The sequence below is a fragment of the Mustelus asterias genome, chromosome 24 (assembly GCF_964213995.1).
Source record: "Mustelus asterias chromosome 24, sMusAst1.hap1.1, whole genome shotgun sequence".
Lineage (NCBI taxonomy): Eukaryota > Metazoa > Chordata > Chondrichthyes > Carcharhiniformes > Triakidae > Mustelus > Mustelus asterias.
In genome coordinates, this window is record NC_135824.1 from 56,895,749 (window position 1) to 56,967,837 (window position 72,089).

Below are 72,089 nucleotides of genomic sequence, written 5' to 3' on the forward strand. Positions count from 1 at the left end.
GAAGAGTGTGGGTATATTATATTGTGGAGCAGAGTGTGGGTATATTATATTGTACAGCAGAGTGTGGGTATATTATATTGTGGAGCAGAGTGTGGGTACATTATATTGTGGAGAAGAGTGTGGGTATATTATATTGTGGAGCAGAGTGTGGGTATATTATATTGTACAGCAGAGTGTGGGTATATTATATTGTGGAGAAGAGTGTGGGTATATTATATTGTGGAGAAGAGTGTGGGTATATTATATTGTGGAGCAGAGTGTGGGTATATTATATTGTACAGCAGAGTGTGGGTATATTATATTGTGGAGAAGAGTGTGGGTATATTATATTGTACAGCAGAGTGTGGGTATATTATATTGTGGAGAAGAGTGTGGGTATATTATATTGTGGAGAAGAGTGTGGGTATATTATATTGTGGAGCAGAGTGTGGGTATATTATATTGTACAGCAGAGTGTGGGTATATTATATTGTGGAGAAGAGTGTGGGTATATTATATTGTACAGCAGAGTGTGGGTATATTATATTGTGGAGCAGAGTGTGGGTATATTATATTGTGGAGCAGAGTTTGGGTATATTATATTGTACAGCAGAGTGTGGGTATATTATATTGTGGAGCAGAGTGTGGGTATATTATATTGTGGAGTACAGTGTGGGTATATTATATTGTACAGCAGAGTGTGGGTATATTATATTGTGGAGTAGAGTGTGGGTATATTATATTGTACAGCAGAGTGTGGGTATATTATATTGTACAGCAGAGTGTGGGTATATTATATTGTGGAGCAGAGTGTGGGTATATTATATTGTACAGCAGTGTGGGTATATTATGTTGTGGAGCAGAGTGTGGGTATATTATATTGTACAGCAGTGTGGGTATATTATATTGTGGTGCAGAGTGTGGGTATATTATATTGTGGAGCAGAGTGTGGGTATATTATATTGTGGAGCAGAGTGTGGGTATATTATATTGTGGAGCAGAGTGTGGGTATATTATATTGTACAGCAGAGTGTGGGTATATTATATTGTGGTGCAGAGTGTGGGTATATTATATTGTACAGCAGAGTGTGGGTATATTATATTGTGGTGCAGAGTGTGGGTATATTATATTGTACAGCAGAGTGTGGGTATATTATATTGTGGAGCAGAGTGTGGGTATATTATATTGTGGAGCAGAGTGTGGGTATATTATATTGTACAGCAGAGTGTGGGTATATTATATTGTACAGCAGAGTGTGGGTATATTATATTGTGGAGCAGAGTGCGGGTATATTATATTGTGGAGCAGAGTGTGGGTTTATTATATTGTACAGCAGAGTGTGGGTATATTATATTGTACAGCAGAGTGTGGGTATATTATATTGTACAGCAGAGTGTGGGTATATTATATTGTGGAGCAGAGTGTGGGTATATTATATTGTACAGCAGAGTGTGGGTATATTATATTGTACAGCAGAGTGTGGGTATATTATATTGTGGAGCAGAGTGCGGGTATATTATATTGTGGAGCAGAGTGTGGGTATATTATATTGTACAGCAGAGTGTGGGTATATTATATTGTGGAGCAGAGTGTGGGTATATTATATTGTACAGCAGAGTGTGGGTATATTATATTGTACAGCAGAGTGTGGGTATATTATATTGTACAGCAGAGTGTGGGTATATTATATTGTGGAGCAGAGTGCGGCTATATTATATTGTGGAGCAGAGTGTGGGTATATTATATTATGGAGCAGAGTGCGGCTATATTATATTGTACAGCAGAGTGTGGGTATATTATATTGTGGAGCAGAGTGTGGGTATATTCTGTTGTGGAGCAGAGTGTGGGTATATTATATTGTACAGCAGAGTGTGGGTATATTATATTGTACAGCAGAGTGTGGGTATATTATATTGTACAGCAGAGTGTGGGTATATTATATTGTGGAGCAGAGTGTGGGTATATTATATTGTGGAGCAGAGTGTGGGTATATTATATTATGGAGCAGAGTGCGGCTATATTATATTGTACAGCAGAGTGTGGGTATATTATATTGTGGAGCAGAGTGTGGGTATATTCTGTTGTGGAGCAGAGTGTGGGTATATTATATTGTACAGCAGAGTGTGGGTATATTATATTATGGAGCAGAGTGTGGGTATATTATATTATGGAGCAGAGTGTGGGTATATTATATTGTACAGCAGTGTGGTTATATTATGTTGTGGAGCAGAGTGTGGGTATATTATATTGTACAGCAGTGTGGGTATATTATATTGTGGTGCAGAGTGTGGGTATATTATATTGTGGAGCAGAGTGTGGGTATATTATATTGTGGTGCAGAGTGTGGGTATATTATATTGTGGAGCAGAGTGTGGGTATATTATATTGTACAGCAGTGTGGGTATATTATGTTGTGGAGCAGAGTGTGGGTATATTATATTGTGGAGCAGAGTGTGGGTATATTATATTGTACAGCAGTGTGGGTATATTATGTTGTGGAGCAGAGTGTGGGTATATTATATTGTACAGCAGTGTGGGTATATTATATTGTGGTGCAGAGTGTGGGTATATTATATTGTGGAGCAGAGTGTGGGTATATTATATTGTGGTGCAGAGTGTGGGTATATTATATTGTGGAGCAGAGTGTGGGTATATTATATTGTGGAGCAGAGTGTGGGTATATTATATTGTGGTGCAGAGTGTGGGTATATTATATTGTGGAGCAGAGTGTGGGTATATTATATTGTGGAGCAGAGTGTGGGTATATTATATTGTGGAGCAGAGTGTGGGTATATTATATTGTGGAGCAGAGTGTGGGTATATTATATTGTGGTGCAGAGTGTGGGTATATTATATTGTGGAGCAGAGTGTGGGTATATTATATTGTGGAGCAGAGTGTGGGTATATTATATTGTGGAGCAGAGTGTGGGTATATTATATTGTACAGCAGAGTGTGGGTATATTATATTGTGGAGCAGAGTGTGGGTATATTATATTGTGGTGCAGAGTGTGGGTATATTATATTGTGGAGCAGAGTGTGGGTATATTATATTGTGGAGCAGAGTGTGGGTATATTATATTGTGGTGCAGAGTGTGGGTATATTATATTGTGGAGCAGAGTGTGGGTATATTATATTGTGGAGCAGAGTGTGGGTATATTATATTGTACAGCAGTGTGGGTATATTATATTGTGGAGCAGAGTGTGGGTATATTATATTGTACAGCAGTGTGGGTATATTATATTGTACAGCAGTGTGGGTATATTATATTGTGGAGCAGAGTGTGGGTATATTATATTGTGGTGCAGAGTGTGGGTATATTATATTGTGGAGCAGAGTGTGGGTATATTATATTGTGGTGCAGAGTGTGGGTATATTATATTGTGGAGCAGAGTGTGGGTATATTATATTGTGGAGCAGAGTGTGGGTATATTATATTGTGGAGCAGAGTGTGGGTATATTATATTGTGGTGCAGAGTGTGGGTATATTATATTGTGGAGCAGAGTGTGGGTATATTATATTGTGGAGCAGAGTGTGGGTATATTATATTGTACAGCAGAGTGTGGGTATATTATATTGTGGTGCAGAGTGTGGGTATATTATATTGTACAGCAGAGTGTGGGTATATTATATTGTGGAGCAGAGTGTGGGTATATTATATTGTACAGCAGAGTGTGGGTATATTATATTGTACAGCAGAGTGTGGGTATATTATATTGTGGAGCAGAGTGCGGCTATATTATATTGTGGAGCAGAGTGTGGGTATATTATATTGTGGAGCAGAGTGCGGCTATATTATATTGTACAGCAGAGTGTGGGTATATTATATTGTGGAGCAGAGTGCGGCTATATTATATTGTACAGCAGAGTGTGGGTATATTATATTGTACAGCAGAGTGTGGGTATATTATATTGTGGAGCAGAGTGTGGGTATATTCTGTTGTGGAGCAGAGTGTGGGTATATTCTGTTGTGGAGCAGAGTGTGGGTATATTATATTGTGGAGCAGAGTGTGGGTATATTATATTGTACAGCAGAGTGTGGGTATATTATATTATGGAGCAGAGTGTGGGTATATTATATTATGGAGCAGAGTGTGGGTATATTATATTGTGGAGCAGAGTGTGGGTATATTCTGTTGTGGAGCAGAGTGTGGGTATATTATATTGTGGAGCAGAGTGTGGGTATATTATATTGTGGTGCAGAGTGTGGGTATATTATATTGTGGTGCAGAGTGTGGGTATATTATATTGTGGAGCAGAGTGTGGGTATATTATATTGTGGTGCAGAGTGTGGGTATATTATATTGTGGTGCAGAGTGTGGGTATATTATATTGTACAGCAGAGTGTGGGTATATTATATTGTGGAGCAGAGTGTGGGTATATTATATTGTGGAGTAGAGTGTGGGTATATTATATTGTACAGCAGAGTGTGGGTATATTATATTGTACAGCAGAGTGTGGGTATATTATATTGTGGAGCAGAGTGTGGGTATATTCTGTTGTGGAGCAGAGTGTGGGTATATTCTGTTGTGGAGCAGAGTGTGGGTATATTATATTGTGGAGCAGAGTGCGGCTATATTATATTGTACAGCAGAGTGTGGGTATATTATATTGTGGAGCAGAGTGTGGGTATATTCTGTTGTGGAGCAGAGTGTGGGTATATTATATTGTACAGCAGAGTGTGGGTATATTATATTATGGAGCAGAGTGTGGGTATATTATATTATGGAGCAGAGTGTGGGTATATTATATTGTGGAGCAGAGTGTGGGTATATTCTGTTGTGGAGCAGAGTGTGGGTATATTATATTGTGGAGCAGAGTGTGGGTATATTCTGTTGTGGAGCAGAGTGTGGGTATATTATATTGTACAGCAGAGTGTGGGTATATTATATTATGGAGCAGAGTGTGGGTATATTATATTATGGAGCAGAGTGTGGGTATATTATATTGTGGAGCAGAGTGTGGGTATATTCTGTTGTGGAGCAGAGTGTGGGTATATTCTGTTGTGGAGCAGAGTGTGGGTATATTATATTATGGAGCAGAGTGTGGGTATATTATATTGTGGAGCAGAGTGTGGGTATATTCTGTTGTGGAGCAGAGTGTGGGTATATTATATTGTGGAGCAGAGTGTGGGTATATTATATTGTGGAGCAGAGTGTGGGTATATTATATTGTGGTGCAGAGTGTGGGTATATTATATTGTACAGCAGAGTGTGGGTATATTATATTGTGGAGCAGAGTGTGGGTATATTATATTGTGGAGTAGAGTGTGGGTATATTATATTGTACAGCAGAGTGTGGGTATATTATATTTTGGAGCAGAGTGTGGGTACATTATATTGTACAGCAGTGTGGGTATATTATATTGTGGAGCAGAGTGTGGGTACATTATATTGTACAGCAGCGTGGGTATATTACATTGTACAGCAGTGTGGGTATATTATATTGTGGAGCAGAGTGTGGGTATATTATATTGTACAGCAGAGTGTGGGTATATTATATTGTGGAGCAGAGTGTGGGTCTATTATATTGTGGAGCAGAGTGTGGGTATATTCTGTTGTGGAGCAGAGTGTGGGTATATTATATTGTGGAGCAGAGTGTGGGTATATTATATTGTGGAGCAGAGTGTGGGTATATTCTGCTGTGGAGCAGAGTGTGGGTATATTATATTGTGGAGCAGAGTGTGGGTATATTATATTGTGGTGCAGAGTGTGGGTATATTATATTGTACAGCAGAGTGTGGGTATATTATATTGTGGAGCAGAGTGTGGGTATATTATATTGTGGAGCAGAGTGTGGGTATATTATATTGTGGAGCAGAGTGTGGGTATATTCTGTTGTGGAGCAGAGTGTGGGTATATAATATTGTGGAGCAGAGTGTGGGTATATTATATTGTGGTGCAGAGTGTGGGTATATTATGTTGTACAGCAGAGTGTGGGTATATTATATTGTGGAGCAGAGTGTGGGTATATTATATTGTGGAGCAGAGTGTGGGTCTATTATATTGTACAGCAGAGTGTGGGTATATTATATTGTACAGCAGAGTGTGGGTATATTATATTTTGGAGCAGAGTGTGGGTACATTATATTGTACAGCAGTGTGGGTATATTATATTGTGGAGCAGAGTGTGGGTACATTATATTGTACAGCAGCGTGGGTATATTACATTGTACAGCAGTGTGGGTATATTATATTGTGGAGCAGAGTGTGGGTATATTATATTGTACAGCAGAGTGTGGGTATATTATATTGTGGAGCAGAGTGCGGCTATATTATATTGTGGAGCAGAGTGTGGGTATATTATATTGTGGAGCAGAGTGTGGGTATATTCTGTTGTGGAGCAGAGTGTGGGTATATTATATTATGGAGCAGAGTGTGGGTATATTATATTGTGGAGCAGAGTGTGGGTATATTATATTGTACAGCAGAGTGTGGGTATATTATATTGTGGAGCAGAGTGTGGGTATATTATATTGTGGAGCAGAGTGTTGGTATATTATATTGTGGAGCAGAGTGTGGGTATATTATATTGTGGAGCAGAGTGTGGGTATATTATATTGTGGAGCAGAGTGTGGGTATATTATATTGTGGAGTAGAGTGTGGGTATATTATATTGTACAGCAGTGTGGGTATATTATATTGTGGAGCAGAGTGTGGGTACATTATATTGTACAGCAGCGTGGGTATATTATATTGTGGAGCAGAGTGTGGGTATATTATATTGTACAGCAGCGTGGGTATATTATATTGTACAGCAGTGTGGGTATATTATATTGTACAGCAGAGTGTGGGTATATTATATTTTGGAGCAGAGTGTGGGTACATTATATTGTACAGCAGTGTAAGTATATTATATTGTGGAGCAGAGTGTGGGTACATTATATTGTACAGCAGTGTGGGTATATTATATTGTGGAGCAGAGTGTGGGTACATTATATTGTACAGCAGCGTGGGTATATTACATTGTACAGCAGTGTGGGTATATTATATTGTGGAGCAGAGTGTGGGATTCCTCTCCCGATAGGGGGAATCCCCTCTGTTTGCCGCGTGATGACGTCACTGCGCTGGGGTTTACGTGTCTGTCTGTTGACGTCACTCCTCAGGCGCGCCTGACTCGTGTTGACGTCACTGCGTGTCTTCGTGTTGACGTCACTGTTCTGGTGTAGACTGCGTGTCTGCGTGATGGCGTCACCGCCGTCCCTGCTTGACGGTAGTATTTCACGACAGTTGCCGTCACCGGCCCCCCCTCCTCTCCTCGGCGCTGTTTGTTTTGCGACCGGTTGCTAAGTGCTGGGGTGAGGGAGAGCGGCTTCGATTTACGGCCGAGCCGGCGGTGGGAAGATGGCGGAGGGCGCGGAGGCGGCGGCGAGCGGCGAGAATCAGGACCAGGCCCAGGGCATGAAGGCCAAAGCCAACCAGTATTTCAAAGGTGAGGAAGGTGCCCCATCCTCCCGGGTCCTGGTCCCCCCCCCCCCCGGGGAGGAGAGGGAATCGGTACCAGCATCCCGGGTCAGGTCCAGGCCCCTCGTGTGAGTGGGAGAGGGGAGGGCCTCAAATCCAGCCTGCCAAATAGTGAGCTATTGGTTACTATGAGGGAGATTTGGCTGCTAAATAGTGAGCTATTGGTTACTATGAGGGAGATTTGGCTGCTAAATAGTGAGCTACAAGTTACAATAAGGGAGGGTTGTCTGCCAAATAGTGAGCTATTGGTTATAATGAGGGAGATTCGAGTTTGTCTTCCAAATAGTGAGCTGTTAGTTGCAATGAGGGAGATTTGGCTGCTAAATAGTGAGCTATTATTCGCATTGCAAGTGGTTCATCTGCCAAATGGCTGTTATTGACAGAGAGGCAGGTTTGGTTGCCAAATAGTGGACTTTATTATGGCTGGCGGATGCTGTGCCAATAGAAGGTACGAGAGAGACTGGCACACTCTGGGTGGGGAGGCACTGCGATGCTGGCACTGGGTTTAATTCGGTGAGATTCACACACACGCACGCACTAACCTCCAATCTGCTGTTTATATAAAAACACGGTACTTGGAAAGTGGGACATTATTTCAATTTAAGTTTCGTTAAAGTTTTATTTTTGTTACAATGCCCCTTCAACGGGATTTGATCATGATTTGCTTCACAAGAAAGAGTAGAAGCAGCGACTGACGGCCTGGAGGGTAACATACCTGCCTCGGAGCCAGGAACTCCAGGTTCGAGTCCCACTCCAGGACTTGAGCATCAAGAAGGTGCGTTCATAACACGGCCAAACAGGCTGATTATCAAATACAGGACATAGAATCCCTACAGTGCAGAAGGAGGCCGTTCGGCCCGTCAAGTCTGTACTGACCACAACCCCACCCAGGCCCTATCCCCGCAATCCCATTGGCGTCCGGTTTCCAACTTCAACTGGCTTCAGAATGAAGTAACAGGCTCGAGGGACTCCTACTCCTGTGTTCCTACCACATGCTGAATTCCAGGAGACAGGCTTGCATCCCCAACCTGAGTACCAGGCACGGGTACTGCCATTGAACTTGTCAGTGGCACTGTCCCCCATTAGAACAGGCAGGTTCTGAAGAGACATGGCACGTTTTGATGAATAAAATCATTTAATTTCCCCTGGGCGTGCGTGCTCCACGGACAGTCTGTGCTGCAGTTAATGTGGAAGTAAGAATGGAAAGTGACGGGTCCCCTGCTCCTGTGGTGGGGTAATTCCACTCCTGTCTGCTCGCGTAGTAATGGGTATTTTATTCCTAATTAGTTGCCAGTATATCCGAGCTGGACGGAGCACAGGATGTGAGGGCAGGGTTTGAGTTGGGTGCTGACGCTGTCCAACGGTCACAGAGGCAGCCATGGAGGGTGTTCTTGGTGCCAAGTCTGCCCCTTCAGAAAGGGGTGGTTGCAACATAGGCTTAGGTTCCTCATCCCGTCCTCTGTCTTGTACTTTGTACACAATCTGTAACGACTGCTGACGTGGAGATTAAGTTAATTGAGTCCTAATACAGTTACTGTGCATTATGGCAGATGCCAGTTGTGTATAACTCCTGGCTAACAGTGCAGACTCTAGTTAGCTGCACTGTCAGTAGTCAGTTTCTAATGCCGGCCTGTTGTTCTTGCAGATAAGGATTACGATAATGCCATTAAGTATTATACACTGGCCATTGAGCTGAATTCGGAGAATGCAATTTATTACGGGAACCGTAGCTTGGCATACTTACGGACTGAATGTTATGGCTACGCCTTGTCGGACGCCACCAAGGCAGTGGAACTGGATAAGAAATACATTAAAGGATATTACAGAAGAGCCACGGCCAATATGGCACTGGGCAAGTTTAAGGCAGCGCTGAAAGACTACGATACGGTGAGTGGAAATCTACAGGTTGTTTTTCCTGATAAAGGATACGGAAGGAGGCCATTCAGCCCCTCGGGCGTGTCTCGCCACTCTGTAAAATTATCACTCGCCTGTGCCCTCCTGTCTCACACACACCCACCTTTGCCCCAGATCCCTTAATACCTGTTGGAACTGAGGCAGCGTTAACTGCAATTTTATGCGTATGTTTGTGTGATGGCCTTCACTCCAACTGTGTTAGTAACAAGAACCACGCAGACTCGAAGCGTTAACTCTGTTTCTCTCTCCACAGACGCTGCCTGACCTGCTGAGTTTTTCCAGAATTTTCTGTGTTCTTTACCAGTTGTCCAGCATCCGCAGTTTTTTTGCTTTTAGTTTAGTAACAATCAGGCTCCCCTAGCCTTGTGAGTTGGACACAGAACCGTAGAAATCAGGAACATTAGAAGTGATTCATTTTGTTAGGAAAAACTTGGATAAACAATACAACATAAGGCGTGCAACTCTAACAGGGGCGCAGGAACTGGGGGACCTGGGTGCATGTGTGTATATGTTGTTGAGGGAGTGCTGAATAAAGTATACAGTAAACTAGGCTTTATCAATAAGGGCATAGAGACAAGAGCAAGGAGATAATGTTGAACTTGTGTAAGACGCGAGTTTAACTTCAGCTGCGGTATTGTGTCCAGTTCTGGGTCCGCACTTTAGGGAAGATGTTAGTGCTTTGGAGAAAGTACTGAAGAGATACATGAGATTGCTTCCAGGCATAAGATGTGCAGCTTAGGTGCATTGGACATGCTAAATTGCCCCTAAGTGTTCCGGGCTGCATAGGTTAGAGGGATTAGTGGGGTAAATATGTGGGACTACAGGGATAGGGCCTGGGTGGGATTGTGGACGGTGCAGATTCGATGGGCCAAATGGCCTCCTTCTGCACTGCAGGATTCTATGATTCTGTGCTAAGGATCACGGAAAATGTGTATTTTTTTAAGTCACTTTTGCAACGAGACAGCAGTTTGTGCACAGTAAGCTCTAACAAAAGCAGTGTGATCATGATCAGATAATTGTCTTTTTGTGATGGTGATTGAGAGGTAAATATTGGCCAGTTAACCAGGTGGAATCCCCCCCCCCCCCAACTTCGGAATAGCACCGGGAGATCTTTTCCATCTGCACGAAAGGACAGATAAAGCCTCGGTTTAATCTCTTCCGCCAGCACTCCGCTGCACTCCGAGTGTCAGCGTGTGTTATTATGCTTGAGCCCTTTCAGTGGGTCTTGAACCTGGAACTTTGTGGCTCAGAGAACAACCAACAGAGTCGCATCCGACGTGGGGTGGAGTCAGGAAAACAGGAAACATCCAGCAGGTCGGACAGAATGGGCCTCGATTTGTCGTCATAGAATCCTTACAGTGCAGAAGGAGGCCATTTGGCCCATCGAGTCTGCACCGACTCCCCGACAGAGGCCCATCCCTGTAACCCCAAACGTTTACCAAGGTTAATCCCCCTAGCCTAAACATCTTTGAACACTAAGGGGCAATTTATCATGGCCAATCCACCTAACCCGCACATGCGTTCGATAAGGTCCCCCATGCAAGGCTTCTCGAAAAAGTGAGCGGGTATGGGATCCAAGGGGCTGCTGCCCTGTGGATCCAGAACTGGCTTGCCCAAAGGAAGTCATGATGTGGAGATGGCGGCGTTGGACTGGGGTAAGCACAGTAAGAAGTCTCACAACACCAGGTTAAAGTCCGACAGGTTTATTTGGTAGCAAATACCATAAGCTTTCGGAGCACTGCTCCTTCGTCAGATGGAGTGGATATCTCTAGTGGAGTCAGATATCCACTCCATCTGACGAAGGAGCAGTGCTCCAAAAGCTTATGGTATTTGCTACCAAATAAACCTGTTGGACTTTAACCTGGTGTTGTGAGACTTCTTACTGTGCTTGCCCAAAGGAGGCAGAGAGTGTGTATAGATGGGTCTTTTTCTAAATGGAGGTTGGTCACCAGTGGTCTGCCCCAGGGATCCGTTCTGGGACCCTTGCTGTTTGTCATTTTCATAAATGACCTGGATGAGGAAGTGGAGGGATGGGTTGGTAAGTTTGTCGACGACACGAAGGTTGGTGGGGTTGTGGATAGTCTGGAGGGATGTCAGAAGTTACAGAGGGACATAGATAGGATGCAAGACTGGGCGGAGAAGTGGCAGATGGACTTCAACCCAGATAAATGCGTAGTGGTCCATTTTGGCAGGTCAAATGGGATGAACATAAATAAGAAATAGGAGCAGGAGTAGGCCATCTAGCCCCTCGAGCCTGCCCCGCCATTCAATAAGATCATGGCTGATCTGAAGTGAATCAGTTCCACTTACCCGCCTGGTCCCCAAAACCCTTAATTCCCTTACCGATCAGGAATCCATCTATCCGTGACTTAAACATATTCAACGAGGTAGCCTCCACCACTTTAGTGGGCAGAGAATTCCAGAGATTCACCACCCTCTGAGAGAAGAAGTTCCTCCTCAACTCTGTCCTAAACTGACCCCCCTTTATTTTGAGGCTGTGCCCTCTAGTTCTGGTTTCCTTTCTAAGTGGAAAGAATCTCTCCACTTCTACCCTATCCAGCCCCTTCATCATCTTATATGCCTCTATAAGATCACTCCTCAGCCTTCTAAACTCCAACGAGTACAAACATAATCTGCTCAATCTCTCCTCATAATCTACACCCCTCATCTCCGGTATCAACCTGGTGAACCTTCTCTGCACTCCCTCCAAGGCCAATACATCCTTTCGCAAGTAAGGGGACCAAAACTGCACACTGTATTCCAGCTGTGGCCTCACCAGTGCCTTGTACAGATGCAGCAAGACTTCTCTGCTTTTATATTCTATCCCCCTCGCGATAAATGCCAACATCCCATTTGCCTTCTTGATCACCTGTTGTACTTGCAGACTGGGTTTTTGCATCTCATGCACAAGGACCCCCAGGTCCCTCTGCACAGCAGCATGTTGTAATTTTTTTCCATTTAAATAATAATCCAATTTGCTATTATTTCTTCCAAAGTGAATAACCTTGCATTTGTCAACGTTATACTCCATCTGCCAGATCCTCGCCCACTCAGTCTATTCAAATCTCTCTGCAGACCTTCCGCTTCCTCCACGCAATTCACTTTCCCACTTATCTTCGTGTCATCAGCAAAGTTTGTTACCCTACACTCAGTCCCCTCCTCCAGATCATCTATGTAAATAGTAAACAGTTGAGGCCCCAGTACCGATCCCTGCGGCACGCCACTAGTCACCATCTGCCAACCAGAAAAGCACCCATTTATTCCAACTCTCTGCTTCCTGTTAGATAGCCAATCCCCAATCCACGCTAACACCCTACCCACAACTCCGTGTGCCCCAATCTTCTGCAGCAACCTTTTGTGAGGCACCTTATCAAACGCCTTTTGGAAATCCAAAAACACCACATCCACCGGTTCCCCTCCGTCAACCGCACTGGTCACATCTTCATTAAAAATCCAGTAAGTTCGTCAAACGCGACTTTCCTCTCATGAATCCATGCTGCGTCTGCTTAATCGAACCGTTCTTATCCAGGTGGCCCGCTATTTCTTCTTTAATGATGGATTCCAGCATTTTCCCAACGACAGACGTTAAGCTAACCGGCCCGTAGTTACCCACCTTTTGGTCTACTTCCTTTTTTAAACAGCAGCGTAACAGTAGCCGTTTTCCAATCAGCTGGCACTACCCCAGAGTCCAGTGAATTTTGATAAATAACCACTAACACATCCGCTATTACGTCTGACATTTCTTTCAGTACCCTGGGATGCATTCCATCCGGGCCCGGGGACTTGTCCACCTTCAGTCCCATTAGTCTACCAAGCACTGCCTCTCTAGTAACAATAATTATATTGAGTACCTCTCCTCCTACCAACACTCGATCGTTAATATTCGGTAAACTATTTGTGTCTTCCACTATGAAGACCGACACAAAGAACTTATTTAAAGTCTCAGCCATTTCCTCGTTTTCCACTATTAAATCCCCCCTCTCATCCTCCAAAGATCCAACATTCACTCGAGCCACTCTATTCCTTTTTATATATTTGTAAAAACTTTTACTATTATTTTTTATGTTTAGAGCTAGTTTAGTTTCATAATCTATCTTTCCTTTCTGAATCGCTTTCGTCGTCATTCTTTGTTGTTTTTTTAAAGCTTTCCCAATCTTCTAAGTCTCCACTATTTTTGGCCACTCTGTACGCATCGGTTTTTAATTTAATACTCTCCTTTATTTCCTTCATTATCCACGGCTGGCTATCCCTTTTCTTACAGTCCTCCTTTATCACCGAAATATATTTTTGCTGAGTACTGAAAAAGATCTCCTTAAAAATCCTCCGTTGTTCCTCAGCTGTCCTACCTACCAGTCTGCTCTCCCAGTCCACCTTAGCCAATTCAGCCCTCATGAAGGAGTACAATATAAAGGGAAAGACTCTTAGTACGGTAGAGGATCAGAAGGACCTTGGGGTCCGGGTCCATGGGACTCTAAAATCGGCCTCGCAGGTGGAGGAGGTGGTTAAGAAGGCGTATGGTGTGCTGGTCTTTATCAATCGAGGGATTGAGTTTAGGAGTCCGGGGATAATGATGCAGCTATATAAGACCCTCGTCAGACCCCACTTGGAGTACTGTGCTCAGTTCTGGTCACCTCATTACAGGAAGGATGTGGAAAAGATTGAAAGAGTGCAGAGGAGATTTACAAGGATGTTGGCATGGACGAGTTGGGCCGAAGGGCCTGTTTCTGTGCTGTATGACTCCAGCCATGACTCCGACTTCGAGTCATCTCTGTGACTCTTGAGTGTCTTACAAGATGACTGGAAAAGCACGGAAACAGGCCCTTCGGCCCAACTCGTCCATGCCAACCATCCTAACTGAACTAGCCCTATTTGCCTGTGTTTGGCCCACATCTCTTAAGGCAGCACAGTGGTGCAGTGGTTACCACAGCTGTCTCAGTGCCAGGGACCCAGGTTCGATTCCCGGCTTGGGTCACTATCTGTGGGGAGTTTGCACATTCTCCCCATGTCTGCGTGGGTTTCCTCCCACGCTGGAGAGGAAATTCCCGAACTTAGGAGCCAGGCGGCTGGAGGCATGGCCTCCAGTGTTGAGCGATTGAAGTTAGGACCCAGAATTGGAAGAGTGTGGCAATCTCAGCAGGCTAGACAAGGTCACAGGAATGGGATTGGGGCGAAGGCTTTGAAAGCAAGGGTGGGAATTGAAAAGTTGAGGTGTGGCCGGACCGGCAGCTGGTCAGAAAACTCACTGGCCCACCTCAAATTGCTCTCGTAGCTATCACCAAGCCAAGAAGCATCAGTACTTCACACCACTCAAAAATACTGGGATTCAACCCTTGAAAACTCTGCATTCTGATGTCTGTAACGAGAAGGAAATGCTTCAGTGCACTCCTGCACGGAGTCATAGAATCCCTACAGTGCAGAAGGAGGCCATTCAGCCCCTCAAGTCTGTACTGACAACAATACCACCCAGGCCCTATCCCCGTAATCACTCGTATTATTTACCCTGCTAATCCCCCTAACCTACATATCTTGGGACACTAAGGGGCCATTTAGCATGGCCAATCCACCTAACCTACTCATTTTGGGATACTAAGGGGCAATTTAGCATGGCCAATCCACCTAACCTGCACATCTTTGGAGTGTGGGAGGAAACCGGAGCACCCGGAGGAAACCCACGCAGACACGGGGGAGAACGTGCAAACTCCACACAGACAGTGACCAAGGCCAGAATCGAGCCCGGGTCCCTGGTGCTGTGAGGCAGCAGTGCGAACCACTGTGCCGCTGGTCATGTCCACCTTTGATCCTTCGAGCCAACAGTTTTATCTTTCAGTGTCACCAATGCGAATGAATTGGTTGTTTATCTTGTTGCTGTTTGTGGGATCTTGCTGTGCGCATTGCATGTTCCTGTGAGTGACTGCACTTCATTGACTGCGAGGCTTTGGCCCACCCTCGGGGATGTGATAAGTGATACGAGCATCCAAATTCGGAACAGGAGTCGGCCATTCCGCACCTCGAGCCTGCCCCATCGTGAGAATCATGCAGAGCAGAAGTGGCCCTTCGGCCCATCAAGCCTGCACTCCACATGTAAAATACCTGAACTCCCACCTTTTTTCTTATTCATTTATGGAATGTGGTCGTCGCTGGCTGGGCCAGCATTTATTGCCCATCCCTACCTGCCCTCCAGAGGGCAGTTGAGTGTCAACCACATTGCTGTGGCTCTGGAGTCACATGTAGGCCAGACCGGGTAAGGACGGCAGATTTCCTTCCCTAAAGGGACATTAGTGACCCAGATGGGTTTCTACAGCAATCGACAATGGTTTCACGGTCATCAGTAGTATTTCCAGATTTTTTAATTGAATTTGAATATCACCATCTGCCGTGGTGGGATTAGACCCCCGGGTCCCCAGATCTCACTTGGGATCTCTGGATTACTAATCCAGTGACAATATCGCTGCCTCCCATGCAAAGAATCACAGAGTCATACAATGTGGAAGAGGTCCTTTGGCCCATCGAGTTCTGCACCGCCACGCAAGACACATCTAAACTCCCACCTAATCCCATCTACCAGCACTTGGCCCACAGCCCTGAATGTTACGGCGTGCCAAGTGCTCATCCAGATACTTTTTAAAGGATGTGAGGCAACCCGCCTCCACCACTCTCCCAGGCAGCGCATTCCAGACCCTCACCACCCTCTGGGTAAAAAAAGCTTTTCCTCAAATCCCCTCTAAACCTCCTGCCCCTCGCCTTGAATCTGTGTCCCGTCGTGACAGACCCTTCAACTAAGGGGAACAGCTGCTCCTTATCCACTCTGTCCATGCCCCTCATAATCTTGTACACCTCGAGCAGGTCGCCCCTCAGTCTTCTCTGCTCCAACAAAAACAACCCAAGCCTACCCAACCTCCCTTCATAATATTCTCTGCACCCCCTCCAGTGCAATCACATGCTTCCCTTGACTAAGATCGTGGCTACTCTGATTGAAGCTTCAACTGTACTTTTCCCATCTGCCTCTATAACCCTTTGACTCCCTTGTCAATCAAGAATCTACCCAACTCTTAAAAGTATTCAATGATCCAGCCTCGACTGCTCTCTGGGCAAGAGAGTTTCACAGACCATTGACCCTCTGATAGAGACAAAGTTCTCCTCGTCTCCCATTAATATATTCCCTCGTTCTAGTCTCTCCCATAAGGGGACGTATCCTCTCAGCATCCATCCTGTCAAGCCCAATGTCCGCTCAGGATGTTATACACTTAGATCACTTCTCATTCTTCTAGTCTCCGGTGGATACAGACCCAAAGCTGTCCATCTAATTTCTGCACAAGATAACCCCTACATCCCTTCACATGTGAACGCACATTTCTTCCTCCTCGTTATATTTCCATGTTAATCCACATCGTTCTTGGTTCAGTCGTCACTTTCTCTTTTCTGAAATGTGCTAACATGTTCGGGTTCAGTTCCACAGAACCAGATCTGTTGCTCATTGGTGGCCTGGTGCAATTGTTTGACTGCGGGGAACATAGAAAGCATGTTGTATTCTGTCTGTATGCACCGCACACCACACGTGTACACCCCCCACACACACACATCATGCACGCAAATACCGCACACATCACACCACAGACATGCATGCACGCCACACACACACACTGCGCACAAGCGTGCGCACACACACCGCGCACAAGCGTGCACACACCGCGCACAAGCGTGCACACACACACCGCGCACAAGCGTGCGCACACACACCGCGCACAAGCGTGCGCACACACACCGCGCACAAGCATGCGCACACACCGCACACAAGTGTGCGCGCACACACCGCGCACAAGCGTGCGCACACACACCGCGCACAAGCATGCGCACACACACCGCACACAAGCATGCGCACACACACCGCGCACAAACGTGCACACACACATCGCACACAAGCATGCGCGCACACCGCGCACAAGCGTGCACACACACACCGCGCACAAGCGTGCACCCGCGCACAAGCATGCGCGCACACACCGCGCACAAGCGTGCACACACCGCGCACAAGCGTGCACACACACACCGCGCACAAGCGTGCACACACACCGCGCACAAGCGTGCGCACACACACCGCGCACAAGCATGCGCACACACACCGCGCACAAGCGTGCGCACACACCGCGCACAAGCGTGCGCACACGCCGCGCACAAGCGTGCGCACACGCCGCGCACAAGCGTGCGCACACGCCGCGCACAAGCGTGCGCACACGCCGCGTGCACGCACACGCCGCGCACACGCGTGCACGCACACGCCGCACACACGCGTGCACGCGCACGCCGCACACAAGCGTGCACGCACACCGCGCACAAGCGTGCACGCAACACACACAAACGTGCACACACGCATGCACCCCTGCAGATTCGAACATATTTTTGGGGGACCCTGGCTGATAATTCCCTGGCCAGTCACCTGCCTCCATGTAAACAACTGAACCTTCACTGCGGCCTGACCAGTTAAAGAGGAGAGAAAAATGTGTGGAACTTGGAGCCCTGAACACAAACAGAGCAGGAAGCGAGCTGTAGGATGGGCTGCAGTTAGTACTTGGAAGCGCCCGTGACTTCAGTGTCCACACAAGATGTCCACCCGCTCGCCCACGCGAGCCTCTCTGCTCCGAAGTGAGGGGAGCTCCGGGGTCAGGCAGTCCTGTTATCGCACTGTGAGTTTATTAAAAAGAAAAGGGATATGTAAGTCCAGACTTTTCCAGTTTTGACCGGCTCCCAACCCTTGTCTCCTGTGCCGATTTGTTTGACATATTCAGTGTGTCGCTGCCCAGCAAATTCTAGAAATGCTGGCAGAGCTTTTAACAGTTGCTGGTGCGAGCGAGCAGTCAGGTGGGTTCACAGAGCTGTCAGGGTATTTATAGTGGAGCGATGGGAGTGATGAATCCTCAGTAAAAGCTTAGTTAGGAAATCATTCCACATACAGTCAGTTGTTATAAATACAAGCTGCGTGTATTTGTGACTTATTTTAGCAGCAGGGTCGTCGCTCCCATTCTAGCCCACAACATTGCCACTAACTCACATCCACCCTTGACACCTTTAGTTTGAAGATGAGTTCTGGATATATCTCGGCTTTCATGTACATGTTTGCATTCTTATTTACCTGTATTAGCTCCGCAGTTCACTGACATTTGAGATTTTTTTTTAAATGGTGGTGGTTACTGGGCATTTACACTGGAAAGCTGGTTCTAGAATGTCTATGGAGCATAATGATCAATGTATTTAAGTATATATCAGGCAGAATGAACACTCGATGCCATTTTCTCACCATGTCAATTCGAACCATGGGAATGTCCCAACAATCCAATTGTGGATCATGTCCTTCCTAACAGAATTTGAGTCGAGAACAATCTGGGCTGTGACAGGAATAGTTGTCTGCTCTGGAACAGTCTGGGCTGTGTGGCTGGGGTGGTGTCTGCTCTGGAACTGTCTGGGCTGTGTGACTGGAGTGGTGTCTGCTCTAGAATAGTCTGGGCTGTGTGGTTGGACTGGTGTTTGCTTTAGAACAGTCTGGGCTGTGTGACAGGAGACGTTGTCTGCTCCGGTACAGTCTGGGCTGTGTGACAGGAGTAGTGTCTGCTCCGGTACAGTCTGGGCTGTGTGACAGGAGTAGTGTCTGCTCCAGAGCAGTCCGGGCTATGTGACTGGAAGATTGCCTGCTCTAGAACAGTCCGGCTATGTGACTAGAAGTTTGTCTGCTCTAGAACAGTCTGGGCTGTGTGACTGGAAGTCTGTTTGCTCTGGAACAGTCTGGGCTGTGTGACTGGTGTGGTGTCTGCTCTGGAACATTCTAGACTCTGAAAGGAGTGGTTGTGTGTTGTTTATCATTCTAGAATCTATAGAATCCCTACAGCGCAGAAGGAAACCATTCGGCCCATCGCGTCTGCACCTACTTTCTGAAAGAGCATCTTACTCGGGGGCCCTCCCCTCCACTTACCCCTGTAACCCTGCACGCTTAGCACGGCCAATCCACCTAACCTGCACATCTTTGGACTGTGGGAGGAAACCGGAGTACCCGGAGGAAACCCGCGCAGACACAGAGAGAACGTGCAAACTCTGCACAGACAGTGACCCAAGCCGGGAATCGAACCCGAGTCCCTGGCGCTGTGAGGCAGCGGCGCTAACCACTGTGCTAAGGTGAGGGGGAACCGATCAGATGGTTTAAGAGCCATGCACAGAGTGGATCACGCACTGGGTTAAGCACAATCTCTCGGAAGTATATCAGCACCGGTGCCTGAAGTAAGCCCATTGGCAATGTTCGGGTCGGACAGGCATGTAGGATTTGAGTCTGGGTGTACGACATTGAGCCACTGTTCACACAGTTGGGCCCACGTCACCTCTCCACTGCAAAGTCAGCTTCCTAATCCCTGATTTCACTCCCGCTGACAGCAGTTAAGGAATGAGAGCGGGATCAACGGGAGGGGCACAGCGGCGCAGAGGAACGTGGCTTTGGAAGGCGTGGGCTTGGTGGGTAAAGTCTCACTCCAGACTCTGTTCCGGGTGGCTTGGGCTAACTTGTCTTTTTGGGGAAAGGTCAGAGCTGCGTAAGGGAACCTGGATTCTGCCGGACATAACCTTTGTCCCTCTCTGTCCCATCGCAGGTGGTCAGGGTGAAGCCAAATGACAAAGATGCAAAAATGAAATACCAAGAATGTAACAAAATTGTCAAACAGAAAGCCTTTGAGCGTGCAATAGCAAATGATGAGCTGAAGCGATCAGTGGTGGATTCTTTAGACATAGAGAGCATGAGTAAGTATTTAAAAACGAGACTTCACATTTCGCTGGCGCAAGCTCGCACTGTTTTCTCCACAGCACTTAGAATCATGCAGCAGACGGAGGCCCTTCAGCCCATCAGTCCAATGCCAGCCCTTTGAAAGAGCTATTCAATTCATCTCACTCACCCTGTTCTTTTCCCCCCAAAGCTCTGCCAATTTTTATTCCCGGCTATTCATTCTTTTTTAAATTCATTCGTGGGACATGGGCGTCGCTGGCTGGCCAGCATTTATTGCCCATCCCTAGTTGCCCCGAGAAGGTGCCGCCTTGGATCGCTGCAGTCCACGTGCTGTGGGTTAGTACAAAGAAAATTACAGTGCAGGAACAGGCCCTTCGACCCTCCAAGCCTGCACCGACCATGCTGCCCCGACCGAACTAAAAAAACCCCTACCCTTCCCATATTTCTCTATTCCCATCCAATTCATGTATTTGTCAAGATGTCCTACTGATGACACAGAGTGAATCATGCACTGGGAAGGGAATTCCAGGGTTTTGACCCAGCGACTGTGAAGCAATGGCCAATATATTTCCAGTTCAACTTTGATACAAAAGTCTGAGGTCACGGACCAACCGACTCGAGAACAGCTTCTTCCCTTGCTGCCGTCAGACCTCTGAATGGATCCACCACATATTAAGCTGATTTTTCTCTACACCCCAGCTATAACTATAACACTATATTCTGTACCCTCTATACTCTTAGAGTATAAGAGAACTCTATACTCTTTATAGAGTTCAAGCATACTCTATGAACGGTATGCTTTGTCTGCATAGCGCACAAGAGGCAATACTTTTCACTGTATCGCAATACATGTGACAAATCGAATCAAGAAAGTTCCTCTTAAATCTGCTTCCATAGCCCTTTCAGGCAGCGCCTTCCAGATCACAACTCGCTGCATTTTTTAAAAAAAAGTTTCCTCCTCTCACCTCCTGTTTTTTTTTCTGGAAGTGTAGAGTGTTGCTGGGGTGCAAGCACTGGGAACACTCGAGTAACACACCCGAGTTGCTTTTGGGCATTTACAGGACAAAATGCTGCTCCGCTTTTTGCCCCCGGAAAGTATCAGCATGTGCATTTTTGGCTAATTTTCTTGTCCCCTACTCCACCCCACCCCTCCCCAATCCTGAGGCTTGTTTAAGTAAAGTTTATTTATTAGTGTCACAAGTAGACTTACATTAACATTGCAATGAAGTTACTGTGAAAATCCCCTAGTCGCCACACTCCGGCGCCTGTTCGGGTAACACTGAGGGAGAATTTAGCACAGCCAATGCATCGTAACCAGCATGTCTTTGGAGTGTGGGAGGAAACCCACGCAGACACGGGGAGAACATGCAGACTCCGCACAGACTCCCGCCAAGCCGGGAATTGAACCCGGGTCCCTGGCACTGTGAGGCAGCAGTGCTAACCACTCTGCCGCCGTGTTTACCCTGCTCCTCCCAAACCTCGGCTCAGTTATCTTGTTTCAAGCCGAGCGCTGCACCTGGGATCTTTCCAGTCCGATTGTCTCGGGGGGGGGAACATCAGATGGCACCACATTCGCCAGCTTTGTTTCCCAGACTGGAGCGCACGGAGACCTTCCGGGGACCCGTGATACAAACAAGGAGCAGGAGGAGGCCATTCAGCCCCTCGAGCCTACCCCGTCATTCAGCGGGATCATGGCTAATCTAATCGTCACCTCAAATCTATATCCTGCCGACTCCACGAAAGCCTATCAACCCACCCCCCACCCCTCCTCGTTTACCAAGAATCTATCTACCTCTGCCTTAAAAGTATTCAGACTCCCAGGAGGAGAGTTCCAAAGACACACAACTCTGAGTGAAAACATTTTGCTTCATCACCATTTTAATTGAATGACCCCTTATTCTTAAATAGTGACCCTCCCCCCTCCACTGCCGGTTCTAGATTCTCCTACAAGGGGAAGCATCCTCTTCACGTCCACCCTGTCAATACCCCTCACAATCTCATATGTCTCAATCAAGCTGCCTTTTACTCTTCTAAACTCCAGCGGACACAAGCCCAGCCTGTCCAACCTTTCCTCATAAGACAACCCATCCGTTCCTGGTATTAGTCTGTTAAACGTTTAAGTCATATGTTTATTTACTAGTATCACAAGTAGGCTTACATTAATATTGTAATGAAGTCACAGTGAAAATCGCCTAGTCGCCACACTCCGGCGCCTGTTCGGGTACACTGAGGGAGAATTTAGCACGGCCAATGCACGTAACCAGCACGTCTTTCAGACTGTGGGAAGAAACCGGAGCACCCGGAGGAAACCCACGCAGACACAGGGAGAACGTGCAAACTCCACACAGACAGTGACCCAAGCCGGGAATCGAACCCAGGTCCCTGGCGCTGTGAGGCAGCAGTGCTAACCACTGTGCTACCGTGCCGCCCCTTCTCTGAACTGCTTCCATTTACATTCTTCCTTCAATAAGGAGACTGGTACTGTACCCAATACTCTAGATGTGGTCTCACTCGTGATTGAGTGGCGGGTTTGGCGCGAACCAACTGCAGCCGCCACATTTGCAGCGACGGGTAGGCTGGCCGCCTCGCCTTGGAAGCGACCCCATCTGGAGAGTTCCTTTGAGCAGCAGGAAAGTCACCGTCTAGACCTGCTGGTAGCTAGTCTTGTGCTGGGCGCCAGGGAGTGCAGATATCTCCAATGCGCCAGCACTAAAACATAAAGAAAGGACGGCAGAATGCAAAGTCAGGAAATGGCCAGGCACTCCGTCCCCCACATGTTCCTGACCCACTGCCCCTCCAACCAACTAATTTACTGAATGCCAGAGAAAAGAGACACATTTAGACCTGTGAAGGGAGAGTCCTTTCCAATCCGGGTCGGGTCACTCATATCAAAGGTCCTGACCACCTCTTGCCTATCTTCAGTAACTTGAGGTGACTTCCAGGACCTAATCAGTGACTCGAGAAAGTCTGCACTCGATTCATATTGACCATTCTACTGAAAGTTTGGTACCTCTGTGCCGCCAGAGCTAATTCTCTGCTTTTATATTTTATACTCATGCCCTCTCATTGAACCATGGAATCCCTACAGTGCCGAAGAGTCTGCACCGACTCTCTGACAGAGCATCTTACCCAGGCCCTCTCCCCCACCCTATCCTGTAGCCCCACACATTTACCATGACTAATCCCCTTAACCTCCACATCTTGGAACCCTAAGGGACAATTTAGCATGGCTAATCCACCTAACCTGTACATCTTTGGACGCTAAGGGGCAATTTAGCATGGCTAATCCACCTAACCTGCACATCTTTGGACGCTAAGGGGCAATTTAGCATGGCCAATCCACCTAACCTGCACATCTTTGGACGCTAAGGGGCAATTTAGCATGGCCAATCCACCTAACCTGCACATCTTTGGACATTAATGGGCAACTTAGCATGGCCAATGCACCTAACCTGCACAGTGTTAGACACTAAGGGGCAATTTAGCATGGCCAATCCACCTAACCTGCACATCTTTAGACTGTGGGAGGAAACCGGAGGAAACCCACGTAAACACGGAGAGAACGTGCAAACTCCACACTGACAGTTGCCTAAATCCAGAATTGAGCCCAGGTCTCTGGAGCTGTGAGGCAGTGGTGCTAACCACTGTGCCACCGTGCCTCCTGTTCTCCAATTCTTTGCAAATAACAAGGGAATCAAACCACCTCCTCTTGACGTTCAACAGCAAACAACCATCGCTGAATCCTGCACCATCAACATCCTGGGGATCACATTTGACCTTAATCTGGATCTGAAAAGTGTGGCTACAAGAGCAGATCAGAGTTGGAATTGCACAGAGTGTGTTTCACCCCAAAGTCTTTCCACCATCGATGAGGCACAGGTCAGGGGTATGATGGAATACTCTCCACTTGCCTTGATGAGTGCATCTCTGAGGGTACTCGAGAATCTCAACACCATCCCAGGCCCCGTCCATCACTTTAAATATTCACCCGCCACCATTGATACACAGTGGCAGCAGTGCGTACCATCTACAAGGTGCACTGCAGTAACTCACCAAGGCTCTTTCAATGGCACCTTCCAAACCCCTGACATCCAGAAGAACTAGAACAACAGGGAACACCACCACCAGCAGACACCTTCCCTGTCTGGAGGTGTGGTGGAGGCAGGTTAAGTGGAGGCGTTCAAGAGGGCGTTAGATGATTTATTTGAATAGAAACAATGTACAGGGGTATGGGGAAAAGGCAGGGGAATGGCACTAAGTCACGATGCTCGTTTGGAGACCGGGTACAGACACGATGGGCCAAATGGCCTCTTTCTGTGCCGTAACAATTCTGTGAAGTTCCCTTCCAAGAACTCACCATCCTGACTTGGAACTACGTGGGGTGGCACAGTGGTTAGCACTGCTACCTCACAGCGCCAAGAACCCGGGTTCAATTCCAGCCTCGAGTGACTGTCTGTGTGGAGTTTGCACATTCTCCCTGTGTCGGCGTGGGTTTCCTCCAGGTGCTCCGGTTTCCTCCAAAGATGTGCAGGTTAGATTGATTGGCCGTGCTAAGTTGATCCTGGTGTCCGGGGATCAGCGGGGCAAATGTGCGGTTATGGGGATAGGGCCTGGGTGGGATTGTGGTCGGGGCAGACTCGATGGGCCGAATTGGCCTCCTTCTGCACTGTAAGGATTCTTCTGTGATTCTCTATCGGCCGTTCCTTCACAGCCGCTGGATCAAAATCCCGGACCTCCCTCCCCTAACAGCACTGTGGCCGTACCTACACCACACGGACTGCAGCGGTTCAAGAAGGCAGCTCCCCCACTGCCTTCTCAAGGGGCAATTAGGGATGGGCAATGAATTGTGGGCCCAGCCAGCGCGTCTCTCGTGCCATGCAAACCACCACCCACCCGTACAAAATCTTAGTTCCTTCAAAAAGTTCAGACCATATTTTAGAAATCATAGAAATCCTACAGTACAGAAAGAGGCCATTCGGCCCATCGAGTCTGCACCGACCACAATCCCACCCAGGCCCTACCCTCATATCCCTACATATTTACCCACTAATCCCTCTAACCTACGCATCTCAGGACACTAAGGACAATTTTTAGCATGGCCAATCAACCTAACTTGCACATCTTTGGACTGTGGGAGGAAACCGGAGCACCCGAAGGAAACCCACGCAGGCACGAGGCGAATGTGCAAACTCCACACAGACAGCGACCCAAGCTGGGAATCGAACCCAGGTCCCTGGAGCTGTGAAGCAGCAGTGCTAACCACTGTGCTACCGTGCCGCCCTATTCTCAGCATGCGTTTCCCATATGAAAGAAGATTCCTTCCCTTGAGCCTGTCCCGATGGCCCATAATAAGTTACGAAGGCATTATCGCAGCTAAGCGTTCAGCAGTCTTGTCCCTCGCACTCCGCCCCACCCACACTTGCACCTTGTACGTGTTCCAGTCTCTCAGTGTCCCGGCTTTTGTTTTGTACCCAGCAATTGAAGACGATTATACCGGTCCCAAACTGGAAGATGGGAAAGTCACTTTACAGTTCGTGAAAGACCTGATGCAGTGGTTTAAGGATCAGAAGAAATTGCACAGGAAGTGTGCCTATCAGGTAAGGAGCTTTTGCTCTGTGCACCAACAGCATAACCTGGGCACGCAGTGGAAGCCTGATCATGGGTTTTGACGGGGTTTGCCTTTGGGTAAGATGCTCCGACTCGTTTTAGCCTCATTCTCATCCATCCCTCGTGATTGCCTCTCGGCTGCTTGCGACCACTCCCAATATTACACTTTGTGCTCGATTGTCCTCATTGTCAAGCCACCACCTCTTGTCCCACGCCACCCTTCCTCACCTGGGCGTCACGCCCTCTCTGGCAGAGCAACATGCAATACCTCTTGTCCAAATCCCCATTCCTCCGGTGATCATCACCGAGCTTTGTGTTGCTTGGTTTTGCTGTCTCTGCCGGCTTTCCACGTTAGCAGAGGGGACCTCAGTCCTCAAGAAAAAGGAACAGGAGTAGGCCATTCGACCCCTCAAGCCTGCTCCGCAATTCTATAAGATCATGGCTGATCCAAATTTCCTGCCCTTTCCCTGAAACCTTTGATTTGATTTGATTTATTATTGTCACATGTATTAGTATACAGTGTAAAGTATTGTTTCTTGCACGCTATACAAACAAAGCATACCGTTCATAGAGAAGGAAACAAAAGAGTGCAAAATGTAGTGTTACAGTCATAGCTAGCTAGGGTGTAGAGAAAGATCAACTTAATGCAAGGTAAGTCCTTGATTCCCTTACTGATCAAAAATCTATCTATCTATCTCAGCCTTATGTATACACAAGGACTCTGCCCCACACCTCCCTGTGGCAAGGAGTTCCAAAGACACTCAGCCCTCTGAGGGAGGGTCGGCACGGTGACACAGTGGGTTAGCACTGCTGCCTCACAGCGCCAGGGACCTGGGTTCGATTCCTGACTTGGGTCACTGTCTGTGCGGAGTCTGCACATTCTCCCCGTGTCTGCGTGGGTTTCTCCCACACTTGGAAAGACGCGCTGGTTAGGGTGCATTGGCCATGTTAAATTCTCCTTCAGTGTACCGAACAGGCGCCGGAGTGTGACGACATGGGGATTTTCACAGTAACTTCATTGCAGTGTTAATGCAAGCCTTACTTGTGACACCAATAAATAAACTTTACTTTAGAACAAATTCCTCCCCATCGCAGACATAAATTGACGCCTCTTTATTCTGAGACTCTGCCCTCTGGTCCAAGAATCTCCCATGAGGGGAAACATCCTCTCAGCATTTACCCTGTCAAGCCCCTTAATCCGATATGTTTCAATGAGATCACCTCTCATTCTTCTAAACTCCAATGAGTGGAGTCCCAACCTGTTTACTCTTTCCCTGGTATGACAATCCCTCCACACCGGGGATCATCCTCGTGAACCTTCTCTGAACTGCCTCCAATGCAATCATATCTTTCCTCAAATAAGGAGACCAAAACTGCTCACAGTATCGCACGACGTTAGGACGGCACGGTGGTACAATGGTTAGCACGGCTGCCTCACAGCGCTAGGGTCCCAGGTTTGATTCCGGCATTTGGTCACTATCTGTGTGGAGTTTGCACATTCTCCTCGTGTCCGCGTGGGTTTCCTCTGGGTGCTCCGGTTTCCTCCCACACTCCAAAGATGTGCGTGTCAAGTGGATTGGCCATGCGAAACTGACCCTAGTGTCAGGGTGATTAGCAGGGTAAATGTGTGGGGTTCTGGGAATAGGACTTGGGTGGGATTATGTTCGGAACAGACATGATGAGCGGAATGGCCTCCTTCTGTACTGTTAGGGATTCTATGGAACATTCTTAGAATAGAATCCCTTCAGTGCAGGAGGGCTTTTGGTCCATCAAGTCTGCACCCACACCCTATCTCTAGACTCTGGCTCCAAAGCTCTCCGTGGCAAGGAGTTCCAAAGACACTCAACTCTCTGAGAGCAGAAATTCCTCTTCCTCTCAGTCCAAAACTGGCGCCGCTTTATTCTCAGACTCTGCCCTCTGGTCCTAGACTCTCCCATGAGGAGGAACATCCTCTCAACATCTACCCTGTCGAGCCCCTTGAGAATCCCGTATGGTTCAATGAGATAATCCTTTTCATAAGGATGAACTGAGACACTCTATCTGTTTGGAACGACTAAACGGGCGGGACAGCCCTACTTTAGAAGAATGAAGACTGAGGGGTGAATGGTTTTAAAATTATGAAGGGTTTACCACTCGGCGCCAAGACCAGAACTAGGGGGCAATAAATATCCGATAGCCAGTAATAAATCCAGTGGGGGATTCAGGAGACACCGTTTTTCCCAGCAAGTGGGGAGAATGCCACAGGGAGCGGCTGAGGTGATTGGCATTGCTGTACTGAAGGAGAATATAGGTTAACACAAGAGAAGGATAAAGCGATTGCGTTGGACAAAGAGGGGAGGGGGAAAGAGGCTCGTGTGGAACATTAACACCAGTACAGACAAGTTGGATTCAAGACAAGTGGCAGAAGGTACAGAGGGGACATGAGGAAAAACCTTTACGCAGAGGGTGGTGGGTGTCCGGAATTCGCTGCCTGAGTTGGTGGTGGAGGCAGAGACCCTAAACTCCTTGAAAAAGGACCTGGATCTGCACCTTAAGTGCTGTAAGCTACAGGGCTATGGGCCGGGTACAGGAATGTTGGATTACAAAGGATACTCGGGTGTCCTTGGGCTGGCATGGACAGGATGGGCTGAATGGCCTCCTTCTGTGATGTAACTTTTCTATGGTTCTTTGGATTAGAGTCATAGAGGTTTACAGCATGGAAACAGGCCCTTCAGCCCAACTTGTCCATGCCGCCCTTATTTTTTTTAAAACCCCGAAGCTAATCCCAATTGCCCGCATTTGGCCCATATCCCTCGATACCCATCGTACCCATGTAACTGTCTAAATGCTTTTTAAAAGATAAAATTGTACCCGCCTCAACTACTGCCTCTGGCAGCTTGTTCCAGGCACTCACCACCCTCTGTGTGAAAAAATTGCCCCTCTGGACCTTCTTGTATCTCTCCCCTCTCACCTTAAACCTATGCCCTCTAGTTTTAGACTCCCCTACCTTTGGGAAAAGATATTGACTATCTGTGGCTGGTCTGTGCCCCTCATTATTTTATAGACCTCTATAAGGTCACCCCTCAGCCTCCTACGCTCCAGAGAAAAAAGTCCCAGTCTATCCAGCCTCTCCTTATAACTCAATCCATCAGGTCCCGGTAGCATCCTAGTAAATCTCTTCTGCACTCTTCCTAGTTTAATAATATCCTTTCTATAATAGGGTGACCAGAATTGCACACAGTACTGAGGGATCTGTTTTTGCGCTAAACTCTATTTAAATTTTACTTATTAGACTCAAGGCTTATACTAACACTGCAATGAAGCCACTGTGAAAATCCCCTAGTTGCCACACTCTGGCGACTCTGAGAGGGAATTTAGCATGGCCAATCCCCCTAACCAGTACGTCTTTTGCACTGTGGGAGGAAACCGGAGCACCCGGAGGAAACCCACACAGACACGGGGAGAATGTGCAGACTCCACACAGACAGTGACCCGAGCCGGGAATCGAACCCGGGTCCCTGGCGCTGTGAAGCAGCAGTGCTAACCCACTGTGCCACCGTGCTGCCCTCAAGTTCCACCTTGTAGCCGAGGGCCAACATCTGGCAGCCCAGATGTTTCGAGCACTTCCCCTGAGGGGCAGTTCTCCTGTATTGTCCTTTTCAAAGACTGCTGTAGCACATTGTGATGTGACCAGGAGATGTCAGGCGTGGCAATGGTACAAGATTACAAATCCTGAACAGCGTGTCTGAGGCAGGATCATAGAAACAGCGTCTTTTGTCTGATTGCATTTTAGCAAAGCTCCTGGTGCCCTTTAACATACTGAAGAAACTACAGCAAATATAAGTTGCCACAGTCACGCCTGTTATATCAGCTTATTTTGCAGCTAACACATTGTAACTTTGGTTACAATGTGGGCGGCACAGTAGCGCGGTGGTTAGCACTGCTGCTTCACAGCTCCAGGGACCTGGGTTCGATTCCTGGCTTGGGTCACTGTCTGTGTGAAGTTTGCACATTCTCCTCGTGTCTGCGTGTGTTTCCTCCGGGTGCTCCGGTTTCCTCCCACAGTCCAAAGACGTGCGGGTTAGGTTGATTGGCCGTGCTAAAATTGCCCCTTAGTGTCCTGAGATGCGTAGGTTAGAGGGATTAGTGGGTAAATATGTAGGGATGTGGGGGTAGGGCCAGGGTGGGATTGTGGTCGGTGCAGACTCAATGGGCCAAATGGCCTCTTTCTGTGCTGTAGGGATTCTAAGATTTCTAAGATTTGAATCAATCACTAATTTTACAGCAATAAAGCTGTAAGAAATGTGCTTATTAACATCATAACCCAGTGCTTAATTTTCTGCCCCACTTCCATTTTATTTCCCCTTCTTCCCTACATGATTTCAAAGTGTTGAACCGTTCTGCTGCTCCCACCTACCTTTCAGCGATGGCACTGCTGCCTCAAAGGGCCAGGGACCCGGTTCAATTCAGACCTTAGGTCACTGACTGTGTGGAGTTTGTACGTTCTCCCCGTGTCTGCGTGGGTTTCCTCCGGGTGCTCCGGTTTCCTCCCACACTCCAAAGATGTGCAGGTTAGGTAGATTGGCCATGCTAAATTGCCCCTTAGTGTCCAAAGATGTGCAGGCTAGGTGGATTAGCCATGCTAAATTGCCCCTTAGTGTCGGGGGGGGGAGGATGTTAGCCATGGTAAATGTGTGGGGTTATGGGGATAGGACCTGGGTAAACAACACCAGGTTAAAGTCCAACAGGTTTATTTGGTAGCAAATACCATTAGCTTTCGGAGCGCTGCTCCTTCGTCAGATGGAGTGGAATCTGACGAAGGAGCAGCGCTCCGAAAGCTAATGGTATTTGCTACCAAATAAACCTGTTGGACTTTAACCTGGTGTTGTTAAAACTCGTACTGTGTTCACCCCAGTCCAACCCCGGCATCTCCACATCATAAAATACTCTTGTCAGAGAGTGTGTGCCGGCTCGATGACCCGAATGGCCTCTTCTGCACTGTAGGGATTCTGTGATGAATACTTGTTTTTTTGATGGGAGGCTTTTGCTATCATCAAACCTTCAACAGTACATTTTGGAGCTCTATATTTAGAAGGTGAACATCATTGCATCATGTCCCTGGGAAAGTTGCACAGCTCTAAACCTGTCAGGAATGTCAGCAGTCTGACGGGTCCAACTCGTCTGTGTTGTTCAGGAGAAGAGCTGTTTTCTGTGTGCGGCTTAAACACAGCGGTGGAACACATACCTCCAACTTTCCCTGTGCTCTGAGTCAGTGTGAGAACATGCACCAACCCGAGCCACCTTAACACCAGCAATTCATCCCTCCACCCACTGCCTCCACTATCGAGAGGCCAAATTCTGATATACAAACGTACGAATTAGGAGCAGGAGTCGGCCACTCGGCCATTACAGCTTCGCTCTACCATTCAATAAGATCATGGCTGATCTGATTGTAACCTCCTGCCATCTCCCCCCACCCTCTTGTTTATCAAGGAGTGACACTGTGGTTAGCCCTGCTGCCTCACAGCGCCAGGGACCCGGGTTCGATTCCCCATCTCACTGTCTGCAGAGTCTGTACATTCTTCCCCCATATCTGTGCGGGTTTCCTCCGGGTGCTCCGGTTTCTTCCCACATCGGAAAGACGTGCTGGTTAGGGTGCATTGGCCGTGCTAAATTCTCCCTCAGTGTTACCCGAACAGGAGTGTGGCAACTAGGGGATTTTCACAGTAACTTCATTGCAGTGTTAATGAAAGCCTATTTGTGACACTAATAAATAAAGTTTTTAAAAAATAATCTATCGACTCTGCCTTGAAAACTTTCAAGGATTTCGCTTCCACTGTCTTTTGAGGGAGGAAGTTCCAAAGTCTCACTATCTCTGAGAGAAAAAAATCTTCAGTTCTCTGTTTTAAATGGGCAACCCCTTATTTTTAAACAGTGACCTCCCCGCTAGTCTGGGTTCTCCCACAAGAGGAAGCATCCTCTCCGCATCCACCCCATCAATACCCCTCAGGATCTTACATGTTTTCGTCAAGTTGCCTCCAGTGAATGCAAGCCTAGCCTGTCCAACCCTTCATAGAATCCCTACAGTGCAGAAGAGGCCATTTGGCCCATCGAGTCTGTGCCGACTCTCCGACAGAATATCTTACCTCAGCCCTCTGCCCCACCCTGACCCCATAACCCCACGCAGTTCCCATGGCCAATGGGACACTAAGGGGCAGATTAGCACGGCCAATCCATCTAACCTGTACTTCTTGGGACACTAAGGGACAATTTGGCACAGCCAATCTGCATATCTTTGGACTTCTGGGAGGAAACCGGAGCACGGGGAGAACATACGGACTCCGCACAGACAGTGACCCGAGGCGGGGAATCGAACCCGGGTCCCTGGCTCTGTGAGGCAGCAGTGCTACCCACAATGCCACCGTGCTGCCCTGATATGACATATGACAACCTGTCCATTCCTGGTATTGGTCTAGTAAACCTCCTCTGAGCCGATCCTAACACATTTGCGTGTTTCCGTAAGTAAGGAGACCAATATGGTACACAATACTCCAGACGTCTCTGTCAGAGAGTCGGCACAGACTCAATGGGCCAAATGGCCTCTTCTGTACTCTAGGGATTCTATGTAGTCTCGCCAATGCCCTGTACAGCTGAAGCATAACCTCCCTACTTTTAGAATCCATTCCCCTCGACAACATTCTATTAGCTTTCCTATGCTGTACCTGCATATTAGCCTTTTGTAATTAGTATGCTAGGACATCAAGGTCCCCCTATTTCAGAGTTCTGCAATCTCTCTCCATATGCAGAATGTACCTTTTTGTTCTTCCTGCTAAAATTGACGGTCACATTATATTCAATTTGCCATTAATTTAGTGTTTGTTACCTTTAACCATGTATTGGGCGGCACGGTAGCACAGTGGTTAGCACTGCTGCTTCACAGCTCCAGGGACCCGGGTTCGATTCCCGGCCTCGGGTCACTGTCTGTGCGGAGTTTGCACATTCTCCTCGTGTCTGCGTGGGTTTCCTCCGGGTGCTCCGGTTTCCTCCCACAGTCCAAAAGATGTGCGGGTTAGGTTGATTGGCCATGCTTAAAAAAAAAAATTGCCCCTTAGTGGCCTGAGATGCATAGGTCAGAGGGATTAGTGGGTAAATATGTAGGGATAAGGGGGTAGGGCCTGGGTGGGATTGGAGTTTAATCCGGATAAATGCGAAGTGATGCATTTTGGAAGAAATAATGTAGGGAGGAGTTATACAATAAATGGCAGAGTCATCAGAGTATAGAAACACAGAGGGACCTAGGTGTGCAAGTCCACAAATCCTTGAAGGTGGCAACACAGGTGGAGAAGGTGGTGAAGAAGGCATATGGTATGCTTGCCTTTATAGGACGGGGTATAGAGTATAAAAGCTGGAGTCTGATGATGCAGCTGTATAGAATGCTGGTTAGGCCACATTTGGAGTACTGCGTCCGGTTCTGGTCGCCGCACTACCAGAAGGACGTGGAGGCGTTAGAGAGAGTGCAGAGAAGGTTTACCAGGATGTTGCCTGGTATGGAGGGTCTTAGCTATGAGGAGAGATTGGGTAAACTGGGGTTGTTCTCCCTGGAAAGACGGAGAATGAGGGGAGATCTAATAGAGGTGTACAAGATTATGAAGGGGATAGATAGGGTGAACAGTGGGAAGCTTTTTCCCAGGTCGGAGGTGACGATCACGAGGGGTCACGGGCTCAAGGTGAGAGGGGCGAAGTATAACTCAGATATCAGAGGGACGTTTTTTACACAGAGGGTGGTGGGGGCCTGGAATGCGCTGCCAAGTAGGGTGGTGGAGGCAGGCACGCTGACATCGTTTAAGACTTACCTGGATAGTCACATGAGCAGCCTGGGAATGGAGGGATACAAACGATTGGTCTAGTTGGACCAAGGAGCGGCACAGGCTTGGAGGGCCGAAGGGCCTGTTTCCTGTGCTGTACTGTTCTTTGTTCTTTGTGGTCGGTGCAGACTCGATGGGCCGAATGGCCTCTTTCTGCACTGTAGGGTTTTTATGATTTCTATGGTATTGTGTCTTGTGGATTCTGGGTTAAGGCTCCTATTTAACATTAGTGCCTCCCAATCTTCCTGTAAAAATGCAATTTGTTAAGTGTGACCCAGTTTTCTTTTTATTTCTCTCTGTGCGCATCCCCTTTGCGTGCTTGTGTCCGCATGCACTACTTATCACAGAGCGTGGCCCGTGTGGGATCTGTCAGCTGGAAACACAGGCCCCCCTCCGCCCATTTCCCACGTGTCTTATCTCGCTTTCTCTTACAGATTCTGGTCCAGGTGAAAGAAGTACTGTCGAAACTACCCAGCTTAGTCGAGATCACACTGGGCGAGGTAAGGGCTGTAACAGTCCCTCCGTGCGGTACAAATGCTTTGAGGGCTCGCAATGCTTCTGGTACTGTAATACAGGACAAGAGATTAATTGGACAGTTCTTTCAAAGCAAGGGCTGGATGTGCCCGTCTTGTGTTCCGAATGATTCTATAGACAATAGAACCTTCACTAGACAGGGAATAACGGGAGCTCAGGATGCTCCTGTACCTCTGGGTCAGCGTCTCGGTATTGAAAGCTGCTCTTGTGCAGGGCGAGGGTGGGTATCTCGACAAGTAATCTCCCGATTTTCCCGTGCAAATGGTTAAATTGCACCAAGGCTGGCCTGACAACTCGGAGCTTAGCCCTGCCGCCTCTCAGCGCCAGGAGACCCGGGTTCGATTCCAGCTCTGGGTCACTGTCTAGTGTGGAGTTTGCACGGTCTCCCCGTGTCTGCGTGGGTTTCCTCCCACACTCCAAAGGTGCGTGGGTTAGGTGGACTGGCCACGCTAAATTGTCTTAAGTGTCACGGGGATTAGCAGGGTGAAGACTTGGGGATGGCGCCTGGGTGGGATTGTAGGCTCGATGGGCCGAATGGCCTCCTCCCTGCACTGTAGGGTTTCTATGATTTGAGGAAAGGAGGGATTTGCGGATGGGGTTAAGTGAAGTAGGGTGGCGGAGACCCTTATGGAGCCAAAAACCAAGGCCCGTTTCCATGCTGCACACTTTATTCACTTCCCCTTCTTCCCAGGAATCAGTCCTGGGCAGTGGCAGCGCTCTTTGTGCCTCGCCCTCATTCTGCTGAGGTTGATGGGAGGGGTCTAAGTTACAGCTAAAGCCAATGCATTTCAGTAGCGAGGGGAGGTGGGGGGTCACCGTGATTGATTCAGTCCAGGAAAACACAAGTCAGTTAGGGCCACCTCCCCTCCAAAAAACCCCCGCCAGCCACCATGTTCGGCAGAGTGGACAACTGATATCATTCTGGTCTTTAACAGCGAAAGTGCTGGAAATACTCAGTGAGCAAGGCGGTATCTCTGGAGAGAGAGAGAGACACAGTTAATTCACGTTTCTGGCCAATGAGCTTTCCGTCGGACATTGCTGCTCTGAGATAATTCGCTGTCTGAACTGCTCGAGGTCTCCGAGGCTCCTGTGTTACTTATTTTGTTGATGTGGAGATGTCAGGGTCGGACTGGGGTGGGCTCAGTGAGAAGTCTCACAACACCAGGTTAAAGTCCAACAGGTTTATTTGGAATCACGAGCTTTCGGAGCGCTGCTCCTTCTTCAGGTGAGTAGAGAGGTAGGTTCACATACACGGCATATATAGGCAAAGACACAATTGCAAGATAATTATGGATTCTTCACATTTCAATCTGTCATTATCTTGTGTCTGTGTCTATATACGCCGTGTTTGTGAACCTACCTCTCCACTCACCTGATGAAGGAGCAGCGCTCCGAAAGCTCGTGATTCCAAATAAACCCGTTGGACTCTAACCTGGTGTTGTGAGACTTCTTATTTTGTTGCAATGTTTTGTCTGCTGGCTGTATCTGTGCGTCTGTTACTGGTCTCTGCTCATCTGACTGCTGTTCTCTTTCAGAAAGAGTCTATTACCATTTGCGGTGACATTCACGGGCAGTACTATGACCTGTTGAATATATTTGACCTCAACGGACTACCTTCAGAATCTAATCCTTATGTATCCTTTTCACCTTGGGGGGGGGGGGGGGGGGGGGGGGGGAATCCCTGGTAAAGCGAGCGAGATACAAGTGGCCGCAATGCCATTCAAGGGATAAGAAGTAAATGAGTTGCATTTACTGAGAGCCTTTCAAATCCTCTCTGTCCTGAAGCCAGTGAGGTACCGTGACTAGTGTGATGTGGGCAACACGGCGGCCATTTTGCAAAGTTCCACAAACAGCAACAGGAATGGCTGACCTATTCATCTGTAGCGGGGTGGTGTTGCTTCAGAGGTAAATGCAGCCCCACACGTTGGGAGAACCCGGGTCCCTGGCGCTGTGAAGCAGCAGCGCCTGCTACTGTGCCGCCTAAACTAGAACCGTGTGCACTTCCGCATCCTTCCATTCCCAGCCTATTTGTCCAGACGACCCTTAAACGCCACTGTTGTACCTGCTCCCACTACCTCACCAGGCAGCGCATTCCAGACATTCACTGCCCTCTGGCAGGGTTCAGGGATTTAAAGAGCAAATTTAGCAGCCTTGCTGAGCTATATCGATGCAGACTGGAGATAGACGCTGGCCGCTTCCTCATAGGTACAACTCTGTTACCCACTGTGAACCTTACTGAAGCATTTGTGTCGGAGAATGGATTTCAGTCGCACTGGTCGCAGGATACAGTCCCAACCCGCCCACGAGCAGAAGATGGCAACAGAGGCTGGGTTTTTGCAGTGAGTAACTCGCCTCCAAAGCCTGTCCACCATCGACAGGCCGCGAGTCAGGAGTGTGATGGAATGCTGTCCCTTTGCCTGGATCAGTGCAGCTCCAGCAACACTCAAGAAGCTAGACTTCATCCAGGATAAAGCAGCCCCGCTTGATTGGCAGCCCATCCACAAGCATTCACTCCCTCCACCGACGCACAGTGGCAGCAGTGTGTACCATTTGCAAAATGCACTGCAGCAACTCACCAAGCCTCCTTCAACAGCACCTTCCAAACCCACAATTTCTGCCACCACCTAGAAGTCATGATGTGGAGATGCCGGCGTTGGACTAGGGTAAACACAGTAAGAAGTTTAACAACACCAGGTTAAAGTCCAACAGGTTTATTTGGTAGCAAAAGCCACACAAGCTTTGGGAGCCTTAAGCTCCTTCTTCACTCACCTGAAGAAGGGGCTTGGGGCTCCGAAAACTTGCGTGGCTTTGGCTACCAAATAAACCTGTTGGACTTATAACCTGGTGTTGTTAAACTTCTTACCACCTAGAAGGACAAGGGCAGCAGATACATGGGAACACCACCCCCTGCAAGTTCCCTTCCGAGCCACTCACCATCCTGACTTGGAAATATATTGGCCGTTCCTTCGCTGTCGCTGGATCAAAATCCTGGAACTCCCTCCCTCCCTCACAGCGTGTCCACGTGGGTTAACTCCGGGTGCTCCGGTTTGCTCCCATAGTCCAAAGATGTGCGGGTTATGTGGTTTGGCCCTCCCTCACAGCACTGGGTGTGCCTACACCACAGGGACTGCAGCGGTCCAAGATGGCGGCTCACCCACCACCTTCTCCAGGGACAACTAGGGATGGGCAATAAATGTTGGTCCAGCCAGTGACGCCCACATCCCATGAATGAATATAACTTTTAAAAAGTCAAATAACAATTACTGTTTGGGCTTTGGACCTCTGCGACAGTACAAGAATACTTGGTGATGTGCAAATTTGCAGTAATAATACTCGCATTCCCCAGTGGATTTTGCCTTCGATATCAATGGGGCCGCACAGTGGTTAGCACTGTTGCCTCACAGCGCCAGGGACCCGGGTTCAATTCCCGGCCTTGGGTCACTGTGTGTAGTTTGCACGTTCTCCCCGTGTCTGCCTGGGTTTCCTCCGGGTGCTCCCGTTTCCCCCCACAGTCCAAAGATGTGCGGGTTAGGTGAATTGGTCATGCTCAATTGCCCCTTAGTGTCCTGGGATGTGTGGGTTAGAGGGATTAGAAGTGTAAATACGGGGATAGGGCCTGGGAGGGATTGTTGTCGTGCAGACCTGATGGGCCGAATGGCCTCCACTATAGGGTTTCTATAATTCTATGAATCTGTCAGAAAGATGTTCCACTAGAAGTCGGACTGGCACATCAATTAGTTTGGGAGCTGAGGGTGCTTGTGTGTGTCCATCAAAACCAGCGAGGTGTTTCATTACTGCCCACATCTTTGTATAATGGAGGAACCAAAGCCTGGTTAATATCGTCCTCCGCTGCTCATCCAGTACTCCTCCTTAACCCACGTGTTACTCAGTTATTTAATGGCGATTTTGTAGACCGAGGGTCATTCTCCGTGGAGGTTATATTAGTCCTGTTCGGGTTCAAGCTGCTTTTGCCAAACCACTTCCATGTTCTCCGAGGTAAGGTGCATTTTCCCTCTTGTCCTGCTGTAAGACCTTCTGTTGCTTCTTTCACGGGATGTGGGCGTCGGTAGTGAGGCCATCGTTTATCACCCACCGCAAAGGGCCACTTCAGACGGGGCAGTTAAAAATCAAACACGTTGCCTTGGGTCTGGAGTCACGTGTAGGTCAGACCGGATAAGGCTGGCAGATTTCCTTCCTGAAAGGGCCATTGATAAACCACATAGTGACCATGACAATCACCAAGACTATCACTGGACTGTCTTTCTATTCTTATTTATTTTCATTGAATTTAAATTCCACCAGCTGCCCTGGTGGGATTTGAACCCGTGTCTCCCAGAGTATTAGCCTCGGGCCTCTATGTTACCACCCCAATGACAATGCCACTAACTGCTCTCAACGTACATTCCCGTACAGCTTTTGACCAGGACGTCCCCTATGCCTTTTGCAGCCAATGTAGTACTTTTCGATGTGTGATCTCTGATGGAATGTAAGGAACAGGGCAGCCAAAATGTGCACAGCAAGATCCCACAAAACAGCAATCAATGACCAGGTTCATCTTTATTTTTAAGGTGTAACTTAAGGGCGACACGGTGGCACAGTGGTCAGCACTGCTGCCTCACAGGGTCCCGCATTCGATTCCGGCCTCAGGTCACTGTCTGTGTGGAGTTTGCACGTTCTCCCCCGTGTCTGCGTGGGTTTCCTCCGGGTGCTCCGGTTTCCTCCCACACTCCAAAGGTGTGTGGGTTAGGTGGATTGGCCGTGCTAAATTGTCCTTTAGTGTCCAGAGATGTGGAGGTAGGGTGGTTTGTGGGGTTACGGGGATGGGGTAAGCTGCTCTGTTGGGGAGCTGGTGCAGACTTGATGGGCTGAATGGCTTCCTTCTGCACTATACATAAGAACTAGGAGCAGGAGTAGGCTATCTGGCCCCTTGAGCCTGCTCCACCATTCAATAAGATCATGGCTGATCTTTTCGGGAATTCAGCTCCACTTACCACTCACCATAACCCTTAATTCCTTTATTGTTCAAAAATCTATCTTTGCCTTAAAAACATTCAATGAGGTAGCCCCAACTGCTTCACTGGGCAGGGAATTCCACAGATTCACAACCCTTTGTGTGAAGAAGTTCCTCCTCAACTCAGTCCTAAATCTGCTCCCCCTTATTTTGAGGCCATGTCCCCTAGTTCTAGTTTCACCCACCAGTGGAAACAACTTTCCTGCTTCTATACCGTTCATAATTTTATATGTTTCCATAAGATCTCCCCTCATTCTTCTGAATTCCAATGAGTATAGCCCCAGTCAACTCAGGCTCTCCTCATAAGCCAACTCTCTCAACACTAGAATCAGCCTAGTGAACAACTGTTGGGATTCTATGATTGACCCTCCCCTGATTTTGAATGGGGGGGGGGTCCCTTTCTGATACTGGGGGCAGAATCTACATGTACTCAAAGCAGTTTCCCTTCGCCCCGATCCTCTCTCTTTTTAAAAAAAAAGTCCCATCTGCACAGGGATCTACTTAAAACGAGACTTGACGGGCCATGGAATACTTGCCCTGATGTGCTGAGTCAAGACCGTCAGAAGGGAATTGGATAATTATCTGAAGAGAAAACTCTTGTGGGGTAATGGTGGGGGGGGGGGAAGGGGACTAGGTGAATTGGTCTTGCAGAGGGGCCAGCACGAACACAGTGGGTCAAATGGCCTCCTGTGATTCGCTTCGGCAAAAGGTGCCAATGCGTGGGTGTGATGGGGCAGCCGTTTTGGTGCGTAAAAGCTACTCAAAACATCGCGTCACCTCCCATTTGAAAAGTGGAACGCCCCCAACAGAAAATCGGGAATTAATCAGACTTGGGAGAACACACGAGAGAGGTTAAATGGAGAAAAGGAAAATTAAAAACCTTGGAAAGGCGGGAGTGACAAGATATAAGGGGTGGCACGGTGGTTATCACTGCTGCCTCACAGCGCCAGGGACCCGGGTTCGATTCCCGGCTTGGGTCACTGTGTGGAGTTTGCACGCTCTCCCTGTGTCTGCGTGGGTTTCCTCCAGTTTCCTCCCACACTCCAAAAGACATGCTGGTTAGGGTGCATTGGCCGTGCTAAATTCTCCCTCAGTGTAGCCGAACAGGCACCAGAGTGTGGCGACTTGGGGATTTTTCACAGACACTTTATTGCAGTGTGAATGTCAGCCTACTTGTGACACGAATAATAAACTTTAAACTTTTATAAGAGGGATGTTGGATGATAAGGGAGCAAAATTCGAAAGTTGACAATTCTGTGTTAGTTTATATTAGTTAGGGTTAGTTATTAGTTAGGGTTAATTAGTTTATATTAGTTAGGGTTAGTTATTAGTTTATTAGTTAGGGTTAATTAGTTTATATTAGTTAGGGTTAATTATTAGTTGGGGTTAATTAGTTGATATCTTGATGATGAAAGTAAGGAGGTGTGGGATAGAGGGAAAGTTGGCCGATTGGATAGGTAACTGGCTGTCTGATCGAAGACAGAGGGCTATGGGGAGAGAGCGGGTAAATGGAGTTGAAATCAACCATGATTGAATGGTGGAGTGGACTCGATGGGCCGAATGGCCTTACTTCCGCTCCTATGTCTTATGGTCTTATTAAGAGGGTGGTGGTGGATGGAAAATTTTCGTACTGGAGGCAGGTTGCTAGCAGAGTGCCGCAGGGATCAGTGCTTGGTCCTCTGCTATTTGTGATTTTTATTAATGACCTAGAGGAGGGGGCTGAAGGGTGGATCAGTAAATTTGCTGATGACACCAAGATTGGTGGAGTAGTGGATGAGGTGGAGGGCTGTTGTAGACTGCAAAGAGACATAGATAGGATGCAAAGCTGGGCTGAAAAATGGCAGATGGAGTTTAACCCTGATAAATGTGAGGTGATTCATTTTGGTAGGACAAATTTAAATGTGGATTACAGGGTCAAAGGTCGGGTTCTGAAGACTGTGGAGGAACAGAGAGATCTTGGGGTCCATATCCACAGATCTCTAAAGGTTGCCACTCAAGTGGATAGAGCTGTGAAGAAGGCCTATAGTGTGTTAGCTTTTATTAACAGGGGGTTGGAGTTTAAGAGCCGTGGGGTTATGCTGCAACTGTACAGGACCTTGGTGAGACCACATTTGGAATATTGTGTGCAGTTCTAGTCACCTCACTATAGGAAGGATGTGGAAGCGCTGGAAAGAGTGCAGTGGAGATTTACCAGGATGCTGCCTGGTTTGGAGGGTAGGTCTTATGAGGAAAGGTTGCGGGACCTAGGGCTGTTCTCTCTGGAGCGGAGGAGGTTGAGGGGAGACTTAATAGAGGTTTATAAAATGATGAAGGGGATAGATAGAGTGAACGTTCAAAGACTATTTCCTCGGGTGGATGGAGCTATTACAAGGGGGCATAACTATAGGGTTCATGGTGGGAGATATAGGAAGGATATCAGAGGTAGGTTCTTTACGCAGAGAGTGGTTGGGGTGTGGAATGGACTGCCTGCAGTGATAGTGGAGTCAGACACTTTAGGAACATTTAAGCGGTTATTGGATAGGCACATGGAGCACACCAGGATGATAGGGAGTGGGATAGCTTGATCTTGGTTTCAGATAAAGCTCGGCACAACATCGTGGGCCGAAGGGCCTGTTCTGTGCTGTACTGTTCTATTAGTTAGGGTTTCCCAGTCCAGGCAATGAACGCTAAAGTCAGAAACTAGATGCTGAACACTGGAAAAGGTGGGGTTAGAAAAGTGACGAGGAGGGCGTGGTGGGAGGGGGTTTGATTAGATGAAAGGTGGGGGAACAAGGCGGGGAGGAGATTGTAAACTTAACCATTCCATTGCATCTCGCCATATAGCCTGGGGAGAAGGTGTTAATGCAGTTGAAACTATTCTGAGCAAGTCTTAGCTCATCCATTACAGATCGATGGGTGGCTACATGAAGTTTTTCCGTCTCTAGAGATCTCGGAACACCCCCCGAAGCAACTTTACTTTAGATGCGTAGTCACTATTGTTACGTAAACAAACTGTGTCCCTCAAGCAACAGTGACGCAGAATCAATGTTGGACAGGAGACCTGGGAGAACCCACCTGTAGTGCAGCGCAAGCTCCTCAGTTCCCTCCAGAGGGTGGGCAGGGTCTCAGTTTAATGTCTCACCCAACAGTCAGCCCCTCCAATTGCGCTGCACTCCCTCAGTACTGCGCGGGAGGGTCGGCCTAGATTGCGTGCCCAAGCGGGAGAGGGGTGGTGCTTGAATCCACGACCTTCTAACCTGGGCGTAAGTGCTACCCACTGATCAGATCTCAATTGACCAGTGCCTAAAGTTGTTTTGGGGGGGGGGGTTATCCACAAATCTGGAGCACAGGCTGGTGACAAGTGTAAGATAATGAAATCTAATCCCAGATGCACAAGGTTCAGGGGGAAAAACATGAGTGGCAGAAATGCGAGCAAAAGTAGGATACAAAGGGAGGGATGCACTGCGAGGCTTTATAAGGCTCTGGTCAGAACACATTTGGAGTATTGTGAGCAATTTTGGGCCCCGTATCTAAGGAAGGATGTGCTGGCCTTGGAGAGGGTCCAGAGGAGGTTCACGAGAACGATCCCGGGAATGAAAGGCTTGACGTATGAGGCGCAGTTGAGGATTCTGGATCTGTACTCGGAGTTTAGAAGGATGGGGGGGGGGAATCTAATTGAAGCTTCCAGAATACTGAAAGGCCTGGATAGAGTGGACGTGGGGAAGATGTTTCTGTTAGTCGGAGAGACTGGGATCCGAGGGCACAGCCTCAGGGTAAAGGGACGAACCTTTAGAACCGAGATGAGGAGGAATTTCTTCAGCCAGAGGGTGGTAAATCGTTGCCACAGAAGAGGCCGGGTCATTGAGTGTGTTTAAGACAGAGATAGATAGGTTCTTGATTAATAAGGGGATCAAGGGTTACGGGGAAAAGGCAGGAGAATGAGGTTGAGAAACTTATTAGCCATGATCGAATGATGGAGCAGACTCGATGGGCCAAATGGCCTAATTCTGTTCCTATATCTTACGGAAGAGAAAGCTATAGGAGGAGGAGATGACGGAAAAATAAATGTAGGTGGATAGCGAACTAGAGCAAAAGAGAAAAGAGCAACAGCAGGGCTAGACAGATCCATCAGTTCCTTTTTTTGTGTGTTCTTTTCTTCCCACCTTGTCTTTCCCCTTCATCTCCCTTCCCCACCCCGGGATATCGTACCACAGGAACCCCACTCCTTGTATTTCCCCCAGTATCTTGCTCAGGTAGCCGCTCAATGCCTTGAGAGTTAACTGTGACTCGGTTGGTATCATTCTTTCCTCTGAGTCACAAGGTTGTGGGTTCCGATCCCACTGCAGGCCTCCAACATAAAATTCTAAGCTGGCACTGCAGTGCAGTACTGAGGGAGTGCTGCACTGCTGACAGTGTTGTCATTCGGATGAGACCTTTACCTGTCTGCCCTCTCACCCGAACCTAAAAGACTCCAAAGGTTGCTCTCTCGAAGAAGAGCAGGGGGTCTTGCTGACTGCTTGTTTCTTGACTTTCATGGGTGGCACAGTGGTTAGCACTGCTGCCTCATGGTGCCAGAGCCCCGGGTTCAATTCCGGCCTCAGGCGACTGTCTGTGTGGAGTTTGCACGTCCTCCCTGTGTCTGCGTGGGTTTCCTCCCACACTCCAAAGATGTGCAGGTTGGCTGGATTGGCTAAATTGTCCCCTTAATGTCCAAAGATGTGTAGGATAGATGGATTGGCCATGCTAAATTGCGCCGTAGTGTCCAAAGATGTATAGGATAGATGGATTGGCTATGCTAAATTGCCCCGTAGTGTCCAAAGATGTGTAGGTTCGATGGATTGGCCGTGCTAAATTGCCCCGTACTGTCCAAAGATGTATAGGATAGATGGATTGGCCATGCTAAATTGCCCCGTACTGTCCAAAGACGTATAGGATAGATGGATTGGCCATGCTAAATTGCCCCGTAGTGTCCAAAGATGTGTAGAATAGATGGATTGGCCGTGCTAAATTGCCCTGTAGTGTCCCAAGGTGTATTTACCCAATCTCCCAGCCCATATTCAGCCCTCAGTTGACATCACAGACAGCAGGCTATCGGGTTGTTAACACGCTGCTGGTTGTGGGAGGTTGCTGTGCACGCGAATTGTCCCCCTGCATTGACCCCAACTACACTTCATTGGCTCTGCAGCCCTTTGCGATGTCTGGTGGTTGAGAAGAAATGTAAACTCTAGAGTTTGACAGCAGCAGAGATCGCAGCCAAATCCAGCTCTGCGTCATTGCTGGTAGAGGTTCGGGATCCGTTGGGACAGAGAGGATTCCGGAATAATATTCCAGAGCAGCAGGGAAGCTGCCTGACTGTCTCTCCCCATCACCCTCCCAATTGAACTGCGGCATTCCCCTCGGCTGAATTCCAACAGGGTGCGTCTCCGATCGCCCTCCCAATTATTTTGTTATTCGTTCATGGGACATGGGTGTCACTGGCTGGGCCAGCATTTATTGCCCATCCCTAGTTGCCCTTGGATGGCAGTTGAGAGTCAACCACATTGCTGTTCTTTGGAGTCACATGTAGGCCAGACCGGGTAAGGACGGCAGATTTCCTTCCCTAAAGGGACATTAGTGAACCAGATAGATTTTTACGACAATCGACAATGGTTTCATGGTCTTCAGTAGATTCTTAATTCTAGATTTTTTAAATTGAATTCAAATTCCACCAGCTGCCGTGGCGGGATTCGAATCTGGATCCCCAGAAAGTTAGCTGAGTTTTTGGATTAATAGTCTAGCGATGATGTCGAAAACCCAGCGAATGTTCTGGGGACCTGGATTCGAATTGAACTGCGGCGTCTCCCTGGGCTGAACTCTGACAGGGTGCCCAAGAGCGAGCTTGGCTTGGCTTCCTCGCGCTCCCTTGCCTCGTGGTGCCTGGAGGGAGGAAGAGACACGGGCGGGTAGATTGCGGGAGCTGACCCGGGGGCGGGGGCTTAGCCCAGGGGGGGGGACGTGGCAAAAGGAAAACTGACATCCGGGTTTGTTCTTGGCCCCTTGCAGGTAACCATGAAACGGACAACATGAACCAAATGTACGGCTTTGAGGGCGAGGTGAAGGCCAAATATACATCTCAGATGTTTGAGCTCTTCAGTGAGGTCTTCCAGTGGCTGCCACTGGCTCAGTGCATCAACAGCAAAGTCTTGGTGAGTGAACTTTGCTTCATCTATTCCGTCGGATGTTGACTGCTTGTTTCTTGACTCTCATGGGTGGCACGCTGGTTAGCACCACTGCCTCGTGGCGCCAGAGCCCCGGGTTCAATTCCGGCCTCCGGTCACTGTCTGTGTGGAGTCTGCACGTTCTCCCCGTGTCTGCGTGGGTTTCCTCCGGGTGCTCCGTTTTCCTCCCACACTCCAAAGATGTACAGGTGGCTGGATTGGCTAAATTGTCCCCTCAGTGTTCAAAGATGTGTAGATTAGTTGGATTGGCCATGCTAAATTGTCCCCTTAGTGTCCAAAGATGTGTAGGTTAGATGGATTGGCCATGCTAAATTGTCCCCTTAGTGTCCAAAGATGTGTAGATTAGTTGGATTGGCCATGCTAAATTGACCCGTAGTGTCCCAAGGTTTGTTTACCATGGCCAATCCACCTAACCTGCACATCTTTGGACACTAAGGGGACAATTTAGCATGGCCAATCCACCTAACCTGCACATCTTTGGACACTATGGGGCAATTTAGCATGGCCAATCCACCTAACCTGCACATCTTTGGACACTAAGGGGACAATTTAGCATGGCCAATCCACCTAACCTGTACATCTTTGGACACCAAGGGGACAATTTAGCACAGCCAATCCACCAAACCCGCACATCTTTGGAGTGCGGGAGGAAACCGGAGCACCCGGAGGAAACCCACACAGACACGGGGAGAACGTGCAAACTCCACACAGACAGTGACCCAAGCCGGGAATCGAACCTGGGTCCCTGGCGCTGTGAGGCAGCAGTGCTAACCACCGTGCCACCGCCCACTTACAGTCCAGCTCAGAATCTTGTACACCTCAGTGAGCCTGCCTGTTATTTAAAGCTATCCTATTCCCCCTGTAATAGATTATGCACGGGGGACTCTTCAGCGAAGATGGCATCACCCTCGAAGACATCAAAAAGATTGACCGGAACCGACAACCTCCAGATTCAGGTATGGAATCCCAGCCTGTAACACTCTGTATGTGATCGAGGCTTCTGTGACTGGTGGTGTGCGCCCAGCACCCGGTCTTTATCTGGGGTGGAAACATAACTCATTAATTTAATCAGTGTGGTGGAGGGAAGGGAGGAATTTCAGCCTTGTTTGTAATGAAGCTTTAAAAACTTCAACCTTTATGTTCACGCTTCAAAGAAGGGTGACACACAGAGGTATAAACCTTTGACGCTCTGGGCATGGTGGCGCAGTGGTTAGCACTGCTGCCTCACAGCGTCAGGGACCCGGGTTCGATTCCGGCCTTGAGTGACTGTCCGTGTTGGAGTCTGCACATTCTCCCCATGTCTGTGTGGGTTTCCTCCGGGTGCTCCGGCTTCCTCCCACACTCCAAAGGTGTGTAGGTTAGGTGAATTGACCAAGCTAAATTGCCCCTTAGTGTCCAAAGATGTGAAGGTTAGGTGGATTGGCCAGGCTAAATTGCCCCTTCGTGTCCAAAGATGTGCAGGTTAGGGGGATTGGCCATGCTAAATTTCTCCATAGTGTCCAAAGATGTACAGATTAGGGGGATTGGCCATGCTAAATTTCTCCATAGTGTCCAAAGATGTACAGATTAGGGGGATTGGCCTTGCTAAATTGCCCCTTAGTGTTCAAAGATGTGCAGGTTAGGTGGATTGGCTGTGGTAAATTGCCCCTTAGTGTCGGGGGGACTAGCAGGGGAAATATGTGGGGTTACGGGAATGGGGTTGTAATAAGTCTGCGGAGGCAGAATCCCTCCATCAAAATCCCTTTATTTACAATTCCAGCAGCAGTACACAGAGTGCTCGCAGCCAGCAGTCTACCTTCCGGAGTGCCAGAGGAACTGACACTCCCAGTTAAATACAAGGAAAAGACTCCCCGATTGGCCCATCAATTGACTCCTTAATCAGGGAGTTGATATTCCAATAGGCCAACCTCAGTGTCCTGATTTATGTCATTACAGGGGCCTGGGCGGGATTGTTGTCGGTGCAGGCTCGATGGGCCGAATGGCCTCCTTCTGCACTGTAGGGATTCTATGCTTGGACGCAGATTCAACCCCTCCAGTACTGTATGCAGAATGAAATGTGCGTTGGCCTCAAATGCATTCTACTCACTCGGGTGGAATTTATCCTTCTACCAATCACACACACACACACTGCCTGGTTACAAATGATGCAACAAACTGATGATTTTTTTTCCTTTTCTCCCTCTCTCTCTCTTTCCCCACTCCTCTCTCTCTTCCCTCGTCTCCTGTCTCACCCAAGTGTTTCATTGCGTCCATTATCAGGCTTGGTGTTTCTCTGTTCCTCTGACTGTTGTGTTCCTCAGCATTTTTAAACCAATGTTCTCCTCGTTTACTCTTGTTTCGCCACAGGTCCAATGTGTGACTTGCTCTGGTCAGACCCGCAGCCTCAGGTAAGAGTCCAGAATCGGGGCATGCTGCATTCAAACCTCGCTTTCCCTTCTCTGTGTGAGCCCAGACCAGAACTAACAGGACTGTCCTGTGGGAAAGTGTCAACTCATCCAGCACGGTGGCACAGTGGGGTTAGCACTGCTTCCTCACAGCGCCAGGGGACCCGGTTTCGATTCCCAGCTTGGGTCACTGTCTGTGTGGAGTCTGCACCTTCTCCCCCGTGTCTGTGTGGGTTTCCTCCGGGTGCTCCAATTTCCTCCCGCAGTCCAAAAGACGTGCTGGTTAGGGTGCATTGGCCGCGCTAAATTCTCCCTCAGTGTAACCGAACAGGCGCCAAAGTGTGGCGACTAGGGGATTTTCACAGTAACTTCATTGCAGTGTTAATGTAGTAAGAAGTCTCACAATACCAGGTTAAAGTCCAACAGGTTCACCCACTCAGCCTTACTCACTCAGTTGATGAAAGGCTTGGAAGAGATGGTGCACCCAGATTTTGCCTGCCTTGAGCTCCCTCCACTCTTCCGATCGTCCATGGCAATCTGACTTGTGACACCATATTCATCCAACTTAACGGTCTTATAAAAATTGGGTCTGTCAGCACCTGATACAATTAACAACCATGTGAAAACATGTAGAGAGGAACAGAAAAACCTGCACTTTCTTGCTCCAGAGTATGGAGCTGCAACAAATGTAACGGCGCTCCGAAAGCTCGTGATTCCAAATAAACCTGTTGGACTTTAACCTGGTGTTGTGAGACTTCTTACTGCGCCAACCCCAGTCCAACGCCGGCATCTCCACATCAGTGTTAATGTAAGCCTACTTGTGACACTAATAAGTCAAAAAAAACTTTAGCAGGAAGGATAAAAGGGCAGCGTATTATTTAAATGGGGTGAGATTGTAGAACTCGGGTGCAGAGGGATCTGGGTGTCCTGGTACATGATTCACAAAAGTAGGAATACAAATGGAATGTTGTTTACTGCAGGGGATATAAAAGTAGGGACATTTTGCTACAGTTGTACAGGGTATTGGTAAGACCACATCTGGGGCACCGTGTACAGTTTTGGTCTCCTTATTTAAGAAGTGACATAAATGCATTAGAAGCGGTTCAGGGAAAGTTTGCCCGATTGATTCCTGGGATGATGGGGTTATCTTATGAGGACAGGTTGGGGCTGTATCCGTTGGAGTTTGGATGAATGAGGTGATCTTATTGAAACATATAAAGTCCTGAGGGTCCCAAAAGAGAAAACGCTGGAAAATCTCAGCCGGTCCGGCAGCATCTGTAAGGAGAGAAAAGAGCTGACGTTTCGAGTCCAGATGACCCTTGGTCAAAGCTAAAAGGCAGAGAAAGTGGGAGATATTTATACTGCAGGGGGAGGGAGTGAAAGATGAGTCATAGCCACAGAAACCAGGGGAAAGGCTGCTAATGGCAGCCCATTGAGAGAATAAAGGGTGTGAATGGCCAAACGGCAGAGAAGCTAAAATCAGAGGGTAAAGTGTGACAGATGAAGATGAGAGGGAGAGGGGAAATGGGTGGGAGAGAGGTAAAATTAAGAAAAAGGGGGGGGGGAAAGGAGAAGCAAAAGGGGGGGGGGGGGGGGGGGGGAGGCGGGATCTGAAGTCCTGAGGATACTTGACAAGGTGGATAGTGAGAGGATGTTTCCCCTCATGGGAGAGACCAGAACAAGGAGAGACAGTTTATAAATAAGGCACTGCCCGTTTAAGATGGAGATAGGTTAGGTGGATTGGCCATGCTAAATTTCCCTTAGTGTACAAAGATGTGCAGGTTAGGCGGATTGGCCATGCTAAATTTCCCCTTAGTGTCAGGTGGATTAGCAGGGTAAATGTGCGGGATTATGGGAATAGGGGCCTGGGTGGGATTGTGGTCAGTGCAGACTCGATGGGCCGAATGGCCTCCTTCTGCACTGCAAGGATTCGATGAGAATTCTTTTCTCTCTCTGATCTTAAGTCTGTGGAATTGCCTTCCCCAGAGAGCAGTGAGGATGGGGTCAGTGAATATTTTAAAGACTGAATTAGATAGATTTTTGATCGAGAAAGGAGTCAAAGAGCATTGAGTGGGATGGGGGGTGGGTAGACAGGAAAGTGGAGTTGACGCCCCAGTCAGATCAGCCTTGATCTTATTGAATGGCAGAGCAGGCCCGAGGAGGCGAATGGTCTACTCCTTGTGTGCTAATCTAAACCACTGCAGCACCCCTAACTTCAACCCAATTTGACCGCCAAGTGAGACGGAGGTGTGCGGAGGGGGGGGTTCAAACCCAGACCCTCTGAGGCGCCAGACCCCGCGCCACGATACTGCTGCCAAATTGGCTCCACCAGTAAAGCCCTGGCGCCCAGGCTGTTGTCTGTCATCGCCGTCTCTTGTCCCGATGCGACGTGCCCGGAGTGAAAGTGCCCGTCTCCGTTGTCTTTTCCAGAACGGAAGGTCAGTCAGCAAGCGTGGGGTCAGCTGCCAGTTTGGACCCGACGTCACCAGCCGCTTCCTGGAAGAGAATAAACTGGATTACATTATCAGGAGCCACGAGGTGAAGCCAGAGGGTTACGAGGTCACGCACAACGGCAAATGCATCACCGTGTTCTCAGCGCCTAACTATTGGTGAGTATCCGCGCTCTTCCAGCGACTGGGCGGAGCCCAGGGTCTGCCCAGGCTGGGGCGGGGACTGCTGCACTTTCACCTTTCACCCCTCCAACCAGTGGTGCGGGAGGAGCCCATGCTTCCTGCGCCAGCTGCCTATCAGAACATTTCAAGACTAATGCGAGTGTCTTGCATTCTCCCCACACCCCTGTATCCACCACCCTTAAGACCATGAGACATAGGAGCAGAATTGGGCCACTCGGCCCATCGAGTCTACTCCGCCATTCAATCATGGCTGATATTTTCCTCATTCCCATTCTCCTGCCTTTTCCCCATCACCCCTGATCCCCTTATTAATCAAGGACCCATCTATCTCTGTCTTAAAGACACTCAATGACCCGGCCTCCACAGCCTTCTGCGGCAAAGAGTTCCACAAATTCACCACTCTCTGGCTGAAGAAATTCCTCCTCATCTCTGTTCCAAAGGATCGTCCCTTCAGTCTGAGGTGGTTCCCTCTGGTTCTAGTTTTTGCTACTAGTGGAAACATCCTCTGCACGTCCACTCTATCCTTGTCGCGAGTGTTTACATAGAACATAGAAGAACATAGAACAGTACAGCACAGAACAGGCCCTTCGGCCCACGATGTTGTGCCGAGCTTTATCTGAAACCAAGATCAAGCTATCCCACTCCCTATCATCCTGGTGTGCTCCATGTGCCTATCCAATAACCGCTTAAATGTTCCTAAAGTGTCTGACTCCACTATCACTGCAGGCAGTCCATTCCACACCCCAACCACTCTCTGCGTAAAGAACCTACCTCTGATATCCTTCCTGTATCTCCCACCACAAACCCTATAGTTATGCCCCCTTGTAATAGCTCCATCCACCCGAGGAAATAGTCTTTGAACGTTCACTCTATCTATCCCCTTCATCATTTTATAAACCTCTATTAAGTCTCCCCTCAGCCTCCTCCGCTCCAGAGAGAACAGCCCCAGCTCCCTCAACCTTTCCTCATAAGACCTACCCTCCAAACCAGGCAGCATCCTGGTAAATCTCCTCTGCACTCTTTCCAGCGCTTCCACATCCTTCTTATAGTGAGGTGACCAGAACTGCACACAATATTCCAAATGTGGTCTCACCAAGGTCCTGTACAGTTGCAGCATAACCCCACGGCTCTTAAACTCCAACCCCCTGTTAATAAAAGCTAACACACTATAGGCCTTCTTCACAGCTCTATCCACTTGAGTGGCAACCTTTAGAGATCTGTGGATATGGACCCCAAGATCTCTCTGTTCCTCCACAGTCTTCAGAACCCTACCTTTGACCCTGTAATCCACATTTAAATTAGTCCTACCAAAAATGAATCACCTCACATTTATCAGGGTTAAACTCCATCTGCCATTTTTCAGCCCAGCTTTGCACCCTATCAATGTCTCTTTGCAGCCTACAACAGCCCTCCACCTCATCCACTGCTCCACCAATCTTGGTGTCATCAGCAAATTTACTGATCCACCCTTCAGCGTTTAACCAGCTTTGCACAGGGAAGATTGGTGGGGTCGGGGGTCCAAACAGAAAATGCTGGAAAATCTCAGCAGGCCTGACAGCATCTGTAGAGAGAGAATAGAGCCAACGTTTCAAACATTTATTACCCGCCCCTAATTGCCCCTTGAAATGAGTGGACTTGTTGGGCCCTTTCAGATGGTAATTCAGAGTTGACCACATTGCGCCTGGGGCATGTTGCTTGTGTCTGCCCCCTCCTCTTAGTGAACCTTCTTTCTCTTGCAGTGATCAGATGGGGAACCAAGGAGCATACATTCACCTCAAGGGCTCTGACCTGAAACCCATCTTCCATCAATTTAAAACTGTGGTGAGTTTCTTCTTTATTATTTCATGGGATGAGGGCGTCACTGGCGAAGCCAGCATTTGTTGGCATCCCTGATGAGGGGAGGCGATGGTCTAGCGGTATTATCACCAGTCTATTAATCCAGAAACTCAGCTAATGTTCTGGGGTCCCGGGTTCAAATCCCGCCACGGCAGATGGTGGAATTTGAATTCAATAAAAAAGATCTGGAATTAAGAATCTACTGATGACCATGAAACCATCGTCGGAAAAGTCCACCTGGTTCACTAATGTCTCTTTAGGGAAGGAAATCTACCGTCCTTACCCGGCCTGGCCTACATGTGACTCCAGAGCCACAGCAGGTGGGTGGCACAGTGGTTAGCACTGCTGCCTCACAGCGCCAGGGACCCGGGTTCGATTCCCGGCTTGGGTCACTGTCTGTGTGCAGTTTGCACATTCTCCCCGTGTCTGCGTGGGTTTCCTCCGGATGCTCCGGTTTCCTCCCACAGTCCAAAGATGTGCAGGTTAGGTGGATTGGCCGTGCTAAATTGCCCCTTAGTGTTCAGAGATGTGCAGGTTCTAAACTGCCCCTTAGTGTCGGGGGGATTAGCAGGGTAAATATGTGGGGCTACGGGGACAGGGCCTGAAGGATTGTGGTCGGTGCAAACTTGATGGGCCAAATGGCCGCCTTCTGCACTGTAGGGATTCTATGATTAGGTGGATTGGCCACACTAAATTGCCCCTATGTTCTATGTTTTTATGTGCAGTTTAGGTGGATTGGCCATGCTAAATTGTCCCTTAGTGTTCAAAGATGTGCAGGCTAGTGGATTGGCTGTGCTAAGTTGTCCCTTAGTGTCTCAGGATGTGAAGGTTAGGAGTATTAGTGGGGTAAATCATGGGGTCACAGGTCTAGGGCCTGGGTTGGATGCTATGTTGGGGAGTTGGTGAAGACTCGATGGGCCAAATAGCCTCCTTCAGCACAGTCGGGATTCTATGAGAACACTAGAGGCGATGGGGATTGCACTGTTTTGTCTCTCAAATAAATTGAGGAGAAGGTGCAATGAAGTGATTCCAGCCGAGGAATCGCACGAGTAATGGAGATGCTGTGGGTATGGCACTGGTACATTTAGAAGTTGAGGACTATGTAGTTTTAACCACGTGGTAATGCCCTGTTTCTTTCTCCCGCAGCCTCACCCGAACGTTAAGCCGATGGCGTACGCGAATTCTCTACTGCAGATGGGGATGATGTAGTATCTGAGCATCTGGTTTGGACAGAATCCCCTCCCGTGGTGGGTGGGGCATCAGGGTTTAATTTAATCTTCCTCACTCGCTCTGCCATCTCCGAACCAAGTCTCCCGCCTTCCCAGGGCCCTCGCTGGCTGGGGCTCCACAAAGTGCAAGGTCCTCCTAGTGCATAGAGCATACGTTAGACTCGTGGCCCAGGCGAGCGCGTGTGACGCCCGCGCAGTCCAGCGGGCTCCGTATCCACGTGCCTGCCCTCGCGAGCACGGTCTCAGAACAAATTCTCAACCCCCTCCCCCAGATCGGCTGGGCTCTGCGGAATAAAGTAATTTCAATCCCTTAAACTATTGTAGTTTCCCTTTCACCCCCCACTGCCCTTTAACGAGCCCCTGACTGTTCCCCTAAGCTTGGGGGGGACGGGGTTAAAGCTGATGCATAGTCTCTGAATGGCTGGTCGACACCCCCAGATTACCTCCGATTTCCCCCAAAACCAGATCTCCAGTACCCCACAACCTAAATAGAAGTACAGATGTAAATGGCAAAGTTTTACACGGGGAGAAAAGAAATAAAGCTTTTTTAGCGGAACTAGCTTTATCGCCTCCAGTTTCGGGTTGTAACTCCCCGCGTTACACACACCCCGTCAGTTCTGGGACACTCGAGCTATTGCCTGTGACATCCCCCCCCCTCCCCCTTCTTTCGTTTCTAACAGTACGCAACCCTCAGGACCCCTCCCCCCCCCCCCCAGGCTTCCCACTTTCAAACCTGTGTTCCCGTTTGCTCTGGTTTGCGCCGTCTGAATTTGGTGGGCCTTTATTGGACCGTTTGCTGTTTCCGTTCCCGCCAACGGCTTGCAGGCGATTGCGAGTTGATGGTGGAGGGAAACGCAACGGCCGTTTCCTAGGCCCACGGCGGCGCTCGCAAGCAAAGCTTAAAACCCCCCACCCTGGGGGCTCCAGCTGCTGTAGTGAAATCCCGCGGGCGTAACGTTTAAAAGTTTGAGAAGCAAAGGAGTCGAATTCACAGAAAGCGAATTCAGGGGAATGTTTGTTTTAGGGGCGTTAGGGGGGGGGGGCGGTTGCTGGGCAGAGACGCAAGGATGTGGGAGAGAACCAGTGCACTTAGTGTAATTGACTTCAAAAGAATTCCTGTAGCGCCTGTCACCACCTCGATGTCCCGAATATGAGGTCAGATTTGAGGTGCCGCCACTTGTTTGGGGGTGTAGGAAACGCGGGAACCAGTTGGCACACAGCCAGATCCCATCAATTGCCATCATGAGGTTAAAGCAGGAGAAATAGATGCAGGAGTAGGCCATTCGGCCCCTCGAGCCTGCTGCCCCGTTCAGCAAGATCGCGCTGGTCTATCTCAGCTTCACCTTCTGGCCCTATCCCCGTGAATGTTCCTTTGTATCCAAAATCCCACCAATCTCAGCCTTGAATATCCACCTGCCTGAACCCAAACAGCAATCCCCATTGGTGGAGATTAGTGTTTCGAGTTAGCAGATGACAAGATCCACGTGCGCACGCGCGCACACACGCGTGTGCACACACAGGCGGGCACGTGTGCACACACGCAGGCGCGGATACAGGTGTACACGCGTGCATACACAGGTGCACACGTGGGCACACACAAATGCACATACACGCATGCACGTACGCACACTGGTGCACACACTCATGGTGAGCCATCGGTTTGGCCCATGTGGACTCGTCCATGCAGAATGGGCTCTCAATTTCTTCCCCAAACCGACTGTTTCTTCAGTCCTCCATCACATCCGCGCACACCGCCGCACCCCTCCTCTCCCCGCCTCCACCCCCCACCCCCAATCCACGCGTTGGTACCTGTAGGAAGAGCCCATCAACACGTCCCAAATATGACCCTCCTCTTCTGGCCCATTTCTGCCATTTCGCTTGCAGTGGGAGACCGGCTATTTGTCCCTCAGGGCATTATTCTATCACTTCCTCCTCCTTCTCTACTGCAGCTAAACAGGCCTCCATTCAGCATCTTAAAACCCCAAACTGTCTCTCTGCTAGAAACCTGTCTCGCGTTCCCGCCCGCTAGCCCGGAGCTCCTGTAACTAAAGTCTGCGGGAGGGAGTCTTTGCAGCCGAAATAGATCAAGAACTCGAGATTTAGTTGTAAATTGAAGGCGAAGGTGTATATTTCAGTGAAGAGTAACCTGCACCTCACAATCGGTGGCTATAATTCGCCCAGAGATCTTTGACGACAAGAGTTGTGCCCCATCGGAACAGGCGTTTCACTCTGGATCGATGATCAATTCCCATCGTATCCAGACAGAATGTTCACCGGCCTGTCCAGAGGAGCATACTCCAAATCAGTGAACTGTGCAGAGAGTTAGGAGCCCCTTACCGCCCCCCTCCCCCCCCCCCCCCCCCCCCTCCGGTCACCATTCACACCTCAGCTAACACCACTTCTTCAAAAAAACATTTAACTGCGCTGCTTGTCCTATTACTGTTTCTGGGATCTTGCCTTGTGTAAATTAGCTTGTGGTATTTGCCCCACCCAACCCGTGATTGCAATTGAGTGACATTCATCACCCAAGAAGCGCCTTTTGGGGGGCTCCCGAGGCTGTGAAGGGCGCTATATAAATGCAGATGTATCTTAATTACGGACACGTTGAGGTCGGCGCAGCTTCCCATTCGCTGGAACGGACACCCGCCATGGCGGGAGGTTTGTGTCGACAGTGGCCTCGCACCACAGCCCAGCCCCATTAGTCCTCCCTGCCGCTGCGTGTACAGAGCCTTCTGGGCCTGTGGAGCCGGGGGGGGGGGGGGGGGGGGGGGGGGGGGGCAAAAGGAAGGAGGCAGGTCTCAATGGCAGATCAGGGACTGATCGCTGCCGGCTGCTTTGTCCCGAGTTAGCCTCGCCTTGTTGACTGGGAGTCTCCCACCCACCTCGATCGATCTCCACCAGCACCAAACACTGTGCTCCATCCTTCCTGCCATCCGACACGTGGCACACTTCTTGCGATATCAATCTGGAAGACTCGCTAAAATGGTTAAATAAGGTGGCGGGGGTGCTGTCACCCAGGTGTCTTGTTGGCACTGGGAGCTCATGGAGTGAGCTTGGGGGATCCCTGATCTTGGATAGACCAGGATACGCGCCTGTTTCAGGGTGAGGGCAGCTTGGGGGGAGGATGGGGGGGGGGGGGGGGGGTGGAGAACAGGATTGCTTTCACTTGTTTGTTCCTTGCCATGCGAGTGTGGCAGCTGAGGTGATGCTGAGCTGAGCCGCTGTGGTCCACCTGGTACAGGCACGTCCATGGTTAGCGTTCCCAGCGGTTAGGACCCACTGACAAAGACGCACCTCCAAGCAAGGATGCTGCATGTGGTTCCCCTGCAGGCCTTGTCCTTCCACGAGGTAGCAGACTCTAGTTTGGGTGGTTCCACTGACGTCTACTGTGGATCGCCCAGGTGAAGATGTCTTTGGCCAGCAATCTAAAATTCCCCCGTCCTCCTGATTTATCTTTGCCCAATAGCTCCAGGTCTGATCCTTCTGGACCAAGCCAGTCCTCCAGCAACTGCACCCCTGTTTCATTGATATCTGGGGAGAGGGGGGCAGTGGGACCAACGGGGAAAGATGACAATCATTCAGAGCTTCTAGAGAGTTCCGCGGCTTTTCTTTTTCCAAAAAGAAAACGGCGTGACCATTTTCCTCACCAAATTTTCCACGGGTCGGGGAAGGACTTTGGCCGCTACGAACGCACAGCTTCTCCCGACGGTGAGGGGGCAACGGCTGGTGTAGCGCGAGGTGGATTTCTCTCTGTTTCTCTGCTCCCCGCCCTCCCCTCGCGGATGGTTTGGTTTTTATGTTGGGTTTTTTTTGGGGGGGGCACTTCCAGGTGCGGTGGTGTGGAGTTTGGAACCTGTTCCCTGTCTGACTCTGAGCTTGAATGTACATGGTTTGGTGGGGGGGGGGGGGAGACTTGACGACCTGGTGCTCAGTTTAGGCACAAGAGTTTTATAATTGTACGTGTTTGCCATTGAAATGTCACTGTCAGGAAAAAAAAATTTATTCAAATGTTAGAATTCTGAATTATATTTAATGACTGTGCATTGTGGTGTTTGAAGATTTGCAACTTCCTGAAGACTGTATTGGCCAGGAGACAGCAATATGTTCAATAAAATAAAGATCGCAAGGAACCTGTGTCTGCTGAGCGACTGGGGAAAGGGCAGATTGGGTCGGAATGCCCCCTCTTCACCTTGTCTCTGTGCTTATCTGCTGCGGTGCTCACCCCTGCCTCTGTCACCTCCTGGCCAGACTGTTGCAACAGTCCCCTGGGGGCGGCGCGGTGGCCACAGTGGTTAGCACTGCTGCCTCACAGCGCCAGGGACCCGGGTTCGATTCCCGGCCTCGGGTCACTGTCTGTGAGGAGTCTGCACGTCCTCCCCCAGTGTCTGCGTGGGTTTCCTCCGGGCGCTCCGGTTTCCTCCCACAGTCCGAAAGACGTGCTGGTTAGGGTGCATTGGCCGTGCTAAATTCTCCCTCAGTGTACAACAATTTGGCGCAACATCGAGGGCCGAAGGGCCTGTACTGCGCTGTAATGTTCTATGCACCTGAACAGGCGCCGGAGTGTGGCGACTGGGGGAATTTCACAGTAACTTCATTGCAGCGTTACTGTAAGCCGACTTGTGACAAATAAATAAACGAACTTAATTCTGGCCTCTTGAGCATCCCTGATTTTAATCGTTCCGTTATTGACAGCCAAGTCTTCATCTGTCAAGGACCCAAGCTCAAGAATTCTCTAACTAACAAACTTAGAAAATGGATAATGGATCTCATTCGCCCTGCCACTGCTGTCAGCAGAAACAGAGAATTTGACACTCGCTCCATTCACTGCAGCGGGACAGGAGAATCCCAGCCGCAGGCGAGGTCGTAGAATCGTGGTCATGGTATTTCCCAGTTCTCCACACACACCGCTCTCGAACTCTTTGCTCACAGTGTATGTGCTGCCTCTAAAAGATTGGTTAAATTAACCTAAGGGGGGGGGGGGGGGCACGGTGGCACAGTGCGGAGTCTGCACGTTCTCCCCATGTCTGCGTGGGTTTCCTCCGGGTGCTCCAGTTTCCTCCCACAGTCTGAAAGATGTGCAAGTTAGGTGGATTAGCCATGCTAAATTGCTCCTTAGTGTCCAAAGAAGAATAGGTTAGGTGGATTGGGCCATGCTAAATTGTCCCTTAGTGTCGGGAATAGCAGGGTAAATATAGAAACCCTACAGTGCAGAAGGAGGCTATTAGGCCCATCAAATCTACACTGACAATCCCACCTAGGCCTGATCCACGTAACCCCACATATTTACCCTGCTAATCCCTCTAACCTACGCATCCTGGGACACTTAAGGGGCAATTTAGCACAGTCAATCCACCTAACCTGCACACCTTTGGACTGTGGGAGGAAACCCGTGGCGTTGTTGATGTAGAGCTCTTGTGCAAGAGTCATGAAGGGTCTAACTGATCCGGTGGTTGCTATCGTGAGTCAGAATTTCCCACTCGAGGTTTAAGCACATAATCCCATCTGACACTCCAGCGGGGTATTGAGGGAGTGCTGCCCCGTAGAAGGTGCCATCTTTTGTAGGAGATGTTAAACTGGAACCCTGTTTGCCGCCTCAGTTGAATTTTTTAAAAAATCCTATGGCACCTAGTCGCCATTGAGCATCTTGCTCGGCCATTTCAAAGGGCAGTTTCAACCACATTGCAGTGGCTCTGGAGTCACATGTAGGCCAGACCGAGTAAGGACGGCAGATTTCCTTCCCTAAAGGGCGTTAGTGAGCCAGATGGGTTTTTCCAACAATGGTTTCATGGTCATCAGTAGATTCTTAATTTCCAGATATTTTTTATTGAACTCGAATTCCACCATTCGCCGTGGTGGGATTCGAACCCAGGTCCTCGAACATTAGCTGAGTTTCTGGATGAATAGTCTAGCAATCATATCGCTAGGCCATACGAACTGCTTCTGACGCATTTACATCCTTCCTTAGATAAGGAGACCAATACTGTACACAATACTCCAGATGTGGGTTAGGTGGACTGGCCATGCTAAATTGTCCCTTCGTATCCAAAGATGTGCAGGTTAGGTGGATTGGCCACGTTAAATTGCTCTTCGTGTCCAAAGATGTGCAGGTTAGCTGGATTAGCCATGCTAAATTGTCCTTTAGTGTCCAAAGATGTGCAGGTTAGGTGGATTGGCCATGCTAAATTGCCCTTGGTGTCCAAAGATGTGCAGGTTTGGTGGATTGGCCATACTAAATTGCTTCTTCGTATCCAAAGATGTGCGGGTTAGTTGGATTAGCCATGCTAAATTGCCCCTTAGTGTCCAAAGATGTGCAGGTTAGGCGGACTGGCCGTGCTAAATTGCTCCTTAGTATCCAAAGATGTGCAGGTTAGTTGGATTAGCCACGCTAAATTGCCCCTTAGTGTCCAAAGATGTGCTGGTTAGGTGGATTAGCCATGCTAAATTACCTTTAGTGTCAGGGTAAAAATGTTCAACTGAAGCAGAACCTCCCTATTTTTACATTCAATTCCCCTCAATAGATAACATTAAAGAATTCCACACGGGATTGCACAACTAGTCTTAAACTGATAAATCTGTTATTGTCGTCGTGGGTTTGAGCTTAAATTGTCCCTGGTTACAATCAAGAGGGAGGCAAGGCGGCTGGAAAACTTTTAACTTATTAAACATTCTTCTGACTGGGCAGGAGAAGGCTCAGACATGAGATTTCACATGGAACTCTCCCTCAGCAGGCTCAGTCATCATATGATCTGACATCACTGATGATGTCGATTGGCTATACTTGTTAACCCCTTCCACAACAGTAAAGATGCGAGGAGGGATTCGGATGCTTGGGAGAATCAGAGAATCCCTGCAGTGCAGAAGGTGGCCATTCGGCCCACCGAGCCTGCACCAACCCTCCGACAGAGCATCTTACCCAGGCCCATCCCCGCAACCCCTTCATATTTACCCCCTAATCCCTGTAACCAACACATCTTTGGACACCATGGGGTCCATCAGTAGCACAGTGGTTAGCACTGCTGCCTCACAGCACCAGGGACCCAGGTTTGATTCCCGGCTTGGGTCACTGCCTGTGTGGAGTTTGCACGTTCTCCCCATGTCTGAGTGGATTTCCTCCGGGTGCTCCGGTTTCCCCCCTCAGTCCGAAAGACGTGCTGGTTAGGTGCGTTGGCCATGCTAAATTCTCCCTCAGTGTACCCGAACAGGTGCTGGAGTGTGACGACTCGGGGAATTTCACTAACTTCAATGCAATATGTAAGCTGACTAGTGACACTAATAAATAAACTTTAAACTTTAACATCAAACAGGGTAAGAAAGAGTGACTGCGAAATAATAGTACAGCATTTAGCATTGAGACACTGAACATTGGCGGCACCATTCGAGATTAGAAAACAAAGACCAAAAGGTTAGTGTGAGAGAGGAAGAGAGAATTATTCAGTGTCAAACCTGGCTACAATCGAATTCGGGCATCAAGCCTCCCTTATAGCAAAGTATAGTGTTTGCAGAAAGACGCCATCAGGATTTATGTGGTTGTCACGTTCCTTTTCAGAATACCCTCCATAAACCTACCCCGACAACTCAGCTTGGAAAAATGCAAATCCACATTCCAATCTGTGACTAAGAGAAATGGAGAGGGGAAGGTACATTCCATTGTGGTGGTGTGGGACACCAAACACTCAGTAGACACTGACTGTATCAGTATCTGGCCGTTAATCTTTATTACCCTATATAATTGTATTAGTGTGCTGGCTGGACTTATCCCTGAATGTCGTCAGTGTTTGACTGGTTGCGCAGCAGAGAAGCAGACTGGGCCGACAGTTTGTTCCTTAGAAACATGGAAACTAGAAGCAGGACGGCACGGTGGCACAGTGGTTAGCACTGCTGCCTCACAGCGCCAGGGACCCCGGGTTCAATCTCGGCCTCGGGTGACTGTGTGGAGTGTGCACGTTCTCCTCATGTCTACGTGGGTTTCCTCCAGGTGCTCCGGCTTCCTCCCACAGTCCAAAGATGTGCTGGTGAGGTTGATTGGCCATGCTAAATTGCCCCTGAGTGTCAGGGGGATTAGGACTGTAAATATGTGGGATTATGGGGATGGGACCTGGGTGGGATTGTTTTTGGTGCAGGCTCAATGAACCAAATGGTCTCCTTCTGCACTGTAGATTCTATGATTCTAGGAGGAGGAGGCCATTCGGCCCTTCGAGCCTGCTCCACCATTCATTTGGCTGATCATCAAATTCAATATCCAGATCCCCCCCTTCCCCCCATATCCCTTGATACCTTTTAGCCCTGAGAGCGATATCTAATTTCTTCTTGAAATCACACAACATTTTGGCCTCAACTACTTTCTGTGGGAGTGAATTCCACACATTCACCACCCTCTGGGTGAAGAAATTTCTCCTCACCTCAGTTCTAAAAGGTTTACCCCTTATCCTCAAACTATGATCCCTAATTCTGGACTCCCCCCACCATCAGGAACATTCTTTCTGAATCTACCCTGTCTAACCCTGTTAGAATTTTATAAGGTTCTATGCTATAGTCACAGCAACTGGTGGGGGTGCCAATTAGTCCCTGATCGGGCTCCATCAATGTTATAACCAGGGGAGTGGGCAGGCAAGTGCCACTCCAGTCTTGGGCACATGTGTATTTTGACTTGTGTGTTGCCTGTACAGGCAGCATGGTGGTTAGCACTGCTGCCTCACAGCGCCAGGGTTCGATTCCCAGCTTGGGTCACCATCTGTGTGGAGAGCGCACGTTCTCTCCATGGCTGCGTGGGTTTCCTCCGGGTGCTCCCGTTTCTTCCCACACTCCAAAGATGTGCAGGTTAGGTGGATTGGCTATGCTAAATTGCCCCTTAGTGTCCAAAGATGTGTAGGTTAGGCGGATTGGCCATGCTAAATTGCTCTTTAGTGTCCAAAGATGTGCAGGTTAGGGGGATTGGCCATGCTAAGTTACCCCTTAGCGTCCAAAGTTGTGCAGGTTAGGTGGATTGGCCTTGCTAAATTACCCCTTAGCGTCCAAAGTTGTGCAGGTTAGGTGGATTGGCCATGCTAAATTGCCCCTTAGCGTCCAAAGTTGTGCAGGTTAGGTGGATTAGCCATGCTAAATTACCCCTTAGTGTCCAAAAATGTGCAGGGTAGGTGGATTGGCCATGCTAAATTGCCCCTTGGTGTCCAAAGATGTGCGGGTTAGGTGGATTGGCCATGGTAAATTGCCCCTTAGTGTTCAAAGTTGTGCAGGTTAGGTGGATTGGCCATGCTAAATTGCCCCTTAGTGTCCAAAGTTGTGCAGATTGGGCGGATTGGCCATGGCGAATGTGCAGGGGTTACGGAGATAGATGCAGACTCGATGCCGGTTTTCATTTTTAAGTTTCACTTTTTTTTCCCCTCTGTGAGGGCGATAGATGCAGAAACCCTCATCACAAAACAAAAACACATGGATATGAGGTGCTGTAACCCCCCCAGGGCCAGGGACCAAGTACTGGAAAAATGGGATTAGGTTGGTTGGTCTAATTGGCTAGCAGACAAGATGGGCCCAATGTCCTCCTTTCGTCCCATAAATTTCTATGTAAAAGTATTCCAAGAGAAGGAAAGTCATTTTTTTGGGAGGGGAGGGGGGACTCATGATTGTTCTCCAATGGGCAGCTGGAGCTTTTGGAAATCCTTTGTTGGGGAGGGAGACTCCCGGGCAATCCTGGAGGGTTGGCAACTGGGATGTTGATGGTGAGCTGGAGCCCGCGGTGGCTGTCGGGAGTCGGAGTCCTTGAATGGTGGGGGGGAGAAGGACTACAATACCCGGCAGGCGCTGCGGCGCCGCGCATGCGCTGTGCCGGCCTGGCGAGGGAGACCACCTGGCGGTCGCACCTGGGGGCGAAGCCCGGGAGCGCATGCGCCGGGTACGCACTGTGGAGAGAAGTTTGTCTGGAGGGAGGAAAGTTTTTGTCGCTGGGAGAAGGTTTGGCAAAGTAACTTTCTTTTCCCCTTAATCCAAACTTTTCCTTTGTTTGACTCTGAAGTGGATTTGCAGCTTAAGGCGAGAGAAAGAGTCTGTAAATGATCCTGAGGCTAAATTTTATATCTGTACTTTTACCCCCTTCAAACTCTCTCACCCCCCCTCCCCAAATATAGGTCATCTTCTGATCATTTGCTGCTGCCTTTGTCTGGGCATCAAGTGAGTGAGTATGGGCACTGAGGTTTCCAGCCCTGTCCACACCCGCCCTTCAACTGCAGAAACCCTCACCCCTTTGTTAGAGTAGAAAAAGTTAAAGTTTATTTATTAGTGTCAAAAGTAAAGACTTACATTAACACCGCAGTGAAGTTACTGTGGAATTCCCCTAGTCGCCACACTCCGGGTCAATGCACCCTAACCAGCACGTCGGAGGAAACCCACGCAGACACGGGGAGAATGTGCAGACTCCGTGCAGACTCCGCACAGACGGTGACCCCCCGAGCCGGGAATCGAACCCGGCTCCCTGGCGCTGTGAGGCGGCAAATCTAACTACTGTCCCACCGTGCCGCCCACGTTGTTACCTCCAGTTGTGCCAATGCCCTCCTGCCCGGCATCCCGTTTCCCCAACCTCTTGTAAACCTGGATTCATCCAAACCTCTGGTGCCCGTATCTGGGTGTGCGCCAAGTCCCATTCGCTCATCACACTACACTGCTGTCTCACAGCGCTGGGGACCCGGGTTCGATTCCGGCCTCGGATGTGTGTGTGTGTGTGTGTGTGTGTGTGTGTGACATTCTCCCCATGTCTGTGTGGGTTTCCTCCCACAGCCCAAAGATGTGCGGGTTAGGTTGATTGGCCATGCCAAATTGCCCCTTAGTGTCGGGGGGACTAGCTCAGGTAAATATGTGGGGTTACGGGAATCGGGCTTGGGTGCGATAGTGGTTGGTGCAGATTTGATGGACCGAATGGCCTCCTTCGGCACTGTAGGGATTCTGTGATCCATGACCACCACCCACCATCCAAAAATGCAGATAGGGGTCACTATTTAACCTCTCCTCAAAAGACTACACCTCTTTTTATAATTCAGTTATGGGACATGGGCATCGCTGGCTGGCTGGGCCAGTATTTATTGCCCATCCCTAGTTGCCCCTTGAGAAGGTGGTGGTGAGCTGCCTCCTTGAATCGCTGCAGTCCACGTGCTGTGGGTTGACCCACAATGCCGTTAGGGAGAGAATTCCAGGATTTTGACCCAGCGACAGTGAAGGAATGGCAATATATTTCCAAGTCAGGATGGTGAATGGCTTGAAAGGGAACCTGCAGATGGTGGTGTCCCCATGTATCTGCTGCCTTTGTCCTTCTAGATGGAAGTGGTTGTGGGTTTGGAAGGTGCTGTCTAAGGATCTTTGGTGAATTGCTGCAGTGCATCTTGTAGATGGTACACACTGCTGCTACTGAGTGTCGGTGGTGGAGGGAGTGGACGTTTGTGGATGGGGTGCCAATCAAGCGGGGCTGCTTTGTCCTGGATGGTGTCGAGCTTCTTGAGTGTTGTTGGAGCTGCACCCATCCAGGCAAGTGGGGAGTATTCCATCACACTCCTGACTTGTGCCCAGTTGATGGTGGACAGGTTTGGGAAGTCAGAAGTTAAGTTACCCGCTGCAGTGTTCCTGCAACAGTGCAGCACTCCCTCAGTGCTGCACTGGATTGTGGGCCCAGATTTGTGTGCCCAAGCCCCGTTCTAGGACTCCAGCTCCTAGTGATGACAGGTTTATTTGGTAGCACGAGCTTTCAGAGCACTCTCCCTGGAGCTCACATGGTCTGGAATGGGGGGGTGGGGGTGAGTTAATAGGTTGTGATGAACAAAGCATCGTAGCTGTGAGGGACAGCTCGGTGGATAGGATATTAGTATGTAGATAGGCCGGAAAATTGGGCGGGGATCCTGGATTCAGGATTCAATCCTGGACCGGGGAGCGGCGCGGGCTTGGAGGGCCGAAGGGCCTGTTCCTGTGCTGTATTGTTCTTTGTTCACTGTCCCTTCATCAGGTGGACTTTAACCTGGTGTTGTGAGACTACTTACTGTGCCTACCCCAGTCCAACGCCGGCAACTCCATATCATGGTATCCAGTGGTGGGAAGAGGAGGGGGTCCCACTGCATGCCCAAGAAACCCCCATCCCCACAGTCCCAATGCAACTAAGCTGGGTAAAATGGGGTGGCGCAGTGGTTAGCACTGCTGCCTCACAGCGCCGGGACCCCGGTTCAATTCCAGCCTTGGATCACTGTCTGTGTGGAGTTTGCACGTTCTCCCCGTGTCTGAATGGATTTCCTCCGGGTGCTCCAGTTTCTTCCCACACCCCAAAGATGTGCGGGTGAGGTGGATTGGCCATGCTAAATTGCCCCTCAGTGTCCCAAGATGTGCAGGTTGGGTGGATTGTCCTTGCTAAATTGCCCCTTAGTGTCCAAAGGTGTGAAGGTTAGGTGGAATTGCATTGTTAAGTTGCCACTTAGTGTCCCAAGATGTGTAGGTTAGGGGAATTAGAGGAGTAAATATGTGGGGTTACAGAGATGGGGCCTGGGTTTGATGCTCTGTCAGAGAGTTGGTGCAGACCTAATGGGCCAAATGGCCTCCTGTAGGGATCCACTGTAGGGATCCACTGTAGGGGTTCTGTGATTCTAAGCCCTTGGCTATTGAAACTACAGTAAGAAGTCTCACAACACCAGGTTAAAGTCCAACAGGTTTATTTGGTAGCAAATACCAAAGCTCCGAAAGCTTTGGTATTTGCTACCAAATAAACCTGTTGGACTTTAACCTGGTGTTGTGAGACTTCTTACTGTGCTTACCCCAGTCCAACGCCGGCATCTCCACATATTGAAACTACCACACCCTGATTTCCCTAAAAAAACAGTTCCTCAGTTTTAATTGGTTAACTTGGGCTTTGATTTAGTTTGAATATTTTAATTTTGAAGTTGCTTCTGATATTCTGCAAGTATAGCTAAATAAATCTCCTGTTCTATCCTCAGGATCATGCCATTCTTAAAATTAATTAATAATTAACATTAATGTAACTGGTTCATAAGTACAACGGTTGTTCCGCAAGGAGGAGTGTAGCAGCCTAGTCCCAGAGGGCGTCAACATTTGTGTGTCTGGATAAATGGTGATTACATTCCGTGAACTGTTTTTTTGCAGTTCCCCATTTTGCGCTGGCGAAGGTTGATTTGAAAAATCTCCCAAAGTTTGAATAGTTCTTGAACCAGTTGGGTTGTGTGTCGTGGAGAATAGTTAGTGTTGTTGCCTCTGGGTTTTTAACGATTGGTCTCTGCCTAAAATCACAGCTGTGTTAGGTCAAGCGTGGTGAGACTTGTCTTGGCTTCTCGCCTTGTCTAGAATTCAGCTTCAAGAGTTTGAGCTGCGTTATTAAGGGAAGAAAAGTAACCATTTGGATTTAAATATGAGGGTAGGGCGGGTTCCTGCTAAAGAAGCCTTCTAGGCTATTTGATTTGGTTTGATTTATTATTGTCACATGTATTGGTATACAGTGAAAAGTATTGTTACTTGCGCGCTATACAGACAAAGCATACCGTTCATAGAGCAGAATCACAGAATACTACAGTGCAGAAGAGGCCCATCGGCCCATCAAGTCTACACCAACTCATGAAATCCCGTGACCTGCCCACATGCTGCAAGCAGGGGAGAAGGAAAGGAGAGAGTGCAGAATTATAGTCACAGCTAGAGTGTAGAGAAAGATCAACTTAATACATGATAGATAGATACCCTACAGTGCAGAAAGAGGCCCTTTGGCCCATCGAGTCTGCACCGACCACAATCCCACCCAGGCCCTATCCCCATATCCCTACATATTTTACCCGCTAATCCCTCTAACCTACACATCTCAGGACTCTAAGGGACAATTTTAGCATGGCCAATCAACCTAACCTGCACATCTTTGGGCTGTGGGAGGAAACCGGAGCACCCGGAGGAAACCCACGCAGACACGAGGAGAATGTGCAAACTCCACACAGACAGTGACCCGAGCCGGGAATCGAACCCAGGTCCCTGGAGCTGTGAAGCAGCAGTGCTAACCACTGTGCTACCATGCCGCCCATGATAGGACCATTGAAAAGTCTGACAGCAGCAGGGAAGAAGCTGTTCTTGAGTTGGTTGGTACATAACCTCAGACTTTTGTATCTTTTTCCCGGCGGAAGAAGATGGAGGAGAGAATGTCCGGGGTGCGTGGCGGTCCTTGATTACGCTGGCTGCTTTTCCCAAAGCGCTGGGAAGTGTAGACAGGATGTCCTGTTTGCCTTGTTTGAGAGCAGATTTCCACTCCATCTGACGAAGGAGCAGCGCTCCGAAAGCTAATGGCATTTGCTACCAAATACACCTGTTGGACTTTAACCTGGTGTTGTTAAAACTCTTAAAGTGTAGACAGAGTCAGTGGATGGGAGGCTGGTTTGCGTGATGAACGGGGCTACGTTTACAACCTTTTGTAGTTTTTTGCGGTCTTGCTCAGCACTGCTGCCTCGCAATGTCAGAGATTCGGGTTCAATTCTGGCCTTGGGTCACTGTCTGTGTGGAGTTTGCACGTTCTCCCTGTGACTGCGTGGGTTTCCTCCGGGTACTTCGGTTTTTTCTCACAGTCCCAAGATGTGCAGGTTAGGTGAATTGGCCATGCTAAATTGCCCCTTAGTATCCAAAGATGTGCAGGTTAGGTGGATTGGCCATGCTAAATTGCCCCTTAGTATCCAAAGATGTGCAGGTTAGGTGGATTGGCCATGCTAAATTGTCCCTTAGTATCCAAAGATGTGCAGGTTAGGTGGATTGGCCATGCTAAATTGCCCCTTAGTATCCAAAGATGTGCAGGTTAGGTGGATTGGCCATGCTAAATTGCCCCTTAATGTCCAAAGATGTGCAGGTTAGTTGGATTGGCCATGCTAAATTGCCCCTTCGTGTCCAAAGATGTGTGGGTTAGGTGAATTGGCCATGCTATATTGCCCCTTCGTGTCCAAAGATGTGTGAGTTAGGTGAATTGGCCATGCTAAATTGCCCCTTCGTGTCCAAAGATGTGCTGGTTGGTGAATTGGCCATGCTAAATTGCCCCTTAGTGTCCAAAGATGCGCAGGTTAGGTGGATTGGCCATGCTAAATTGCCCCTTAGTGTCCAAAGATGTGCAGGTTAGGTGGATTGGCCATGCTAAATTGCCCCTTAGTAGCCAAAGATGTGCAGGTTAGGTGGATTGGCCATGCTAAATTGCCCCTTAGTATCCAAAGATGTGCAGGTTAGGTGGATTGGCCATGCTAAATTGCCTCTTAGTGTCCAAAGATGTGCAGGTTAGGCAGGATTAGCGGGGTTACAGGGATAGGATGGGAGAGAAGGCCTGGGTAAGTCTTTGGGAAAGTTGGTGCAGATTTGATGGGCCAAATGGCCTCCTTCTGTACTGTAGGGATTTGATGATTGTATAGAGAGTCAAAGGTTATGGGGGAGGACAGGAAAGTGGAGCTGAGGCCAAGATCGGATCAGCCATGGTCTTATTGAAAGATTTGATTTGATTTATTATTGTCACATGTATTAACATACAGTGAAAAGTTTTGTTTCTTGTGCACTATACAGACAAAGCATACCGTTCATAGAGAAAGATGACCTGAATGTTTGAGAGGTTAAATGTTTTCACTCCGTGATGCAAACCAAAAACTGGGGACCATAGGTATTGGATAATCGTTGATATATCCTGTAAAAATAACAAGCGTAAGGGAAAACAGTGTGGTGAGAATGTTGGCTGATTGAGCAGTGGAGGACATGGGTTATAAGGAAAAGAAGGTGATCTGAGGAGAAATGTCTGAGCCCAATGCCATGGTGTTGAGAGGGACACCCAGAGGTTTGTAGGAAGGCACCACCTGGGAGTGTGGTGGAGGCACATTCCATCATGGCTTTCAGAAGAGAATTGGATAATCACTCGAAGAGAGAGGATTTGCTCTCTGAATGGGACCAGTCAAATCGCTCTGGCAAAGGGCTAGCACGGGCTCAGTGGGCTGAACAGTCTCATCCTGTGCAGCTTCCATTCCACAGTCCTACAGGGAGAGTGGTTGAGGTGAATAGTTTCGATACGATTAAACTGGATAAACACGATGGATAAACAGGAGGGAGAAATGGAGGGGTTGTGCTGAAAGGGTGAGGTGGAGAAAGAGTGGGAGGAGAATGCGTTGAGCTTCTCTGGAACATTGCAGCAGGGCCAAGGACAGACATGTGGGCACGGGAAGCAGGATGGTGGGTTAAAATGGCGAGCGACCGGAAGGTCGGGGTCCTGATTGCGCACAGACCGAAGGTGCTCAGCAAAGCGATCGCCCAGTCTACGCTTGGTCTCTCCGATACAGAGGAGACCACATTGGGAGCAGCGAATGCAATACTCTCAACGTCAGTTCTTTTCTCTGCTTACAGATGCTCCCAGACCTGCTGAGATTTTCCAGCATCAAACTGCTTGGGGCATTTTTCTTAAACATTAAAGGTGCTATGAGTAAAGTTTAAGTTTGTTTATTAGTCGCAAGTAGGCTTAACACTGCAATGAAGTTACTGTGGAAATCCCCTAGTCGCCACACTCCGGCGCCTGTTCGGATGCACTGAGGGAGAATTTAGCACGGCCGACGCACCCTAACCAGCACGTCTTTTGGACTGTGGGAGGAAACCCACGCGGACACGAGGAGAATGTGCAAACTCCACACAGACAGTGAACCAAGCCGGGAATCGAACCCGGGTCCCTGGCAACTGTGAGGCAGCAGTGCTAACCACTGCGCTACCCCTCGGAAAGTACTTCATGTAAGAAGGGAAGCCAGTTTAAGAGCATAAGACATAGAAGTTGGTCATACGGCTCAACGAGACCGCTCCGCCATTAGATACAAACATGTCTGACCTTTGACCTCAATCTACTTTGCAGCCCTGACCTCATATCCCTCATTTCCTTGAATCCAGAAATCTACCAGTTGGATAAACTCAACGACTGAGTCTCCACAATTCTCGAGGGTAGAGAATCCCCAAATGCAACCATCTTCTGGGTAAAGAGATTTCTCCTCAACTCTGTCCAAAGAATCGCTACAGTGCAGAAGAGGCCGTTCAGCCCACCGAGTCTGCTTCCCCATTCAATGAGGTCATGGCTGATCTGATGTGATCAGTCGGGCGGCACAGTGGGTTAGCACTGCTGCCTCTCAGCGCCAGAGTCCCAGGTTCAATTCCAGCCTTGGGTCACTGTCTGCATGGAGTTTGCATGTTCCCCCCGTGTCTGCATGGGTTTCCTCCGAGTGCTCCGGTTTTCCCCCCACAGTCCAAGGATGTGCGGGTTAGGTGGATTGGCCATGATAAATTGACCCTTAGTGTCAGGGGGATTAGACGGTAGTGTAGTGATAATCCAGAGGCTCCAGGCTAGTGCTCTGGGAGACACTGGTTCAAATCCCACCACGGCAGCTGGTGGAATTTAAATTCAATTTTTAATTTTTTTCCCCTTGAGTCTGAGGATGACGTGCAGGTGAAAATATTTTGCTGAACCCGAGAGCCAGTTTGTTTGAACCTATTCCACCGCTGGGCAACTGGCTGATTCAACCTACTCGCCTTTTCTTTAGAACTGTGATCACTGGGATGATTCACACGTGGGCAAGTTTCTGGACCTTTGTTCATCATTTTTTTAAAAAACTTTTCCAATTCAATCAAATCAAATCCAATTCAGAGTCTCAACAAGTTGAGACATTTCAGATCCAGGCTGACAAGACAGGGCGAGCGACCAAACCACCCTGTCCTGGGCCTGATCTACATGAGCCAAGCTGATTGGAGAAGGGGGAGGATCCTCCTCCAAGACCTGAGCTCATTTGTATCTTAGCCAAAAGGCCGAGATGCCGCTTTAAAAAATTGCTTCATATGAAACATATGAAGCTTCAGCGTAACCCAATGACCTCAACCAAGTGCGGCCGACAATGGGGTGCCGACCATACACTTGATCTTAGCCAAAAGGCCGAGGTATGAAGTCATACTACATTCATCACTATAGCATGTGGTAATCTCCACACACAAAAAAGTGCTTGATCAAACTGATATATTGCATAATATAAAGCTCTTCTCAGTAAAGATGACCATGAAACTATCATCGATTGTTGTAAAAACCCATCGGCCTTTAGCCTTTTGGCTAAGATCAAGTGTAGTATCGGATCTGCACTTGGTTGTGGTCATGAGGTTACGCTGAGCCTTCATATGTTTCATATGAAGCAATTTTTAAAAGCGGCATCTCGGCCTTTTGGCTAAGATGCAAATGAGCTCAAGTCTTGGAAGAGGATCCTCCCCCTTCTCCAATCAGCTTGACTCATGTAGATCAGGCCCAGGACAGGGTGGCTTAGTCACCCGCCCTGTCTTGTCAGCCTGGATCGGAAATGTCTCAACTTGTTGAGACTCTGAATTGGACTTGATTTGATTGAATTGGAAAAAACCCATCTGATGTTCACCAATGTCCCCTTTAGGGAAGGAAATCTGCCGTCCTTACCCGGTCTGGCCTACATGTGACTCCAGAGCCACAGCAATGTGGTTGACTCTCAACTGCCCTCTGAAATGGCCGAGCGAGACACTCAGTTCAAGGGCGACCAGGGATGGGCAATAAATGCTGGCCTTGTCAACAATGCCCACATGAGATAAGAAGTTTATAGATTTAAGGTAGGGGGAGAAGATTAAGAGGGGATTTGAGGAAAATCTTTTTCACTCAAAGGGTTGCGGGAGTCTGGAACTTGCTGCCTGAAA

General features: G+C 48.7%; 1 protein-coding gene across 1 annotated transcript; it reads left to right on the top strand.

Moving 5' to 3' along the window:
* The first annotated feature begins 7,288 nt into the window (after positions 1 to 7,288).
* ppp5c (protein phosphatase 5, catalytic subunit) lies at positions 7,289 to 57,520 on the top strand. Its single transcript, XM_078241765.1, has 13 exons — positions 7,289 to 7,413; positions 9,091 to 9,332; positions 19,985 to 20,132; positions 25,591 to 25,712; positions 34,001 to 34,066; positions 35,636 to 35,734; positions 37,991 to 38,096; positions 45,133 to 45,275; positions 46,177 to 46,264; positions 47,655 to 47,695; positions 50,123 to 50,301; positions 52,065 to 52,146; positions 53,308 to 57,520. The coding sequence occupies exons 1-13, from the start codon at positions 7,326 to 7,328 to the stop codon at positions 53,368 to 53,370; spliced, it is 1,467 nt and encodes a 488-aa protein (XP_078097891.1). The 5' UTR covers positions 7,289 to 7,325; the 3' UTR covers positions 53,371 to 57,520.
* Positions 57,521 to 72,089: the final 14,569 nt, after the last annotated feature.

Coding starts and splice junctions, on each gene's coding strand:
- ppp5c (XM_078241765.1), top strand. CDS start 7,326: ATGGCGGAGGGCGCGGAGGCGGCGGCGAGCGGCGAGAATCAGGACCAG. Junction 47,696..50,122: donor GGTCAGACCCGCAGCCTCAG/GTAAGAGTCCAG, acceptor TGTCTTTTCCAG/AACGGAAGGTCAGTCAGCAA. Junction 52,147..53,307: donor TCCATCAATTTAAAACTGTG/GTGAGTTTCTTC, acceptor TTTCTCCCGCAG/CCTCACCCGAACGTTAAGCC.